This window comes from Protomyctophum bolini (genome assembly GCF_963924005.1).
Source record: "Protomyctophum bolini genome assembly, chromosome: 23".
NCBI classification, from domain to species: Eukaryota; Metazoa; Chordata; class Actinopteri; order Myctophiformes; family Myctophidae; genus Protomyctophum; species Protomyctophum bolini.
The window spans coordinates 29,845,843-29,917,774 of record NC_137884.1 but is presented as its reverse complement, the minus strand read 5'-3'; the positions used below and the strand labels follow the sequence as shown (position 1 = coordinate 29,917,774).

The following is a 71,932-nucleotide window of genomic DNA, read 5'->3' as shown; positions in this document are numbered from 1 at the left end:
CATATGTCCAAACCAAAACTTACTTTTCAGCATGGAATTGTGGACGAAATGTTATCCAATGACAAAATATTCTTTACTTTTTAGGTAGTTTTTACTTTGTGCTTTTTACTTGTAGCATGTAAATAGTAGCTTGTAAATATAATTATTGTGGCCGGTGTCATCGCACCAAGACGCACAACAGCATCCAGCGCAGCCTGCCTTACTCTCTCTGGTGACAGGGGTCGAACCCATGGCCTTCTCTCCTGTTTGGCTTTTGTGGCTGGCCAAGAGTCTACCAGACACGGAGTACCGGTCCCTCTCCTTTCTGAATGAAGGATCCATTCTGCATGTTTGAAGAAAACAGCGAAGTCAACAACAACAAACAAACCAACAATTAGAATATGCTTGGTATGAACTCTTTAGCATATTCTCCCTTCTTACATTCTACCTCAATATGCTGCATGAATGGAGCCTGTGTAAAAGTCAAGAATCTCTGCCTGCCATTGCATTGAAAGGTGATCAGATCTAGCTATAAAACAAAGAACTGCATTGCATCAAATGGTGGTCTGTGGCTCAAATGCTGACTACATAATGGGCCTTGATACAAAAGGGTTGAAACCCACTGCATTAAACTTTGACTATTATGACTTTGTCTTCTGCTATACTGAGCTACAAATCTAACAAAAATAACTGAAATTGAAATCTGTGTTGTGTCACTCCCCATGCAAATTCAGTCATTAATAGCCTACAATTCATTAGCCTATAGTAGCCTACAAAGCATTACACATTACACATGTACTAGGGTGCACCATTTTCATTTCATCATAACAAGAGACGTACAAATATACAATCATATCATGCGTGGACATGCATTGTACAGGCAGATGAAGGCTGGCTATGTGAGGCTCCTAGAACGTCACATTGTTAACTCCGTTTATTGCACGGAACTTTTGTGCTGAATTAAAACTCCCGAGTTTATAATGTGGCAAACCCCCCGGGCCCTCACCCACTCTGATGGTCCATTATCAAATCAAAATCAAATCAAGTTTATTTATATAGCACATTTAAAAACAACTCTCATTGTACCAAAGTGCTTCACAAATACAATACACTATAATACAGTTTTTTACAGTTACAGAGATCATAGTCTGTGTAGCCGTCAGCATAGATCGATAGTTCATTTAAAATAATCTAGATACATAGCTGTGATCTGACATGACAGATAAAATAAAGGCTAAAAAGTTTAAAAGTGATCGGGTTTAGCGGGAGCTGCTGTCAGACGCCAGCCCATGAGCATGCGTTAAGCAGCTCAACCCTGAAACACAGCAACCGAGTTATACCATTATAGTCATTTATTAGCCCCACAAGTCTCCATGCGTCGGCACGATAGATCGAGGTTCCGAGAGGGGATAGTCATTTATACGCTATGGGCTATGCAATGCAATACGGCCGCTATGCAAAAAAAAGACACAACGTGTCACATTATACAAAACAATAAGAATATAGATTTAACTCACGGTCATTCTGACTTGATGATCGAAGCAACAAATGTTATTGTTCTGTTTCGTTGTCGTGAAGCTGCAGGGTGCTGTCGTGTTGTGGTCACGTGTGATTTGTTTTTATTCAGACATGCCGTTCTGAGATTCTTGCAGCCGGGACCTGCTGTCTTAACCAGGACCGCGATTGGCCGCCCAAAATCGACAAAGAATGTGATTGGCTGACTCTCAGTGCAGGCATTTTTGCTGCCAACGAAAATCCAGGACCCCGATTGGCCGCCCAAACACGACAAAGAAGTTACAGCAGGTGCCACTGTCCCCCTCTTGGTTTTATTTTTGATAAAGATTTTAAACTTAATAAACAAATCAGCTCCGTCGTTAAAAGTCTCTTCTTCCAATCATCGCCACGGTCAAATCCTACCTCCCCCTAAAAACAGCTGGAGATGGTTATCCATGCTTTGATTTAATCAAGAATAGATTATTGCAACTCTTTGTATATTGGCATCGACCAGGCATCACTCAGGCGTTTACAGCTAGTGCAGAACACAGCTGCCCGCCTTCTCACCGGCACTATAAAATATGTTATAGTGTATATTGTATAGTGTTATAGGGCCTGATTCTTCAACGCGTTTACGCTGATATAATGACTTGAAGCTAGCGGAAAGGCATTTACGTGGATTTCCCACATTCATTTGGAATTCATGGAAATGGCCGTGAACTTGACGCTCACGTAGGTTGGTCGGAAACTCTGTAAAATCCTACGGGACCTCTTTAGGTGGCGGGCGAATTTACGGATATATTCAGAAGGCTTTAGTCTTCATGCTGAATCAATAAATAGTTCCCAAATCGCAGATAAAATATGTAGGCATGTGTCCCGACCCTATAACATTGTTCAGCACAACAGCAAAATTATATATAAAAGCCGAGTGCACTTGCACTTGTATGCATATGCATGCATTCTAGAGGCAAGTCCCATAAGGAAACTGCCCCTGCAAGCGACACATTTATATTTATTTATTAGGATATTTCTATAGCATGCGCGATTGCGCTGCTCACTTGACAGCCTTCTCTAGGCTACTCGCAGTGCAACGCGTTGTGAGCTTGTAGATCGGCTCCCGTGGACTCGCGCTGCATGTTAAAAAACAAACTCACAATTATAATAAGAACATAGGCCTACACTTATCTGCATTCTGCACTGTACGAATCCAACGTTGTTTAGTATGTGTTAGTGTTGTTTAGTGAGTCAGTTCTCTGACTGTCGGTGTGTGTGTGTGTGTGTGTGTGTGTGTGTGTGGGGGGGGGGGGGGGGGGGACAGCAGCATGCGGCCTGAACCGAGTCCAATCTGGGTGAAATTTACATTGGAAAATTAATATAACGACGCGGTGAGCCCGGCAAGGACAGAACACGGCCCGGCCCGACTGTTATATGGTCTATCTATGGCATTCTATGGTTCACAGACATGCCGGTCTGACAGACAGACAGCAGTCACGACGAGGGCTATAAATCCACATTATGGCATCAGCGCGTGCAATTTGGCCAGTCAGTTTTAAGCCAGCTCACCTTAATTAATTATAATATGGGCAACGTTGTAGCTGTGTAGGCTATATGCTGTAGGCTACTACATTGATCTCATCATGAGATGAATCAAGTTTGCCGTGTCCCGCGAATCATTTTAATATGACGACATCATGAAATGAATTTACATCTGATACATCGGATATCTATTTTACTTCTGCAGGCGAGTGTTCTTTCTTTTTTTATAACCCTGCAGTGCATTCATCAGTAAGGGCTTATCATTGCCGAGTTGTAATATAGCATTTGGTCGTGTGGTGAACAGTACAAATTAACTTATTTCTCATTATGTGAAAGTAACTGTAACATATCAGTTAACTCTGACATTTAAGGATCGAGTGAAGCAATGCGTGCCAAGTTGGCAAGTTTCGTTTATAATTATATACATATAACTCGTGCTGTTTGCTTGAAGATCTGTCCGTGCAGAGAACCTCCTGTCAAAATTAACTACTCTACAAGCTCATTGCGCTGTTGTATAGAATTTAAAGTTTGGGAATCCTCTGTGCCGCCTATGATGACATATTTCGAGATTTCCTGTTGCCTTATATGGTGTAGAATGGGCGTGGATGTTCCAACTATCCAGGCGACAACAGGCGAATCGCTTGGGGAAAATGCGGAAAGGATACACTCAGCGATCCGCATAAATGAAGTGATTACACCAGCTTCTCTGAATAACACGTCATCTCAACGTAGCTTGATCGGACGGATAAATACGATATCTGTTTCCGCCACAGTGTAACGGTGGCGTATTTCTTTTTAATGAATCAGGCCCATAGTGTTGTATATATTTATAGGAGGGTTGACATACTGTGAATCAGGAGGTCCAGGTTCGTTACTGAAGTCAGGAGGTTTTCCTTTAGACAGGTCACTCTTCACAGACAGAAGGCTGGGAGTTGGAGACTCTGCTCTGTGGTGGACACTTCTGGAATCATACAGACAGAAATAACAATACATAAACAACAGAGACAGTGAATAATACTACTAGAAATAATACTAAGTAAATAACAGACATTAATTAGCATAACAGTAGCTTGTATTCCATGTAGTACAAACGGTGCAATGGAATGATTTGCCCAAGGAGATAAAGACAAGTGCCTCTCTAAACACTTAGGCCCTCATTTATCAACCGTGCGTACGCCAAAATATGGGTGCACGACGAAATTGCCGACATTTACCATTTCCGGCAAAGCTTGAAATTGAACTTGACAACGTTCAAAATCCACTTCTGCTCCGCAGCTGGCGTACGCTTTTTCCTTGGCTGTTTTTCTGTCTTACACAAGCGGAGCAGCATTGTCTGAACTGCTGACACGCTGTCACAGGCATCTAAACATATATTTTCACTCCTAAAATGTTAATATAAAACGGTATGTGTATGTAAAAAAAAAAAAGGGAGAGATTTCCAACTTTACAAGTAATTAAAATCGCGCAATTAAAAACAATATAACATGTTTACAATGTATTAGTTTGTGCTTAATCAAACAGTGCTTTACTGGCCTTGTTATGCAAGTGATTTTGGAGCGCATGCGGTGATCCGGCATATGTGATTATGATATTATTAAAAAAAGGCATAAATGGACTGCACGCCTTTATTTCCAAGTGACAATGACAAGCATACAGCTTGCCTATTTGTAGTAAGTACTAGCAGGCTATAGGCGTAAGGGGCTTAATCATTCACCATTTAAATAAGTGCTTAGACAGGTTTTGACAGTTTTGACAGTTCAGATAAAAGCGAGATCATTTTGGGGGTCGGGAGGACGGGACGTGCGTCGCCAACACATACCAGCACACATGCAAGCGGCAAGCCTTCATCCATATGTTTATGATTCGTTCATCAATGATCAAATCACTACATAAACGTTGATTATGACTGCCTTGACGACATGATAGCCTATCTCTCATGCAGGCATCACTGAGTCACCCACAGGACTTTAATATCACAGCAGTGCGCAGTATCACGCCTTCGCCGTGCACTGCGCACGAATGGGTAAAATGTATATAGGCCAGCCTACAAACTAATTCCATTCATGGCGATGCGATGTCGATGTACGTGTCATGCAGGTGCGTGCGTGGACATGACAGCAAGGCAAGCGAGGTGAGAGGGAAACAGACAGGGTAGGCCTACAACTTTATTTAATTCATGCAGGTGTTCGTTCTTTATTTATTTAACAAGTGTGTGTGTGTGTGTGTGTGTGTGTGTGTGTGTGTGTGTGTGTGTGTGTGTGTGTGTGTGTATGACAGAGGTGGGTGAGGCGGGCAGCAAGGCACGGGAGAAACCTTTTTTCCATGGTTTCCATGGTTCCCACAGGTCGTATTTCATGTGTTCAGTCGCAAAAACGAGGGCGAGGCTTGATTTCATAGGGCGTGCCAGATAGATTTCAGCCGTCACAATTATTAACGTCAGAACGAAATTAAGGAAGGATCAGCTGTTTGCGATCACTTTATAAATGCCGTGGCGACGTGGGTGTACTACGAAACCTGCACTCGAATCTGTGGCAGATTTTACACTCGATTGATAAATGAGGGCCTTAAAACTTAGGTCAGGATTGAGAAGGCGTTTTTAGAATCCTGAATGGGTCTGTTGAATTGAGCAATTGGAATATTGATGGAAGGACATAAAACCAGCAGTACTCGAGGTCCTGGAAGGACATAAAACCAGCAGTACTCGAGGTCCTGGAAGGACATAAAACCAGCAGTACATTTTCACAAAAAGAAAAAAGTATAGTGTAGACAGTAGATGAATTAGAGTAATTATGTAATTTGTTTTACTGGTTTGGTTTTACTCCACTGGCACAGACTGTAAATGGAAAACTACAGAAATCGACATCCATAAATTATCCACATATTTCCCCATCATGCTGCACATATTCTGACCCAAGAGGGCCAAGACCATCACAAACAACAGTCTTTGTATCGAGTTGTGCTTGAAATGTAGGCCTACTGCAATTCTGCAAACTGTAAATAAATATTTCAATCAATCAAACAACAACCTCCTCAATCACCCAACAAGATGACATGCACTGCACTGCATACATTATAGGCTAGTTAATCAATAAACGGGTATATGGACCTGCCTGGGTGGCAATGCATCACGTCCTCAGAAGTCAGAATGGATCAACAACCACAAGAGTAGACTGTCTGGACCCTAGCTCTGGTCCAGAGCTATCTGGACCCCAGACCCAGAACCATGAAGCCAAGAGAAAGAAAGGGATCGGCCTAGCCGCAATTTGCAACTCTAGATTTGTTATAATAATGGGATGAATGAATCTAGAGTTGCAATACCCTCCATTGTCTCCCCACTCTGCGTTTGCGACCTGCTCGTCTTAAACGACGTTAAACTCACCAACATTGCAGCTGTAGGGCAAGCTTGAATTATCCTCTTTCAATCTGCCGAGCTTGTTTTTCATAACAATCCCCCGTAGACATTGTTGTTATGAGATACTTTCTGTCAAGACATTCTGTGCAAGAGTTTGGAAGCACTCGTCGTATGTCACTGAACGGCCCTGCGTAACACCCGTTTCGAATTTGCACATAATGCAGGAGGCAGCGGCGCGACCAGTTAACAAAAACGAGTGCTTCCAAACTGCAACACTTAGAAAAAGAATCACCTGCAGATGATGTCTTGACAGAAAGTATCTCATAACATGTCTAATTTTTATGAAAAACAAGCTCGGCAGATTGAAAGAGGATAATTCAAGCTTGCCCTACAGCTGCAATGTTGGTGAGTTGAACGTCGTTTAAGACAAGCAGATCGCAAACGCAATTGGATGAGATGGGGAGTCAATGGAGGGTACCGTACTGCAACTCTAGATTAATCCCATTATAAAACAAATCTAGAGTTGCAAATAGCGGCTTAGGGATCGGCCCTAGAATCAGTAGAATGACATGCGTATAGCAGGATAGAGAAGCAGAACCATAAGACAGTGTTGCTGCCCCATATGTACATGCGCCAGCTGGCGTAATGAGAGTAAACGTGACTGTAGTGTAGTGTGTGTAACCATGGTGTTGTTGATATAGTGCAGGAGAGCTTGTATCATTTCGTGTATACTTTTGTATTATCAATGGTGCTTCTTAATGTTATTATTTCTTACCTTTGTATTGTTGTGTCTCAGACAGTCTCACACAGAACTGTATCTTTCTAAATCAAACTGCTGTGCTGCCTCTGTGTGTGGGCGACCGACTACTAATTACTATAGCCTCGCGTCACCTGGCTTTCCAACATGGCCCGGGCGACTCAATAATGAAGATATAAATCAATGTGGAACTATACGTTGTGTTGTGAGCTTGTATATCTCATTCTCCGCAGTAGGAGACTACAAATGAACGCATGTAGTCTATAGTTCTGTTTGTTTGGGACAGCTCGGAAACAGCAGCGTTTTGACACAGAGAAATGTTTGTGAAGGTTGAGGCTTGACAGAAAGCAGCCGTCCCTATGCTGCCCTCATGTGGAGAGAGCCTGCAGTTGCAACCTGTAGCCAAGCCTGACAACAAACAGCACAGATTGTTTAAACTTTAAAGGGATATTTCACTTAAAAAAAAAAGATGTACTGTTTTTAGACACATATCTGAGACCCTGTAGTGTAGATTGACTGTTTTTAGACACATATCTGAGACCCTGTAGTGTAGATTGACTGTTTTTAGACACATATCGGAGACCCTGTAGTGTAGATTGACTGTTTTTAGACACATATCTGAGACCCTGTAGTGTAGATTGACTGTTTTTAGCTGGATGTTCGCCTGCTGTGATGTGAATTGGGATGCCAGGGTTCCTGTATATGTGGATTATACGTTTCTAGCAATTAACACAGTAAAATCCTCAGTGTTTATTTAATTCATCAGAGTGCACAAATATAACCAAATGGACCCCTTTCGGTTACATTTGTACAGTTAGATTTCAATTAACATTGAGGATTTTTACTGTAACCAGAGAGTGAGTAATGATTGTGCTGGTTGAATCAGTCTTTCCCAAAATTAGATTAAATCTGCCTCATTTGTGTCTGTTTCCTATAACATCTATATATATATATATATATATTTAAATAAATATTAAAGACATGTTTAAATAAATATTTAAAATAGCCGATTTGTAGATCGGCTATAGTATCTTTTCACAGTTTTTTTAATTGGGCTTACGTGGTTTTGGTGTTTTAAGCATTACGATATACTTTAGCTTTAGCTATTGAAAAATAACAGATTTACAAGCCGGTGCCGAACCACTGGCCTATAGTATCGCTTATTACATGGCTTGGTTGAATGCTTGATTCTGATTGGTCAATGGCTGAATTCAGCAGGTCTGTTTGTGAGTACATACAGGTTTAATGTTTGTTTTTAGTTCAGTGTTTGTTTTAAAAACGCCATTAGTACTAACGCCACTAACCCTAACCCTTGACAACGAAGGGAAAATGTACGTCATCTTGTCCCTAAACACAAACATTAAATGCCATTAACAATAAAGAGAATGCCAAATGTGAATCCAGCCTGCGACAGATGTGGCCAGTCGCCGGCCACTCTAGCTCATATGTTCTGGCATTGCACAAAACTAAGATCATATTGGCAAAGTATATTTAAATCACTGTCAGACATTGTTGAAAGACCTTTTGACCCGGATCCACTAACAGCAATTATGGGAGTCACAGGGCCCGGGGTCAAACTGTCTACTTTCCAATATAACATGGTAAAATATGTGACTCTACTGGCTCGCAGACTGATACTGTTGAATTGGAAACAAGCACAGGTTCCAACTCACACTTCACTTATGAAGGATGTTATGCATTACTTACAATTGGAAAAGATTAAATTTGAATTGAGAGGGAGTGAAGATAGGTTCTACCAGACATGGCAACCCTTTATTGAATATTTTAATAGGTGCACGCTAACCCCTCCAACACAATAGATAGCACAATAGAAAATTGGAAAGAAAGAAAAGGAACTGAAAGAAAAGGAACTGAGTATTTTTTATTATTTAAAAAAGAATGTCTAAACTTACTTAATTCACAACATGTTGGAAGTTTGAGAGCAAGAGTGTCTGTCCTGTTGTCTGTTTTGTTTGTCTGTTCACACTTGTCATTGTTTAACTGTTTTTTTGTTTTACACTTATGTCTTTTTTATTATACTGTATGTGGAACATTTACATTGCCTGTTATTTTTTTCATTTTTAATTAACTGAATTACTTATTATCATTGTCTAAATCTGAAATTGTCTTACAAAAATGCCTAATAAAAACAGTATTAAAAAAAACAATAAAGAGAATGTAATGTTTGTTTTACATCACCTATATAATCAACATGAGTTTTGATTACTTTAATATATTAGCGCCCCTCACTTCACACGGGTGTGATTAAGTTCTTACGGACCGTAAGAAATAAGTTCTTACGTAACCGTAACACAGACCGATGCCTAATCAAAGCCTCGGAGTACCAGCTGCGCCCGCTTGATTTACTGCCGTTTCCAGCATGACAGCCACGACGTAAACACACACGCAATGTTCATTTACAGCTGAACAATGTTTATGTTTATTATAATCAAACATTGCTCTGAAAAGTGTTGTTGAAAACCTTTGAGCGAGAAGCTGGAGTTTAAAGTGTAACAACGCCTGGTATGATGGTTACACATGGAAGTCATCTGGAAGTAGAACATCTTTCATTAAACTATTATGTTATACTTTAGCTATTGGAAAATAGCAGATCTACATATACAAGCTCATAGCGCGGCACCGCCATGAGCTTGTAGATCTGCTACTTTTGAAAAATGGTGAAAATGTTTGAATATATATTATTACAGAGTGAACATTTTAACTCAAGTCTTTGCTTCTGAGGGGTCCCTGGAACAACATGTTTTCAGAGGGGGGTCGGTGGCCAATTACATATTATTTTGGGGTCCTTGACATGAAATATTGAGCACACAGAAACATAAGGTTTTTCAGGATTTTGACGTCAGGCCAAAATGGGTTAGGAAAAAGACAAATCACACCCGTGTGAAGTGAGGGGCGCTCTTATCATTCATCATACGTCACTTTCCGTGTTCAACCAATCAAATCATCCGGAATGTCATTCCGGCCAATCGCAATGTTGTGTCCTCACCGTTTCCGTCTTCAATCTTCCTGCCCTCACTTTTAGTCACACTAACACAGAGTGTGTTCTGGTCACACTCACCCTGAACAGCTGCTCATAGGAGGGTCACACTCACCCTGAACAGCTGTTCATAGGAGGGTCACACTCACCCTGAACAGCTGTTCATAGGAGGGTCACACTCACCCTGAACAGCTGTTCATAGGAGGGTCACACTCACCCTGAACAGCTGTTCATAGGAGGGTCACACTCACCCTGAACAGCTGTTCATAGGAGGGTCACACTCACCCTGAACAGCTGTTCATAGGAGGCTCACACTCACCCTGAACAGCTGTTCATAGGAGGGTCACACTCACCCTGAACAGCTGTTCAGAGGAGGGTCACACTCACCCTGAACAGCTGTTCAGAGGAGGGTCACACTCACCCTGAACAGCTGTTCATAGGAGGGTCACACTCACCCTGAACAGCTGTTCATAGGAGGGTCACACTCACCCTGAACAGCTGCTGATAGGAGGGTCACACTCACCCTGAACAGCTGCTGATAGGAGGGTCACACTCACCCTGAACAGCTGCTCATAGGAGGGTCACACTCACCCTGAACAGCTGTTCATAGGAGGGTCACACTCACCCTGAACAGCTGCTCATAGGAGGGTCACACTCACCCTGAAAAGCTGCTGATAGGAGGGTCACACTCACCCTGAAAAGCTGCTCACAGGAGGGACTAGGGCCCCTCAAAGAAGGGCCATAGGAGGGTCAAAGAAGGCGTTCAACAGCATGAAATGTAAATATGTTTTTAATCAACACATCTCAAATATAACAACAAATATATAGTTATATAAGATAACAGCATTGTTGTTTTGGGCACATTTCTATTTTAGTTTTAGTCAGTCTTTGGAATAAAACATTTGGCGGGCCTTGATGCGGTCGTAATGACTGTTTTTACACAAAATAGCCGCTCTACAAGCTCACGCTGCGACACACTGGACAACACTGGACAGCTTCTCAAAGTCTTTGTCTCTCAGGGCACGACTCAGGTGGAGAGAAGTGGATTGGGTGGATGTTTATCGGAGGTGCCGTGCCCCGTCGCGGTCCATTTGGTTCCATTTGAACCATCTGGATGTGTGTGTGTGCGTGTGTGTGTGTGCGTGTGTGCGTGTGTGTGTGTGTGTGTGTGTGTGTGTGTGCGTGTGCGTGTGTGTGTGCGCGTGTGTGTGCGTGTGTGTGTGCGCGTGTGTGTGCATGTTTCCTTTTATAGAATAGAAAAGCCAAAAACGAATCTTAAGAAAATAAGAGGGTCTCGACCCACAGGTTGAGAACCACTGTGCTACTTTTACATGTCAACGACCCCAGATGACCCTAACGGTGACCCCAGATGACCCTAACCGTGACCTCAGATCACCCTAACGGTGACCCCAGATGACCCTAACGTGACCCCAGATGACCCTAACGGCGACCCCAGATGACCCTAACGGTGACCCCAGATGATCCTAACGGTGACCTCAGATGACCCCAACAGTGACTCCATGGAAACCAAAACATATTGATTATGTAAACACCCCCCCCACCACACCTGGTCCTGATTATTACATTATAATACAACACACTGTCTGTCTGTCCTCACAGCCTGTCTGTCTGTCCTCACAGCCTGTCTGTCTGTCCTCACAGCCTGTCTGTCTGTCCTCACAGCCTGTCTGTCTGTCCTCACAGCCTGTCTGTCTGTCCTCACAGCCTGTCTGTCCTCACAGCCTGTCTGTCTGTCCTCACAGCCTGTCTGTCCTCACAGCCTGTCTGTCCTCACAGCCTGTCTGTCCTCACAGCCTGTCTGTCTGTCCTCACAGCCTGTCTGTCCTCACACAGAGACACAGAGGAGTCAGTGCTAACATTGAACCCAGCGTAGAGCGGTTGAGTGAAGGTGGTCTGGAAGGTGTACAGGTGAGTCAGAGTGTCCTCTAACACTCTGTAGAAGGACAGAGTCCCAGCGGGACGGTCCAGATATACGGCTACTCTGTTGGAGCCAGAGGCACGGATAGGAAGGGCAGTATCCTTACTATTGTGTCTGACAGAGTAAAGGCCACTATGCTGAGCATCACCACAGTACAGACTCCAGGACCGTTCATTCCATCCAAGCCCACAGTCCAGACCGGCTCCTTTCCTACTGATGTCTCCGTCAGTCACTCCTATCACAACCCGTCCACTGAACTGTACCTCACTGTAGCAGCGTTCATCTAGACTCTCTGAACTCAGGACCTGAGCCCGTCCATCAAACCTGTCAGGATGGTCAGGATATGAATGACGCTGACCATCCTGATTGGTCACCTTCCTGTTGTTCTCAGACAGAGAGAGGTCACAGTGTGCTGTGTCTGTGTCCAGAGTGAGACGCTGGAAATCTGATGAGAAAACAACACAGTACACATTAAATACATCCTTCACTGAATGATACGTGCACGGAGCACGACCACACACACGCACGCACGCACGCACGCACGCACGCACACACGCACACACGCGCGCGCACGCACGCGCACGCGCACACACACACACACACACACACACACACTTCAATAGCCAACGTATAAAATATGGATGAAGTGTTTAACCCATTTTTGGGCGGGAACCCCTTTTGGTGTTAGCATCATGTTATGCTTTAGCCATTGAAAAATAGCAGATCTACAAGCTCGTGGCGCGCTACGAGCTTGTAGGTCTGCTATTTTTGAAAAATCGAAGAACGACCCACGATCCACGGACCCCCTGGAACCCTCCACGGACCCCTGGAACCCTCCACGGACCCCCTGGAACCGTCCACAGACCCCCTGGAACCCTCCACAGACCCCTGGAACCGTCCACAGACCCCCTGGAACCGTCCACAGACCCCCTGGAACCCCCCACGGACCCCCTGGAACCGTCCACAGACCCCCTGGAACCCTCCACAGACCCCCTGGAACCCTCCACAGACCCCCTGGAACCCTAACCCTAACCCAAGGACCCCCTGGAACCCCCCACGGACGCCCTGGAACCCCCCACGGACCCCCTGGAACCCCCCACAGACCCCTGGAACCGTCCACAGACCCCCTGGAACCGTCCACAGACCCCTGGAACCGTCCACAGACCCCCTGGAACCCCCCACGGACCCCCTGGAACCGTCCACAGACCCCCTGGAACCCTCCACAGACCCCCTGGAACCCTCCACAGACCCCCTGGAACCCTAACCCAAGGACCCCCTGGAACCCCCCACAGACCCCCTGGAACCGTCCACAGACCCCCTGGAACCCTCCACGGACCCCCTGGAACCCACCACAGACCCCCTGGAACCCCCCACGGACCCCCTGGAACCCCCCACAGACCCCCTGGAACCCCCCACGGACCCCCTGGAACCCCCCACGGACCCCTAACCCTAACCCACGGACCCCCTGGAAACCTAACCCTAACCCACGGACCCCTGGAACCCTCCACGGACCCCTGGAACCGTCCACAGACCCCCTGGAACCCCCCACGGACCCCCTGGAACCGTCCACAGACCCCCTGGAACCCTCCACAGACCCCCTGGAACCCTCCACAGACCCCCTGGAACCCTAACCCTAACCCAAGGACCCCCTGGAACCCCCCACAGACCCCCTGGAACCCTCCACAGACCCCCTGGAACCCTCCACAGACCCCCTGGAACCCTCCACAGACCCCCTGGAACCCCCCACAGACCCCCTGGAACCCTCCACAGACTCCTGGAACCCCCCACAGACCCCCTGGAACCCTCCACGGACCCCTGGAACCCCCCACGGACCCCCTGGAACCCCCCACAGACCCCCTGGAACCCTCCACAGACCCCCTGGAACCGTCCACGGACCCCTGGAACCCCCCACCGACCCCTGGAACCCCACAAAGACCCCCTGTAACCGCCCAAGGACCCCCTGGAACCCTCCACAGACCCCCTGGAACCCTCCACAGACCCCTGGAACCCTCCAAGGACACACACACACACACGCACAGTATCAGATGTACAAGCTCAAAGCGTGGCACGCAGTGATGCGCTGTGAGCTTGTAGATCTGCTATTTTTAAATAGCCAACGTATAAAACATGGATAAAGTGTTTAACCCATTTTGGGCGGGAACCCATTTTGGTGTTAGCATCATGTTATGCTTTAGCCATTGAAAAATAGCAGATCTACAAGCTCATAGCGCGCCACCGAGTGGCGCGCTATGAGCTTGTAGATCTGCTATTTTTGAAAAATCGAAGAACGACCCACGACCCACGGACCCCCTGGAACCCTCCACGGAACCCTGGAACCCTCCACGGACCCCCTGGAACCGTCCACGGACCCCCTGGAACCGTCCACAGACCCCCTGGAACCCTCCACAGACCCCTGGAACCCTCCACAGACCCCTGGAACCGTCCACGGACCCCCTGGAACCCCCCACGGACCCCCTGGAACCCTCCACGGACCCCCTGGAACCCCCCCACAGACCCCCTGGAACCCCCCACAGACCCCCTGGAACCCTCCACAGACCCCCTGGAACCCCCCAAGGACCCCCTGGAACCCCCCACAGACCCCCTGGAACCCTCCACAGACCCCCTGGAACCGTCCAAAGACCCCTGGAACCGTCCACGGACCCCCTGGAACCGTCCACAGACCCCCTGGAACCCCCCACAGACCCCCCTGGAACCCTCCACAGACCCCCTGGAACCCTCCACAGACCCCCTGGAACCCTCCACAGACCCCCTGGAACCCCCCACAGACCCCCTGGAACCCTCCACAGACTCCTGGAACCCCCCACAGACCCCCTGGAACCCTCCACGGACCCCTGGAACCCCCCACGGACCCCCTGGAACCCCCCACAGACCCCCTGGAACCCTCCACAGACCCCCTGGAACCGTCCACGGACCCCTGGAACCCCCCACCGACCCCTGGAACCCCACAAAGACCCCCTGTAACCGCCCAAGGACCCCCTGGAACCCTCCACAGACCCCCTGGAACCCTCCACAGACCCCTGGAACCCTCCAAGGACACACACACACACACACACACACACAGTATCAGATGTACAAGCTCAAAGCGTGGCACGCAGTGATGCGCTGTGAGCTTGTAGATCTGCTATTTTTAAATAGCCAACGTATAAAACATGGATAAAGTGTTTAACCCATTTTGGGCGGGAACCCATTTTGGTGTTAGCATCATGTTATGCTTTAGCCATTGAAAAATAGCAGATCTACAAGCTCATAGCGCGCCACCGAGTGGCGCGCTATGAGCTTGTAGATCTGCTATTTTTGAAAAATCGAAGAACGACCCACGACCCACGGACCCCCTGGAACCCCCCACGGACCCCCTGGAACCCTCCAAGGACCCCCTGGAACCCCCCACAGACCCCCTGGAACCCCCCACAGACCCCCTGGAACCCCCCAAGGACCCCCTGGAACCCCCCACAGACCCCTGGAACCGTCCACGGACCCCCTGGAACCGTCCACAGACCCCCTGGAACCCCCCACAGACCCCCTGGAACCCTCCACGGACCCCCTGGAACCCCCTAAGGACCCCCTGGAACCGACAGACAGACAGACAGACAGACAGACAGACAGACAGACAGACAGACAGACAGACAGACAGACAGACAGACAGACAGACTCACAGCGTTGAGGTTTAGTCCAGTGTTCTCCTCCATGATTCACACTGTAGGAAGTAGAACAACAATGAATCAAGTCAAAACCTGCTGCTTAATGTCTCACATCGGCCTGTTTTAGTCCCACCAAATATTTACTAAACACATTTTGTCATCATTCTCCCACAGACTCTGTCCAAACATCACACACATTGGTACCATATCTCTGTGGTCATGTGATTAAGACTCTGTCCAAACATCACACACATTGGTACCATATCTCTGTGGTCATGTGATTAAGACTGTCCAAACATCACACACATTGGTACCATATCTCTGTGGTCATGTGATTAAGACTGTCCAAACATCACACACATTGGTACCATATCTCTGTGGTCATGTGATTAAGACTGTCCAAACATCACACACATTGGTACCATATCTCTGTGGTCATGTGATTAACACGTATCTCTCAGATTTGGATTAGATTGAGGAACAAAATGCTCTCTCTCTAGAACCATGGAACATAGACACTATCTACTGTATATTAATCTATGTTATAGAACCATGGAACATAGACACTATCTACTGTATATTAATCTATGTTATAGAACCATGGAACATAGACACTATCTACTGTATATTAATCTATGTTATAGAACCATGGAACATAGACACTATCTACTGTATATTAACCCATTCTGACCGGGCACCCATTTTGGTGTTAGCATCATGTTATGCTTTAGCTATTGAAAAATAGCAGATCTACAAGCTCTTAGCGCGCCACCGAGTGGCGCGCTAAGAGCTTGTAGGTCTGCTATTTTTGAAAAATCGAAGAGCGACTGACATTTTTAGAATCTGATCTCAGGTCAGAATGGGTTAATCAGACCAGTGTGTGTCCAGTGGAAAACCTCGTATGAATCTGATCTCAGGTCAAAATGGGTTAATCTATGTTATAGAACCATGGAACATAGACACTATCTACTGTATATTAATCTATGTTATAGAACCATGGAACATAGACACTATCTACTGTATATTAATCTATGTTATAGAACCATGGAACATAGACACTATCTACTGTATATTAATCTATGTTATAGAACCATGGAACATAGACACTATCTACTGTATATTAATCTATGTTATAGAACCATGGAACATAGACACTATCTACTGTATATTCATCTATGTTATAGAACCATGGAACATAGACACTATCTACTGTATATTAATCTATGTTATAGAACCATGGAACATAGACACTATCTACTGTATATTAATCTATGTTATAGAACCATGGAACATAGACACTATCTACTGTATATTAATCTATGTTATAGAACCATGGAACATAGACACTATCTACTGTATATTAATCTATGTTATAGAACCATGGAACATAGACACTATCTACTGTATATTAATCTATGTTACAGAACCATGGAACATAGACACTATCTACTGTATATTAAATCTCTGCTAGAATGAACCATGGATCATATGGTAATATGATATGATAATATGGGAAACTGCATTTATAAAGCGCTTTACATTACAATGTAGTTCACATTCACCCACCGATGGCAGAGGAAAACATGCATGCTCATCGGGAGCTGTTAGGGGTTCAGAGAGTCTTGCTCAAGGACACTTCGACATGTAGCAGCCAGGAGGAGCCGGGAATTTAACCTGGAACCTTTGACGGCCGCTCTACACAAGTCTACTCACTTGACAGTCTCCAGGGCAGCAGACAGCTTCTTCAGAGCAGAGTCTCCTAAGTGGCTGAAGTTCAAGTCCAGCTGTTTCAGCTGGGAGGAGGGGTTGGAGGTCACAGCTGAAGCCAGAGAAGAACAGCCTTCCTCTGTGACTCCACAGCCTGACAACCTGCAGAGAAATACACATTTAACAAAGTGCTGTATTGATGTTCAAGTAGAGATCCACACAGAGAGAACACACATTCTTTACCCCAGGATCTGCAGTCCACACTGTGGACTCTTCAGTAACGCAGAGAGCTGGAGCAGTTGTGATTCCTGCAGGCAGATGAAACTGAGGTCCAATTCTTTCAGATGGAGAAGATTAGAGCTGAGAGCTGAGAGCAGAACTTCAAATCCTGTCTGTGTGAAGGTACAGCCAGCAAGTCTGTAATTACACATGAAATATCTGGACTGAATATCACAGTTTTGGAGTAAAGACCCCAAGAGATGGAAAGAGAAGGCAGGGATAATGTGAAGTAAATCATCATAATCTTAATCTTCCAACATAGGAATTGTGTGTGTGTGTGTGTGTGTGTGTGTGTGTGTGTGTGTGTGTGTGTGTGTGTGTGTGTGTGTGTGTGTGTGTGTGTGTGTGTGTGTGTGTGTGTGTGTGTGTGTGTGTGTGTGTGTGTGTGTGTGTGTGTGTGTGTGTGTGTGTGTGTGTGTGTGTGTGTGTGTGTGTGCGCGCGTGTGCCAACATGACTACTGTACATACTGTAATCACTGTACCCCATCAGTTCACATAATGATAATCCCCTAGCAGCCATGATGGATCACATATTGTAGTTACTGTACCGTAGCATTGATAATGATAATTCCCTAGCAGCCATGATGGATCACATATTGTAGTTACTGTACCGTAGCATTGATAATGATAATCCCCTAGCAGCCATGATGGATCACATATTGTAGTTACTGTACCGTAGCATTGATAATGATAATCCCCTAGCAGCCATGATGGATCACATATTGTAGTTACTGTACCGTAGCATTGATAATGATAATCCCCTAGCAGCCATGATGGATCACATATTGTAGTTACTGTACCGTAGCATTGTGATGTGAGAGTGTGAACTAGACAACACAAACTCTGACCATATTATTATTCTAATCAGTGGGATACCATGATGTCAACTTTATTAACACTCTTATTATTAAGAATCAAACTATAAATAATAAAACAGAACTATTAATAATAATGTGACCTCAGTATCTCCAGATGACAGTTTGGACTCTTCAATGCAGCAGTGAGCAGGTCCATGGATGGATCCGTTATGTCATTATAACTGATGTCCAATTCTCTCAGATGTGAAGGATTAGAGCTGAGAGCTGAAGCCACAATCTCATATTCTGCCTTTTCGAGTTGACAGCCAACAAGTCTGTAAATGTAGATGATGTAAAATCAGTGATCATCAACACAGATTAGATCAAATTCATGTTCAATGAAATTAACTATAAAGTGTAATGTAAATGTACCAATGTCTAGTTGGTCAGATATTGACAGGTCATATAAGAACAGGTCATATAAGAACAGTCTAGTTGGTCAGATATTGACAGGTCATATAAGAACAGTCTAGTTGGTCAGATATTGACAGGTCATATAAGAACAGTCTAGTTGGTCAGATATTGACAGGTCATATAAGAACAGTCTAGGATGGTCAGATATTGACAGGTCATATAAGAACAGTCTAGTTGGTCAGATATTGACAGGTCATATAAGAACAGTAAAGTTGGTCAGATATTGACAGGTCATATAAGAACAGTCTAGATGGTCAGATATTGACAGGTCATATAAGAACAGTCTAGTTGGTCAGATATTGACAGGTCAGATAAGAACAGTCTAGTTGGTCAGATATTGACAGGTCATATAAGAACAGTCTAGGATGGTCAGATATTGACAGGTCAGATAAGAACAGTCTAGGATGGTCAGATATTGACAGGTCATATAAGAACAGTCTAGGATGGTCAGATATTGACAGGTCATATAAGAACAGTCTAGTTGGTCAGATATTGATAGGTCATATAAGAACAGTCTAGTTGGTCAGATATTGACAGGTCATATAAGAACAGTCTAGTTGGTCAGATATATACAGTTTTCTGAAAAAGCTGTGTTTCTATGTCAGTCGTTCTTCGATAAAAATAATATTTTTCAATAGCAGATAAAGCATAACATAATGCTAACACCAAAAGGGGTTTCCCGCCCAAAATGGTTTAATACTACAGTGTGTAACTTGCATTGATTGATCTATGAATGTTCTCTTTTTTTTTTTTTTTTTGTTCTCTGTGAGTGTCAGTCAGTTCCATTTAGGCAAAACACACACACACACACACACACACACACACTTTGAGACCCGATTATTATTATAGTAATTAGGTGTGATGGTAGATTGATTCTAACAGGTTTTCTATCCACATGACTACTAACCGAGCCTTTCTGCTGTTCCTCACAGCTGGGAGTAGTCTGAATCTCGACTGCCATTGTGCTGCTGCTGGCACCTTGTATTGGTGCAGGTCAAACTCCTCCAGAACCTCCTCTGACGTCAGCAGAATGAAGGCCAGAGCTGAACACTGGCTCTCAGACAGTTCTGTCTTTGATCTGTCCGCTGACTTCAGGTACTGTTGGATCTCCTGATGTACTGAGAGGTCGTTCATCTCCATCAGACAGTGGAAGATGTTGATGAATCTGTCAGGAGAGAGACTCTCATCTTCCATTTTCATCTCCTTCAGGTTGTTGATGACTCTCTGGATGCTCTCTGGACTGTTCTCTGTGTGACCCAGCAGGCCTCCTAACAGACTCTGGTTGGACTCCAGCGAGAGGCCATGAAGGAAGCGGACAAAGAGGTCCAGGTGGCCGTTCTTACTCTTCAGGGCTTTTTCGCTGGCTCTCTGCAGGAAGTCCTCCAAGGAACTGACATCATCTCCCAGGAATGTCTTCAGTACCTTCATGTTCTTCTGTGTGTCTTCTTCTTCTCCTCCTCCTCCTCCTCCTCCTCCTCCTCCTCCTCCTCCTCCTCCTCCTCCCATACTCTTCAGGGATTCTTCAATGGCTCTCTGCAGGAAGACGTCGTCTTCGTCTTCTCCTCCTCCTCCTCCTCCTCCTCCTCCTCCTTCCATACTCATCAGGGATTCTGCGATGGCTCTCTGCAGGAAGACGTCGTCTTCTCCTCCTCCTCCTCCTCCTCCTCCTCCTCCCAGGGATGTCTTCAGTACCTTCATGTTCTTCTGTGTGAAACAGTGCATCAGGTAGACTGCAGCCAGGAACTCCTGGATGCTCAGATGAACAAAGCTGTAGATCTTTCTCTGAGATTGAACGGTCTCTTCTTTGAAGACCTCTGTGCACACTCCCGAGTACAGCGCGGCGTGGTTCACATCGAGACCACACTCTTCCAGGTCTTCTTGGTAGAACGTGACGCTGCCTTTCTTCAGATGTACAAACGCCAGCAGGCACAGCTGCAGAAGAACATCCCTGTCAGTCTCATCATACTTTGTCATCATCCTTTTTATCATGAGCGATATGAAGTGGCTGTACATCCCGGTCAGGTTCTTGGGCATCTGTCCTCTCTTGCCTGTCTTCACCAGGTCCTCCACAACGGTAGCGGTCATCCAACAGAAGACTGGGATGTGACACATGATGTGGATGCTCTTGGATGTCTTCACGTGTGAGATGATGGTGCTGGCCAGCTCCTCATCATCACTGAACATCTTCCTGAAGAACTCCTCCTTCTGGGGCTCTGTGAACCCTCGTATTTCTGTCACCATGTCAACGCATTCAGGAGGGATCTGATTGGCTGCTGCAGGTCTGGTGGTTATCCAGAAGAGAGCCGAGGGGAGCAGATTCCCCTTGAAGAGGTTCGTCAGCAGCAGGCCCACCGATGATGTCACCGTGACATCAGAGACGACGTCATTGTTGTCGAAGGCGTCAGAATCGACGTCAACGTTCTGGAATTTCAGCGGAAACCTGCTTTCATCGAGACCATCGAAGATGAAGCCAACTTTCCAGGCAGCGAGCTGCTCTGCTGTGAGCTTCTCTAACGTTGGATGGAAAACATGGATCAGTGAGAGAAGACTGTGCTGCTTATCTCGGACCAAGTTCAGCTCCCGGAATGCGAAGAGAACCAGGAGATCTATATCTTGGTTCTCCAAACCTCTCGCCCAGTCCAGAGCGAACTTACGCACGGAGAATGTCTTTCCGATGCCAGCGATGCCATTGGTCAGAACTCTGCTGCTGGGTGTGTCTCTGCCAGGGAGGACGGTCTTAAAGATGGAACGGCACTTGATTAGGACGTCATAGAGGGTCTTCATGCTGGAGGCGGTCTCAAGCTGCCACACCTCATGTTGCTGATTAACCCCTTCACTCACTCCCGCTGATAGGTGGAGGTCTGTGTAGATGTTGGAGAGGGAGGGATGTTCAGTGACGAATGTCACATGTTCAAGACCGTCCAAAGTGACCCTATAGACCTTTAAATACCCCGGCAGACGGACATCTGATATGAGGAGACAATTAATACATGTTAAACATTATGCTTCATTTACAACTTTACATTGAACAATCCATAGCATTAAAACTACAAAGTAAACTAAAAGTAAAACAAATGAGAAAATTGGCTAAAATAAACAACATTGGATCGTTTTTTTTGTCTAAATGTATGTGTTTATCGTCAGTATTTGTATTTGGACAATGAGACAGGAATACAACGAGTATATTTAATCTGATGAGTCTGCTGCTATTTAAACATTTCATTCATTGAAATAAAAATTTGGTGTAAAATGTGTCCAGTCTTACTGTGTCCAGGTGTGGTTCGACTGAATGTCTTCTGTCCAGGTGTGTTTCTGAATGTCTTCTGTCCAGGTGTGTTTCTGAATGTCTCTCTGTGGAGATGAAGACAATAGAATATATACATATAGATGAAGACAATAGAATATATACATATAGATACATATAGATGAAGATAATAGAATATATACATATAGATGAAGACAATAGAATATATACATATAGATGAAGACAATAGAATATATACATATAGATACATATGTATCCAACAGTTAATTGGCGGTGGCAACACTGCTAGTGAGTCTCTCGGCCGATCTGATAAACCTTTTCCTGCTGAAGCTAAAAGTAATTCTAATGGCAGTGGTAATTTGCGTGAGCCAGACAACAAGGTGTGCAATTACTGTCATAAACGGGGCCATTGGAAGTCTGAATGTTTTAGGTTGAATGGAAACCCCAGGACTCATAATTTTGCAGGACATTCGCAACCAAAAGGGGCTGGCGCAGCCGCTCCACGTCCGGTGTCCACTTGTGCTACACCAAATTGCGGCCCAAATAGGGACACGTCAGTTGCAGCACTGGAATCTTACCGCCCGTTCATCATGAAAGGCTCTGTGGCTTTGCTGCAAAATGGAAAAGAAGTGCCAGTAACTATTTTGAGGGACACAGGTGCTTTTGACTCATTTATTCAGGCTGGTGTTCTCCCTTTAACTCAGGATTCTGACACGGGTGACAAGGTGCCTATCCGTGGCATAGATATGAATATTCTGTGGGTTCCCTTGCATAACGTTTTGCTCAAATGTGAATTATTCCAGGGGGAAGCGAAGCTTGCTGTGCGCCCAGCGCTGCCGATCCCAGGGGTGACGGTGATTCTGGGAAACGACCTGGTTGGTGCTCGGGTGTGGGCAACAGTTCCTCCACCGGCAGTGGTGACGTCTATTCCTTTGCTAACTGGGGGGATGGATAAAAGTGAACGTGACTTTCCGGAGGTTTTCTCAGCATGTGCGGTGACACGTGCAATGGCTAAGTTAAAGGGGAACTCTGAGGCAAAAGAATCAGTTAAGTCTAAGTCTGTATCAGATGCATACACTGTTTGTATGCATCTGACTGCGCACAGTGCTGTGTGTGTGTGTGTGTAATAAAGACGGTGTGTATGCATCTGACTGCGCACAGTGCTGTGTGTGTGTAATAAAGACGGTGTGTATGCATCTGACTGCGCACAGTGTGTGTGTGTGTGTGTGTGTGTGTAATAAAGACTGTGTGTATGCATCTGACTGCGCACAGTGCTGTGTGTGTGTAATAAAGACTGTGTGTATGCATCTGACTGCGCACAGTGCTGTGTGTGTGTGTGTAATAAAGACTGTGTGTATGCATCTGACTGCGCACAGTGTGTGTGTGTGTGTGTGTAATAAAGACTGTGTGTATGCATCTGACTGCGCACAGTGCTGTGTGTGTGTGTGTGTAATAAAGACTGTGTGTATGCATCCGACTGCGCACAGTGTGTGCAGTGTGCTTTGTAGTGTGCACAGCGTGTTATACTCATAGACTGTAAAAAATATGGACAAAGCGTTCCGCGGGTCTAACATGAACGTAAAATGAAGCCTGTCAGTCCTTGCAATGGAAGTCGCCATCTTTCTAGATCCGTTTGGGCCCAGCTGGCCATTGGCTGGCCCAGACAACGAGGCGGGACTTCCCCCCTTCTTCTCCGTTGGTTTTTATTTTGACTCGAGTGGGAGGGGAATCCCTATCATAGACTGTAACGGCAGCCACGCCCCTCAGAACATACACGACTTTATGCTCATTTTTTAAATTAATGGGACCATAATTTTCCAAAAAGAATATTATGACATTAGAAATGAGACTTTAAACTAGTGACTAGTCTAGGTGAAGTTGGGCCCAAATACATGGACTTCTATGGGGCTATGGGTTTTTCTGGGTCCAATGACAGCGCCACAACAGGCCATTATATGAACTTTCATTTCCTTAGTGGCTTCACAAAATATCTGTCTGACTGCCCCCCTGGTTATACTATAGCTATATTTATTAATCAACGTAGTTACTGAACATGTGAGGGTACTATACCCTAGGGGACACGGGGAGAACATGTGAGGGTACTATACCCTAGGGGACACGGGGAGAACATGTGAGGGTACTATACCCTAGGGGACACGGGGAGAACATGTGAGGGTACTATACCCTAGGGGACACGGGGAGAACATGTGAGGGTACTATACCCTAGGGGACACGGGGAGAACATGTGAGGGTACTATACCCTAGTAGTTACTGAACATGTGAGGGTACTATACCCTAGGGGACACGGGGAGAACATGTGAGGGTACTATACCCTAGGGGACACGGGGAGAACATGTGAGGGTACTATACCCTAGTAGTTACTGAACATGTGAGGGTACCTACCCTAGGGGACACGGGGAGAACATGTGAGGGTACTATACCCTAGGGGACACGGGGAGAACATGTGAGGGTACTATACCCTAGGGGACACGGGGAGAACATGTGAGGGTACTATACCCTAGGGGACACGGGGAGAACATGTGAGGGTACTATACCCTAGGGGACACGGGGAGAACATGTGAGGGTACTATACCCTAGGGGACACGGGGAGAACATGTGAGGGTACTATACCCTAGTAGTTACTGAACATGTGAGGGTACTATACCCTAGGGCGGTGTTTCCCAACCTGTGTTTCCCAACATGTGAGGGTACTATACCCTAGGGCGGTGTTTCCCAACCTGTGTTTCCCAACATGTGAGGGTACTATACCCTAGGGCGGTGTTTCCCAACCTGTGTTTCCCAACATGTGAGGGTACTATACCCTAGGGCGGTGTTTCCCAACCTGTGTTTCCCAACATGTGAGGGTACTATACCCTAGGGCGGTGTTTCCCAACCTGTGTTTCCCAACCTGTGAGGGTACCTACCCTAGGGCTAGGGACACGAGGAGAACATGTGAGGGTACTATACCCTAGGGGACACGAGGAGAACATGTGAGGGTACTATACCCTAGGGCGGTGTTTCCCAACCTGTGTTTCCCAACCGGAGCTTTGGTGCTCCGTTTGATGTGTCCAGGTGTTCCTCCTGATAACCCTGATTTGACCCAAATTATCACTATCCCTGCCCCGAAATAGCTACTGAGCTGCAGGCTTCATATTGTTGCGTCGACAACCTAATCAGACGTGCGACGACAACAACAACAACGGCGGAACAATAGACTCTAACGACCATCGGCCATAGGAATGTTAAAGGAACGTTAATGCTAATCGCCATAACCTGTACTCGCCGGTGCTACTTATTGCTTTCACTCCCAGCCTCAACCATGAAGCACGGGCGTTAGCGCGATAATAAAATGCGATGCCACTAACCTTGATGGATAAAGTTATGTATATTATTGTTATGTATGTATGTATAAGCATATCTTTTATTTTCTCTGGAGTTGTTGACCCATCTAGACTTTCAAGCACCAAACTGCACCAAACTGCAAATGTGTCCATATTTGTATATTATTTATGTATTTAATGTTTTGGTATGTGTATAACTGTGTCCTTTGTTCCACAACATGCCTGAGCTGAGCTGTCTGTTTTTGTTTGTTTGTTTTGTTTTTCCTGTCTTGTCTTTGTCATAAAATGTGAAAATCAATAAAAATATTATTGGAAAAAAAAAGAAAAAAAGATTATTGCAACTCTTTGTATATTGGCATCGACCAGGCGTCACTCAGGCGTTTACAGCTAGTGCAGAACACAGCTGCCCGCCTTCTCACCGGCACTATAAAATATGTTATAGTGTAATAGTGTAAATTGTATAGTGTTACAGTGTTATAGTGTTGTATATATTTATAGGAGGGTTGACATACTGTGAATCAGGAGGTCCAGGTTCGTTACTGAAGTGAGGAGGAACTCCTTTAGACTTGTCACTCTTCACAGACAGAAGGCTGGGAGTTGGAGACTCTGCTCTGTGGTGGACACTTCTGGAATCATACAGACAGAAATAACAATACATAAACAACAGAGACAGTGAATAATACTACTAGAAATAATACTAAGTAAATAACAGACAGTAATTAGCATAACAGTAGCTTGTATTCCATGTAGTACAAACGGTGCAATGGAATGATTTGCCCAAGGAGATAAAGACAAGTGCCTCTCTAAACACTTAAAACTTAGGTCAGGATTGAGAAGGCGTTTTTAGAATCCTGAATGGGTCTGTTGAATTGAGCAATTGTAACAGTTTTCTCCTTAACACATTCCTACCAGGATTACTTCATGCTTTTGTGAGGGTACCCTAGGGGACACGGGGAGAACATGTGAGGGTACCTACCCTAGGGGACACGGGGAGAACATGTGAGGGTACCTACCCTAGGGGACACGGGGAGAACATGTGAGGGTACCTACCCTAGGGGACATGGGGAGAACATGTGAGGGTACCTATACCCTAGGGGACACGGGAAGAACATGTGAGGGTACTATACCCTAAGGGACACGGGGAGAACATGTGAGGGTACCTACCCTAGGGGACACAGGGAGAACATGTGAGGGTACTATACCCTAAGGGACACGGGGAGAACATGTGAGGGTACTATACCCTAAGGGAAACGGGGAGAACATACAAACTCCACACAGAAAGGCCCTTTCGCCAACCCCGCCTCGGGTATGGGCTCTGATGACGCAGAGGAGAGAACACGCCCCCAGCGCCCACAGCGGGAATCGAACCCAGGACCTTCTAGCTGTGAGGCGACAACACTACCGGTTGTACCACTGTCCCCCCTCTTGGTTTTATTTTTGATAAAGATTTTAAACTTAATAAACAAAATCAGCTCCGTCGTTAAAACTCTCTTCTTCCAATCATCGCCACGGTCCAATCCTACCTCCCCCTAAAAACAGCTGGAGATGGTTATCCATGCTTTGATTTCATCAAGAATAGATTATTGCAACTCTTTGTATATTGGCATCGACCAGGCGTCACTCAGGCGTTTACAGCTAGTGCAGAACACAGCTGCCCGCCTTCTCACCGGCACTATAAAATATGTTATAGTGTAATAGTGTAAATTGTATAGTGTTACAGTGTTAGTGTTGTATATATTTATAGGAGGGTTGACATACTGTGAATCAGGAGGTCCAGGTTCGTTACTGAAGTCAGGAGGATTTCCTTTAGACCAGTCACTCTTCACAGACAGAAGGCTGGGAGTTGGAGACTCTGCTCTGTGGTGGACACTTCTGGAATCATACAGACAGAAATAACAATACATAAACAACAGAGACAGTGAATAATACTACTAGAAATAATACTAAGTAAATAACAGACAGTAATTAGCATAACAGTAGCTTGTATTCCATGTAGTACAAACGGTGCAATGGAATGATTTGCCCAAGGAGATAAAGACAAGTGCCTCTCTAAACACTTAAAACTTAGGTCAGGATTGAGAAGGCGTTTTTAGAATCCTGATTGGGTCTGTTGAATTGAGCAATTGTAACAGTTTTCTCCTTAACACATTCCTACCAGGATTACTTCATGCTTTTGTGAGGGTACCCTAGGGGACACGGGGAGAACATGTGAGGGTACCTACCCTAGGGGACACGGGGAGAACATGTGAGGGTACCTACCCTAGGGGACACGGGGAGAACATGTGAGGGTACCTACCCTAGGGGACATGGGGAGAACATGTGAGGGTACCTATACCCTAGGGGACACGGGAAGAACATGTGAGGGTACTATACCCTAAGGGACACGGGGAGAACATGTGAGGGTACCTACCCTAGGGGACACAGGGAGAACATGTGAGGGTACTATACCCTAAGGGAAACGGGGAGAACATGTGAGGGTACTATACCCTAAGGGAAACGGGGAGAACATACAAACTCCACACAGAAAGGCCCTTTCGCCAACCCCGCCTCGGGTATGGGCTCTGATGACGCAGAGGAGAGAACACGCCCCCAGCGCCCACAGCGGGAATCGAACCCAGGACCTTCTAGCTGTGAGGCGACAACACTACCGACTGTACCACTGTCCCCCCTCTTGGTTTTATTTTTGATAAAGATTTTAAACTTAATAAACAAAATCAGCTCCGTCGTTAAAACTCTCTTCTTCCAATCATCGCCACGGTCAAATCCTACCTCCCCCTAAAAACAGCTGGAGATGGTTATCCATGCTTTGATTTCATCAAGAATAGATTTTTGCAACTCTTTGTATATTGGCATCGACCAGGCGTCACTCAGGCGTTTACAGCTAGTGCAGAACACAGCTGCCCGCCTTCTCACCGGCACTATAAAATATGTTATAGTGTAAATTGTATAGTGTTACAGTGTTATAGTGTTGTATATATTTATAGGAGGGTTGACATACTGTGAATCAGGAGGTCCAGGTTCGTTACTGAAGTGAGGAGGAACTCCTTTAGACTTGTCACTCTTCACAGACAGAAGGCTGGGAGTTGGAGACTCTGCTCTGTGGTGGACACTTCTGGAATCATACAGACAGAAATAACAATACATAAACAACAGAGACAGTGAATAATACTACTAGAAATAATACTAAGTAAATAACAGACAGTAATTAGCATAACAGTAGCTTGTATTCCATGTAGTACAAACGGTGCAATGGAATGATTTGCCCAAGGAGATAAAGACAAGTGCCTCTCTAAACACTTAAAACTTAGGTCAGGATTGAGAAGGCGTTTTTAGAATCCTGAATGGGTCTGTTGAATTGAGCAATTGTAACAGTTTTCTCCTTAACACATTCCTACCAGGATTACTTCATGCTTTTGTGAGGGTACCCTAGGGGACACGGGGAGAACATGTGAGGGTACCTACCCTAGGGGACACGGGGAGAACATGTGAGGGTACCTACCCTAGGGGACACGGGGAGAACATGTGAGGGTACCTACCCTAGGGGACATGGGGAGAACATGTGAGGGTACCTATACCCTAGGGGACACGGGAAGAACATGTGAGGGTACTATACCCTAAGGGACACGGGGAGAACATGTGAGGGTACCTACCCTAGGGGACACAGGGAGAACATGTGAGGGTACTATACCCTAAGGGACACGGGGAGAACATGTGAGGGTACTATACCCTAAGGGAAACGGGGAGAACATACAAACTCCACACAGAAAGGCCCTTTCGCCAACCCCGCCTCGGGTATGGGCTCTGATGACGCAGAGGAGAGAACACGCCCCCAGCGCCCACAGCGGGAATCGAACCCAGGACCTTCTAGCTGTGAGGCGACAACACTACCGGTTGTACCACTGTCCCCCCTCTTGGTTTTATTTTTGATAAAGATTTTAAACTTAATAAACAAAATCAGCTCCGTCGTTAAAACTCTCTTCTTCCAATCATCACCACGGTCAAATCCTACCTCCCCCTAAAAACAGCTGGAGATGGTTATCCATGCTTTGATTTCATCAAGAATAGATTATTGCAACTCTTTGTATATTGGCATCGACCAGGCGTCACTCAGGCGTTTACAGCTAGTGCAGAACACAGCTGCCCGCCTTCTCACCGGCACTATAAAATATGTTATAGTGTAATAGTGTAAATTGTATAGTGTTACAGTGTTAGTGTTGTATATATTTATAGGAGGGTTGACATACTGTGAATCAGGAGGTCCAGGTTCGTTACTGAAGTCAGGAGGATTTCCTTTAGACCAGTCACTCTTCACAGACAGAAGGCTGGGAGTTGGAGACTCTGCTCTGTGGTGGACACTTCTGGAATCATACAGACAGAAATAACAATACATAAACAACAGAGACAGTGAATAATACTACTAGAAATAATACTAAGTAAATAACAGACAGTAATTAGCATAACAGTAGCTTGTATTCCATGTAGTACAAACGGTGCAATGGAATGATTTGCCCAAGGAGATAAAGACAAGTGCCTCTCTAAACACTTAAAACTTAGGTCAGGATTGAGAAGGCGTTTTTAGAATCCTGATTGGGTCTGTTGAATTGAGCAATTGTAACAGTTTTCTCCTTAACACATTCCTACCAGGATTACTTCATGCTTTTGTGAGGGTACCCTAGGGGACACGGGGAGAACATGTGAGGGTACCTACCCTAGGGGACACGGGGAGAACATGTGAGGGTACCTACCCTAGGGGACACGGGGAGAACATGTGAGGGTACCTACCCTAGGGGACATGGGGAGAACATGTGAGGGTACCTATACCCTAGGGGACACGGGAAGAACATGTGAGGGTACTATACCCTAAGGGACACGGGGAGAACATGTGAGGGTACCTACCCTAGGGGACACAGGGAGAACATGTGAGGGTACTATACCCTAAGGGAAACGGGGAGAACATGTGAGGGTACTATACCCTAAGGGAAACGGGGAGAACATACAAACTCCACACAGAAAGGCCCTTTCGCCAACCCCGCCTCGGGTATGGGCTCTGATGACGCAGAGGAGAGAACACGCCCCCAGCGCCCACAGCGGGAATCGAACCCAGGACCTTCTAGCTGTGAGGCGACAACACTACCGACTGTACCACTGTCCCCCCTCTTGGTTTTATTTTTGATAAAGATTTTAAACTTAATAAACAAAATCAGCTCCGTCGTTAAAACTCTCTTCTTCCAATCATCGCCACGGTCAAATCCTACCTCCCCCTAAAAACAGCTGGAGATGGTTATCCATGCTTTGATTTCATCAAGAATAGATTTTTGCAACTCTTTGTATATTGGCATCGACCAGGCGTCACTCAGGCGTTTACAGCTAGTGCAGAACACAGCTGCCCGCCTTCTCACCGGCACTATAAAATATGTTATAGTGTAAATTGTATAGTGTTACAGTGTTCTAGTGTTGTATATATTTATAGGAGGGTTGACATACTGTGAATCAGGAGGTCCAGGTTCGTTACTGAAGTTAGGAGGATCTCCTTTAGACCAGTCACTCTTCACAGACAGAAGGCTGGGAGTTGGAGACTCTGCTCTGTGGTGGACACTTCTGGAATCATACAGACAGAAATAACAATATATAAACAACAGAGACAGTGAATAATACTACTAGAAATAATACTAAGTAAATAACAGACAGTAATTAGCATAACAGTAGCTTGTATTCCATGTAGTACAAACGGTGCAATGGAATGATTTGCCCAAGGAGATAAAGACAAGTGCCTCTCTAAACACTTAAAACTTAGGTCAGGATTGAGAAGGCGTTTTTAGAATCCTGAATGGGTCTGTTGAATTGAGCAATTGTAACAGTTATCTCCTTAACACATTCCTACCAGGATTACTGCATGTTTTTGTGAGGGTACCCTAGGGGACACGGGGAGAACATGTGAGGGTACCTACCCTAGGGGACACGGGGAGAACATGTGAGGGTACCTACCCTAGGGGACACGGGGAGAACATGTGAGGGTACCTACCCTAGGGGACACGGGGAGAACATGTGAGGGTACCTACCCTAGGGGACACGGGGAGAACATACAAACTCCACACAGAAAGGCCGTTTCGCCAACCCTGCCTCGGGTATGGGCTCTGATGACGCAGAGGAGAGAACACGCCCCCAACGCCCAAAGCGGGAATCGAACCCAGGACCTTCTAGCTGTGAGGCGACAACACTACCGGCTGTACCACTGTCCCCCCTCTTGGTTTTATTTTTTATATAGATTTTAAACTTAATAAACAAATCAGCTCCGTCGTTAAAACTCTCTTCTTCCAATCATCGCCACGGTCAAATCCTACCTCCCCCTAAAAACAGCTGGAGATGGTTATCCATGCTTTGATTTCATCAAGAATAGATTATTGCAACTCTTTGTATATTGGCATCGACCAGGCGTCACTCAGGCGTTTACAGCTAGTGCAGAACACAGCTGCCCGCCTTCTTACCGGCACTATAAAATATGTTATAGTGTAAATTGTATAGTGTTATAGTGTTGTATATATTTATAGGAGGGTTGACATACTGTGAATCAGGAGATCCAGGTTCGTTACTGAAGTTAGGAGGATCTCCTTTAGACTTGTCACTCTTCACAGACAGAAGGCTGGGAGTTGGAGACTCTGCTCTGTGGTGGACACTTCTGGAATCATACCGACAGAAATAACAATACATAAACAACAGAGACAGTGAATAATACTACTAGAAATAATACTAAGTAAATAACAGACAGTAATTAGCATAACAGTAGCTTGTATTCCATGTAGTACAAACGGTGCAATGGAATGATTTGCCCAAGGAGATAAAGACAAGTGCCTCTCTAAACACTTAAAACTTAGGTCAGGATTGAGAAGGCGTTTTTAGAATCCTGAATGGGTCTGTTGAATTGAGCAATTGTAACAGTTTTCTCCTTAACACATTCCTACCAGGATTACTTCATGCTTTTGTGAGGGTACCCTAGGGACACGGGGAGAACATGTGAGGGTACCTACCCTAGGGGACACGGGGAGAACATGTGAGGGTACCTACCCTAGGGGACACGGCGAGAACATGTGAGGGTACCTACCCTAGGGGACATGGGGAGAACATGTGAGGGTACCTACCCTAGGGGACACGGGAAGAACATGTGAGGGTACCTACCCTAGGGGACACAGGGAGAACATGTGAGGGTACTATACCCTAAGGGACGCGGGGAGAACATGTGAGGGTACCTACCCTAGGGGACACAGGGAGAACATGTGAGGGTACCTACCCTAGGGGACACAGGGAGAACATGAGAGGGTACTATACCCTAGGGGAAACGGGGAGAACATACAAACTCCACACAGAAAGGACCTTTCGCCAACCCCGCCTCGGGTATGGGCTCTGCTGACGCAGAGGAGAGAACACGCCCCCAGCGCCCACAGCGGGAATCGAACCCAGGACCTTCTAGCTGTGAGGCGACAACACTACCGGCTGTACCACTGTCCGCCCTCTTGGTTTTATTTTTTATATAGATTTTAAACTTAATAAACAAATCAGCTCCGTCGTTAAAACTCTCTTCTTCCAATCATCACCACGGTCAAATCCTACCTCCCCCTAAAAACAGCTGGAGATGGTTATCCATGCTTTGATTTAATCAAGAATAGATTATTGCAACTCTTTATATATTGGTCACTAGAGGTCAACGATGACGCGCCAGAAGCAGAACTCCCACTCATTTTCTCCATAGAGATATTGTATTATCAGCTACAGTAAAATGTCGTAACAATCCAGTATTTAGAAAGAGAACCTGACGTCACACCATTATAGACCTAGGTCTGGTTCCAAAAATGAACCAGTATTTAATGTGTAAAATCCATGATCTGTATTTTGCAGGAACAGAGATAGATTAATTATGCTTCAGTGTATTTAGCAGGAACAGAGATAGATTAATTATGCTTCAGTGTATTTAGCAGGAACAGAGATAGATTAATTATGCTTCAGTGTATTTTGCAGGAACAGAGATAGATTAATTATGCTTCAGTGTATTTTGCAGGAACAGAGATAGATTAATTATGCTTCAGTGTATTTTGCAGGAACAGAGATAGATTAATTATGCTTCAGTGTATTTAGCAGGAACAGAGATAGATTAATTATGCTTCAGTGTATTTTGCAGGAACAGAGATAGATTAATTATGCTTCAGTGTATTTTGCAGGAACAGAGATAGATTAATTATGCTTCAGTGTATTTTGCAGGAACAGAGATAGATTAATTATGCTTCAGTGTATTTTGCAGGAACAGAGATAGATTTATTATGCTTCAGTGTATTTAGGAGGAACAGAGATAGATTAATTATGCTTCAGTGTATTTAGCAGGAACAGAGCGGTGCGTCTGTGATAAGGAACAGAGCGGTGCGTCTGTGATAAGGAACAGAGCGGTGCGTCTGTGATAAGGAACAGAGCGGTGCGTCTGTGATAAGGAACAGAGCGGTGCGTCTGTGATAAGGAACAGAGCGGTGCGTCTGTGATAAGGAACAGAGCGGTGCGTCTGTGATAAGGAACAGAGCGGTGCGTCTGTGATAAGGAACAGAGCGGTGCGTCTGTGATAAGGAACAGAGCGGTGCGTCTGTGATAAGGTGGTTGAAAGCAGCGTCGCGCTACATCGGTAACGACGCGCACACATCTGTAAACACGCAGGAGAAATGAGTCAATTCAAACCTTTCATCGGTCGGGTCGTCTCCGTCACTAGAGGTCAACGATGACGCGCCAGAAGCAGAACTCCCACTCATTTTCTCCATAGAGATATTGTATTATCAGCTACAGTAAAATGTCGTAACAATCCAGTATTTAGAAAGAGAACCTGACGTCACACCATTAGACCTATCCCAAGCCCCTCCCCAAACTGCTATGGTCCAATCACAGCTAAGCATAACATAGTTTTCCTATATGATAAAACATAGTTTTAATAAAGAAATGCCACGCACATATTTTTCCAGTGCATACAGTATGACGGCAGGCCTTGTTGTATTTCTGGTTCCAAAAATGAACCAGTATTTAATGTGTAAAATCCATGATCTTTACATTGGAATGAATGAGCCTGGCTGGAAAGTGTCCAGGTGGGAGTGTGTAAGTGGGAGAGGGCGGGTCTTGGCTATAGGTCAATTAAAAACCCTCTTTTTGGGGGTTTTCCGATCCTTGTGAACGGAATCAAATGTGTTACGAGTTAATTTATCAGGTCGCTGGTTGGCTTCATTCCAGCCTTCAAACTCTTAATTTAATATAAGGATGTTTTTAAATGTTCTATCCATCCATCTATCTATGAAGCTAAATGAATGGGACATTCTCTTCTGGCCCCATGCAGTGCTGTTGAAAATGATGGCGGCTTCTCTCCTGACGACTCCTGGTAGAAAAGAGAGGATGAACAATATTTAGTGAATCATTATAATCCATGTTGAATCTACAGCCACTGGTCACACATCTCTTACATTATAGCACTCTGAATTTAAAACACATTAAACTACAAAGGTCTCTGCTAGGCCAGGTTGAATCTACAGCCACTGGTCACACATCTCTTACATTATAGCACTCTGAATTTAAAACACATTAAACTAGAAAGGTCTCTGATAGGCCAGGTCGTTGGTCATGGTTTAAAACTCATGTTGGGTGTGCGTAATCTGTGGGAAGTATTTGTCTCTGATGTCTTGGTACAGTGGACAGACAGTATGTGTCTCTGATGTCTTGGTACAGTGGACAGACAGTATGTGTCTCTGATGTCTTGGTACAGTGGACAGACAGTATGTGTCTCTGATGTCTTGGTACAGTGGACAGACAGTATGTGTCTCTGATGTCTTGGTACAGTGGACAGTATGTGTCTCTGATGTCTTGGTACAGTGGACAGTATGTGTCTCTGATGTCTTGGTACAGTGGACAGTATGTGTCTCTGATGTCTTGGTACAGTGGACAGTATGTGTCTCTGATGTCTTGGTACAGTGGACAGAATGTGTCTCTGATGTCTTGGTACAGTGGACAGACAGTATGTGTCTCTGATGTCTTGGAGTGGACAGACAGTATGTGTCTCTGATGTCTTGGTACAGTGGACAGACAGTATGTGTCTCTGATGTCTTGGTACAGTGGACAGACAGTATGTGTCTCTGATGTCTTGGTACAGTGGACAGACAGTATGTGTCTCTGATGTCTTGGTACAGTGGACAGTATGTGTCTCTGATGTCTTGGTACAGTGGACAGACGGTATGTGTCTCTGATGTCTTGGTACAGTGGACAGACAGTATGTGTCTCTGATGTCTTGGTACAGTGGACAGACAGTATGTGTCTCTGATGTCTTGGTACAGTGGACAGACAGTATGTGTCTCTGATGTCTTGGTACAGTGGACAGACAGTATGTGTCTCTGATGTCTTGGTACAGTGGACAGACAGAATGTGTCTCTGATGTCTTGGTACAGTGGACAGACAGTATGTGTCTCTGATGTCTTGGTACAGTGGACAGACAGTATGTGTCTCTGATGTCTTGGTATAGTGGACAGTATGTGTCTCTGATGTCTTGGTACAGTGGACAGTATGTGTCTCTGATGTCTTGGTACAGTGGACAGTATGTGTCTCTGATGTCTTGGTACAGTGGACAGTATGTGTCTCTGATGTCTTGGTACAGTGGACAGACAGATTTACACAATTGACAAATTAAGGTTGGTGGGGGGTGCGTTAAAATGACTGGATTAAGGTTGGTGGGGGGTGCGTTAATATGACCAGATTAAGGTTGGTGGGGGGTGCGTTAAAATGACTGGATTAAGGTTGGTGGGGGGTGCGTTAAAACGACCGGATTAAGGTTGGTGAGGGGTGCGTTAAAACGACCAGATTAAGGTTGGTGGGGGGTGCGTTAAAACGACCGGATTAAGGTTGGTGGGGGGTGCGTTAAAACGACCGGATTAAGGTTGGTGAGGGGTGCGTTAAAACGACCAGATTAAGGTTGGTGGGGGGTGCGTTAAAACGACCGGATTAAGGTTGGTGAGGGGTGCGTTAAAACGACCGGATTAAGGTTGGTGGGGGGTGCGTTAAAACGACCGGATTAAGGTTGGTGAGCGGTGCGTTAAGACGACCGGATTAAGGTTGGTGAGGGGTGCGTTAAAACGACCGGATTAAGGTTGGTGGGGGGTGTGTTAAAACGACCAGATTAAGGTTGGTGGGGGGTGCGTTAAAACGACCGTATTAAGGTTGGTGAGGGGTGCGTTAAGGGTTGGGAGAGGGTTAAGGTTAGGTTTAGGTGTGCTGCCCCGTGGGAGGTTAGGGTTAGGGTGAGGGTTAGGTTTAGGTGTGCTGCCCCGTGGGAGGTTAGGGTTAGGGTGAGGGTTTGAAATAGGTTGTAGGACTAATGACTGGTCTAATCAATGACTAGTCTAAACTAAAGGTTTTATTTTCTCACCACAAACTCTCCTACGCCATAAACAAAATAGATCAATTGTAGATCTGCTATTTTCAGCATGAATCCAAGTGTAACATGACTAATAGTGGATCTCTTGTCCACTAGTCCCTTCCTGACATTTTGTAGTTTACATTTTTTTATTATTTTAATGTATATTGATAGTTTTTTGATTTGTTGACGAAATTGTCAATACATTTAGTCTTAGTTTTAGTCGTCATAGCTTATAGTTTTCACGTAGTTTTTGCAAGTGAAAAAAGGAAGTCGACGAACATTTCTCGTCAGTTTCAGTCGACGAAACGAAATCAATACTGGTTGTAGCCGTAGAGCCCGTCCTATTGGCCAGGGGTGTGTGTGTAATGCAGAGCCTATTAGAATAGGTGCATGCAGGCCATGATGCGTCCTATTGGCCAGGGGTGTGTGTAATGCAGAGCCTATTAGAATAGGTGCATGCAGGCCATGATGCGTCCTATTGGCCAGGGGTGCGTGTAATGCAGAGCCTATTAGAATAGGTGCATGCAGGCCATGATGCGTCCTATTGGCCAGGGGTGTGTGTAATGCAGAGCCTATTAGAATAGGTGCATGCAGGCCATGATGCGTCCTATTGGCCAGGGGTGTGTGTAATGCAGAGCCTATTAGAATAGGTGCATGCAGGCCATGATGCGTCCTATTGGCCAGGGGTGCGTGTAATGCAGAGCCTATTAGAATAGGTGCATGCCGGCCATGATGCTTTTGCGGCCACATTAATTCACTAACGACGCACAGCCACTCCCCTGACAGAAAGGCCGGGGTGGTCGGTTTATTTTAGTTCTTATATGAAGCGACCTAAAATCGCCCTATGGAGATTTCACTGCAAATAAAAAAAAGACATGAACCTGTGACAGTGTATTGGCGCCCTCTATAGGTGAAGAGGTGAAGGTAACCATGACCTATTTCAGCATTTTTCAATATGTTCAGCCACTGGGATTTCTGACCTTTGATATGTTGTTACTAACAAACAAGTTGAAGGAGTTTCGAGCAACTTAAAACTGTGGTGTTGGCATAAGCCCGAGTAGACGATAAAATGACCAACATTATTTTTTAAAGACACCCCGGGTCGCCGGTGTTGTGGTACGGGCGCCCTAGGCTGCAATGGTTCGAATCCCGATCCTGACGACCTTTGCTGCGTGTTACTCCCGAGTCCCCATATGCTGTGAGTTACTGTCCTTCAATAAAGGCATAAAAGCCCCAAAACATAAATCTTAAGAAAGAAAACAAGAGTAAATCCTTTGAATAAAATGTTACATGTCCAGTTATGAATATTAATTCACTGCTTCATCTTATGAAATCTCATCTTTATTGTCCCACTGGGGACAAATTCACACCACAAAGATGTTATGCGTAGGACCCTGTGTGCAGTCAGTCATAACTAGATGTTATGCATAGGACCCTGTGTGCAGTCAGTCATAACTAGATGTTATGCATAGGACCCTGTGTGCAGTCAGTCATAACTAGATGTTATGTCTATAGGACCCTGTGTGCAGTCAGTCATAACTAGATGTTATGCATAGGACCCTGTGTGCAGTCAGTCATAACTAGATGTTATGTCTATAGGACCCTGTGTGCAGTCAGTCATAACCAGATGTTATGTCTATAGGACCCTGTGTGCAGTCAGTCATAACTAGATGTTATGCTAGGACCCTGTGTGCAGTCAGTCATAACTAGATGTTATGCATAGGACCCTGTGTGCAGTCAGTCATAACACATTACTGTTTATGTATTAGGGATGGGTCCGATTAATCGATTATCGTTAATAGGACCCGAAATCGATTATGAAAAATAATAATCGATAATCTTTTTTTTTTTTTTTGGAAAGGCAATATTGTCATCCAAACAGGACAGGGCTATAGGCCTACCAAAGTCTGCTTGGGATGTGTCTGTGTAGCTGCATGACTGAGAGGAGTGTGAGTGACTGAGTGTGAGTGGAGATTGATTCCAGATACAGGTTTGGAGGATTTAGCAGGTGTTGGGAATTTACCTAATCAGGCCTAGGCTGGGGTTGCTACGGTGATCAATTGGCTCAACACTGGTCCAGGGATCACCGGTGGTCCTCATTTAAAAGATGGAGTTAGTAACCAAATGGACCGTTATTAACTCTCAAGAGTTAAAATTATTGTTAATCATCTACATCAGGGGTTCCCAAACTTTTTTGACTTAGGTACCCCTTGGGGGGAAGATTTTTATTTATTTGTAGGATTAAAAAAAAATCTTAAACCCCCCCCCCCCAAACGATTAATCGATTAATCGTTAATATTTGATTATACAAATCGATTTTCATTTGACACATTTACACATCCCTATTATGTATCATAAAACCCCCCCAAAGGCTCGCTGCCTCGCTCTGAACCTGAACAAACACTGATTAAAATACTAAGTATGATGTAGACCTACAAGTCATCAAATGTTTGTTTGGATCTTTACCCGTCATGAATCCTGTCCGCCCATGGTGCTGTACTGTAGACTTTGGACTGGATAAAAAATGACTCCTGTGTCCAGACAGACAGACAGAGAGAGAGAGAGAGAGAGAGAGAGAGAGAGCGAGAGAGACAGAGACAGAGACAGAGACAGAGAGAGAGACAGAGAGAGACAGAGAGAGACAGAGAGAGAGAGAGAGAGAGAGAGAGAGAGAGAGAGAGAGAGAGAGAGAGAGAGAGACAGAGACAGAGACAGAGACAGAGACAGAGAGAGAGAGAGACAGAGAGACAAGGAAAGAGAAGGGGTTAGGTTGTCAAACTGGTTACCTGGTTCACACAAACAACTGATCATGACACGTCTACACAGAATGTTGATGAAAACAAGAAAAATTACAGCCCTTCACACATTGAGAACGGTTGTATCTGGTGTGTCTTATACTAAGCCCTTCACACATTGAGAACGGTTGTATCTGGTGTGTCTTATCTTATAGCCCTTCACACATTGAGAACGGTTGTATCTGGTGTGTCTTATACTAAGCCCTTCACACATTGAGAACGGTTGTATCTGGTGTGTCTTATCTTATAGCCCTTCACACATTGAGAACGGTTGTATCTGTCTATCTAGATCTAGATAGCACAAAGTGAGAAGACTTACTTTATAGCTAGATGTTCACACTTTGTTGTGTATATATAATTCTCAATTCAATGACATCCGTCTCTCTCTGTGCGTCTTACTGTGAGCACAGTTTCAGTTTTCAGCACAGTTTTCACATGGCGTGCGCCAATGCCAGTTGGTACCACAAGGTGGAGCACTGCTCCCTCCCTTACCCATATCTCTCTCACTCACTGCATGAATTGAAATGCTAAAATGGGCCATCTACCCTGCATGTTTTTCCAGCATCAGTTCAAATGTTTTGGTAGGATATAAGCTAGCCCCATATAATAATAATAATAATAATAATAATAATAATAATAATAATAATAATAATAATAATAATAATAATAATAATAATAAAACTTTATTTGTATAGCACCTTTCATGACATGAAATGCAGCTCAAGGTGCTTTACAGAGCAATGACAAAAACAAAGCAAGGCAAAGACATTAAAAAACAAGCAGTAATGCAATACAGTGAGGACATGAATATATGTGGTATTAATTAATTAATATATCTTAAATAACTGTATATATAGTGTGACGTTACTTTGTCTCTCGGCTGGGCAAACATGTCATGACTTGTCATGAGCAGGCTAGGAATCTCAGAATAGCCAGTGGCCACTAACTAGTGACCACAAACAAATGGTTGGGGGATGTTTGCCATGTTAGGACAATGGCAAACATCCCCCAACCATTAGTTTGGGGGATGCACCTATACTGTGTTCCACACCCTGGGCCCCTCGCACCGCGGTTCAGAAACGGCGCATGTTTCCACAATACACGCTTCTTACCCTTTTCTGCACAATGAATCCAAAACGTGAAGGGGCAGAAAGCGTTTACACTAATTCAACCTTAGCAACGCCAAAGAAAATCCAACTAGCGATTTGAACCGAGCCGAGTCTTTTGTAAGTCGCTGCCATGTTTATCAAGGAAGTCGTGCGTGTGCGCGTGCACGTCGAGTGTAACTTTATTTAACTGTTATTCCTTTTTTCATAGAAGTGTGTATTTGTATGTCATGTCTTTATATGTTCAGAGATTAATTGAAAATGGAGGATAATTCAACAGATAAAATGCCAAGGGGCTTGTCTTTGGTGTACAATACAAATTATATTGTACTTTCAAAGCAAAGTTCTTTAAGGGAAGTGGACTAAGCCAAGGACTTGTTTACAGCCACACCCTGCTCATAGAACATTTCATGGTAGGGGTTCTAAAGTACATTTAACCTTTATTTGTTTTCTTATAAAAAGGACAACGTCTTCATTTTCAATGATGCTGAGATTACAGAAGACAAGTGCACACAGGCTAATAATATCGAAAATATTTAAGGATAGGTAGCTGTTGCTTACCGGTAGTTTAAAAAGTAAAGTATTCAATATTCAGAGATACATGTAGTAGGCTTATTGTTAATGTTAACCACAGGTTAAGTGTTTACACAACATACTAACAGCATAAAGTATCTTTTATAAATACCTGTAGACCTTGTTGAGCAGAGCAGAGCTGGCCGGAGAGTAGAGGGAAATGATCCAAGATGATCTGTGTGGGTCGGAGGAATGAAAGTGTCTCGTTTCGTCCTTCCCCCGAGAATGAATAAGCCTAAACTAGAATGAAGGGGGAAGGGAACGAGACACTTCCGTTCCTCCCACACTACAAGAGCAGATCTGATGGCTTCGACGTTTAAAGACAGGACAATCCAGCCTGCATGGTGACAGAGAGAGAATCATGCAGACCGCGTCCATCTTAGTTACCATATATTAAAGTTAATGGCAAGGCGCTACCTATAGGTGCAATGGAAGCCCATTCATCCAAACAGAAAAGTCCTCTCTGGTTGTATTAAACAACGTCAAACTCACCAACATTGCAGCTGTAGGGAAAGCTTGAATTATCCTCTTTCTATCCTCAAAGTGTTTGTTTCATATAAAAGTCCACTGTTGACATGTTATGATCTACTTTGGGTCCTTGCAGATTAATATTTTTTTCTAAGTGCTGGAGACTGGAGTTTGGAAGCGCTCAGATATCACTCAACTGCCCCTGCGAACCACCTGTTTTGAATGCAGGATTATGGGTTATGCTATACATTGACACGAAAACGCGTATTCAGGGCGGAGTCACCACCCCCCGGGTAAACTGTGATTTGCTCTCGTTCACTGCAATGCAATTTGCGGCATTTCCAAAACAATATTGCGCAGAGTAGCGATTATCAAACTTATTTGCAATGACATACGTTGAAAGATCTGTTGCCCGTGGACAAGGCACGCTACCTCCGCAAGTTAGATATTATCGGCATAGATGTTTGTCCGTATGTTATTAAGGATTGGAAAAAGTTGCATTGGCAGCCATAGAAAATTCTGCCCAGGGTAAATGTCCCGGATGTGACGTTTTGGGGCGTTCCTGTCTTGTTTCGTGTCAATGTATGTAGTGTTCATGGACTAAGGTATAACATTGTAGCTTTGTCTGTTTTTCTCTTTTTTCCTACTTGTTTCTCGTTGTCTGTGTTTTGTTTTTGTTTTTTTGTTTGTTTAATTTTCTTTTCTTCTTCTATAAATGTAATTTGTTCGTTTTGTTTATATGTTGATTGTTATGCATATCTTCAACAGTATTTTGGAATACATTGAGATAAGGATAGGCACTTAAGCTTTAAGCTTCTGCCTATGCCTTTTCCATCACCTAAAAATAAATGTTAATAAATAAATGTTTTTGTGTAATGTCTCCCCTCTGAAAGATCGAAATAAACTATTCATTCATTCATATCATTATATTTACATGACTGTATAGTTTATGACAGCTACTGTATAGCTATTGTTGTGCATTGGCGCCCAGACATATAGGCATTATACAGTAGGCATATATATATATAGATAAATAGAGTTGGAGACACACTCTGGGAGAGATATGGGGAGAGACCCAGTAATCTGACTGCCTCCAACTAAAACAGTGGGAGGAACTCAAAGTGGGCATGCAGAGGGATCATTTCACAAACCAAGCCACCCTTCCCCCTATGAGGTAGAACAGAAGTTAGTAGCCTACTATGTTAAGGTGGTTTCATCATGTCATAAAGACACATAATAATACACCTGTGTTTACAACCAGGTGAGGTCATGTATTCCACATTGAGATATATGGAGTTGTGGGTTAGATGTAGTCTTATAGTCCATGTTAAAGGGTGAGTTAAGATATTGTATGAGCATGGAGTGATACTAAGGGGAGAGCTAAGGAATGCTCTGTCCAGTGTCCAGGCCTGGGTCATACAGGTCAGGGAGCCAGGAGGATCACTAGAAACAAAGACCTTTTGTTGGGTTGGTAAAATATGATACAGGCTATGTCCCAAATGGTGACCCAGGGCAGAAGGCCTACTGTATATATTGATATGGCATCTGGCCGGACGAGAGTCAAGCAGGATAGGGAGCCAGGAGGTGATTAGAGCAAAGGCCTGGGTATAATACATCTGAACACAAACACACTCTGACACACACACTGACACCTATACAAATCTATACACATGCACGGGATTGGATGTGTGAGACTCAGTATATAGGAGCCTCGTGGTAGGACGAACGGGGCTTCTCAGAGAATATTGGGTCCTGTTTGGTCATGATTGTGGCAAGCTCATTGGTGTTCTCAAATAAACTCAACATGAGAAAGAAAAGGACACTGCCTGGACCCTCTCTTTTTTATACAACCTGCCTGGTATATCCTCCACCATTATGAACATTAATATACCACACTATGCCACTGTACTACTCCATCAATGCAGGATTATAGCATTATATTTACATGACTGTATAGTTTATGACAGCTACTGTAGCTGCTGCATCAGTCACTGCTTCATAATCAGTTGGCTGACTGGAACGTTTCCTAATACCAATGATGTAGTCTCTCAAGACAGACTGTTGGGGGCGCTGTTTTTCCTTTCCTTTTGCCAATGGGTTCCCAGATTGCCCATGATGCATTGCCAACTAAATATTTCCCTGAACAAACAAACCAATTATTTAGGCAGTCTTTTCAAGTTATTGATCAACTTTTTCTTTAGCTATAGCAACAGCTGGTGTTTTCTTTGTGAACTTATTGCGAACGCAGTGAGCACTTACTATGAGACCTAGCAGATCATGTCTGTGTGTGTGTGTGTGTGTGTGTCTGTCTGTGTCTCTGTCTGTCCCGCTTTTGTGCCCATATATGGAGCTGAGTGATTACGTCACCATGACTCATGCAGCCATAACCATATAAGGAGTCCCCAAAGCAGCTATACGTCCAAAACCCAAATATGTATAGGAGCTGCGTTCGCTTCCCGCGTTTGCGCGTCTTACTGGTTATAATAACGTATAGTCAGCCATTTAGTCTTGGGTGGCACCGTGTATTGTATTATCGTTGCATCTGCTACCCATAAATACAGCTCAACTACTTTACAACCTCGGATGGGGATGTGATGATGGGGAGTCATCAGTCCTCCTGCCATGTGTTCACCGACCCGGGCAAACAAGCCTGAGTCCTTCAGGTGTAAGATGACAATTTACAATGTAGGCATTTATCAGACGCTCTTAATCCAGAGCGACTTACATTAAGCAAGAACAAAAAGCATGGGGGATACATCACATAAAAACGTATTTATCATGAAACATGCGTAAGCTAAGAAAGTAACAGTGGAATATCTATAATGGTAAAGCCATGGAAGACCAGTCAAGTAATCAGGCCTCACTCACACGTATCAAACTAAGGTCACATTCTCACCTAATACTTCGGTAGGTATGGGCGGGGAAATAGGGGCAGGAGCCTATCTCCTGTTTCTGTAGCCATGAGGCCCATAGGGGCAGGAGCCTATCTCCTGTTTCTGTAGCCATGAGGTCCATAGGGACAAAATGATGTGACATTTAATTTCCTCCTCCAGAAAATCATTTTTTTTATTAATCAATCAAATGATTTGTTTTCACAACGGACAACATATTACACAGAAGACAATGAGGGGGTTTAACAGTAGCGATCACATGACAACCATTATGGGAAGCACGTGTTCAGCATTTTGCTGTCGCATGTTTTGGGAAATCTTGCAACGAGCAAAAACCATTGGCAATAGAAGATCCACAAGCTTGCATCGCAACACATTGCAAATGTGTAGATTACCTATTTTTTTGCTATTTGTCGTATGACGAAATACATAGGGCTTAAATACATAGGGCTTAAGTGGCTAAAATGAAAACAAACAAAGTTTAAGTCCCACATGGAGAGACAGATTCAGCTATAAGGCACAATATAGTGTTGGATCTGCTCCTCGCGTCACGTTCTGTCCAACCTGGAGTCACAAGGACCCCCCAGATCACACAAGGATGATGACTGCACAGAAAGCTGCACATGATGGCTTTCTGATGGCTGCGACGTTTAAAGACAGGACAATCCAGCCTGCATGGTGACAGAGAGAGAATCATGCAGACCGCGCCCATCTTACCATATATTAAAGTTAATGGCAAGGTGCTACCTACAGTGCAATGGAAGCCCATTCATCCAAACAGAAAAGTCCTCTCTGGTTGTATTAAACAACGTCAAACTCACCAACATTGCAGCTGTAGAGAAAGCTTGAATTATTCTATTTCTATCCTCAAAGTGTTTGTTTCATATAAAAGTCCACTGTTGACATGTTATGATCTACTTTGGGTCCTTGCAGATTCATCTTTTTCTAAGTGCTGGAGTTTGGAAGCGCTCGTTAGATATCACTCAACTGACCCTGCGTACCACCTGTTTTGAATTAGCACATAACGCAAGAGGCAGCAGGACGTTGCTTTAAAGAAAACGAGTGCTTCTAAACTCTGATGGAAACATGGCTGCGGTCTGCAAATGGGCAATACTCCACGGGGAGTAAAACACATTTTTACATTTCTCTTTTTAAATGTAATGTGTTCATTGTCCACCACCTAGTGGACTCATTGTAAAACTACAGTCAGTTAATCTGACTCATCAAAACTGGCCTGTCCTTCTTCCTCTCTCTCTCTCTCTCTCTCTCTACTTAGCCTCACCCCCCGAACCCACCTCACCCCTACCCAGTGCCCACTTTGACAGGCTGGATGGCTTAATTAGTACAGCATCTAGCAATGGGTCTGGTCCACAAGATTCCATACACCACCAAGATACCCTGCATGTACCTGTCTAGAATTCTAGATACTTCCTTAATGTAAACGAAGTCCACACCCACAACACCATGAGGGAGTGCAACGAACAACCCATGTGCAACCCAGATTCGGCACAAACAAGGGACTAAATTAATTTCGCTCCTATGCCATCAAAACAGTCATTAAGACATGCAAATCACTTGACTCCTTCAAAACTGCTCTCAAAGGGCACCTATACGGACGGCTAGAAACTGGCCCCCGTAAAATATGAACCCCCCCCCCCCCCCTCACTGTATATGTTTCTTTTCCATCTTTACCTCCTTTATGATGATTTTCCTGTTGTACACAACTATATAGTCAGCCAGATTTCAAATGCAAATATGCATTTCTGCATTTCTGAATGCTTCAGTACACCGCTGATATTGGGAGGTGGATCACATCAAAATTAACACAGCAGCAGTGAACTATATATATATATATATACTAAATAATACATACAGTAGCTTTAGTTATAATAATAATTTCTTCGGTTTTCTACATGAATATATATATATTTTTTATATTATAACCATATAAAATGAAATGGGAGTATTGTAGATTAAATAATCTTCCAAAAATTAAGGATTGACAAAGTTCTTCAGGGTGAAGTATTGAGAATGTATTAAGAAGATTGAGCAGAGTAACAACATACAGAGAGTAACAGGCAGTTCTTGTAGTCTAGTCTTAAAGGAGAATTCCACGCTAGAAGGTTGTCTTTCCTTTATTTGTAGTTTTTACGTCCCCACCGACAAGGTCCAGGTGTTATTTGTAGTTGTTACGTCCCCACCAAAGAGGTCCAGGTGTTATTTGTAGTTGTTACGTCCCCACCAAAGAGGTCCAGGTGTTATTTTTGTAGTTGTTACGTCCCCATCAAAGAGGTCCAGGTGTTATTTGTAGTTGTTACGTCCCCATCAAAGAGGTCCAGGTGTTATTTGTAGTTGTTATGTCCCCACCAAAGAGGTCCAGGTGTTATTTGTAGTTGTTACGTCCCCACCAAAGAGGTCCAGGTGTTATTTGTAGTTGTTACGTCCCCACCAAAGAGGTCCAGGTGTTATTTGTAGTTGTTACGTCCCCACCAAAGAGGTCCAGGTGTTATTTGTAGTTGTTAAGTCCCCACCAAAGAGGTCCAGGTGTTATTTGTAGTTGTTACGTCCCCACCAAAGAGGTCCAGGTGTTATTTGTAGTTGTTACGTCCCCACCAAAGAGGTCCAGGTGTTATTTGTAGTTGTTACGTCCCCACCAAAGAGGTCCAGGTGTTATTTGTAGTTGTTACGTCCCCACCAAAGAGGTACAGGTGCTATTTGTAGTTGTTACGTCCCCACCAAAGAGGTCCAGGTGTTATTTGTAGTTGTTACGTCCCCACCAAAGAGGTCCAGGTGTTATTTGTAGTTGTTACGTCCCCACCAAAGAGGTCTAGGTGTTATTTGTAGTTGTTACGTCCCCACCAAAGAGGTCCAGGTGTTATTTGTAGTTGTTACGTCCCCACCAAAGAGGTCCAGGTGTTATTTGTAGTTGTTACGTCCCCACCAAAGAGGTCCAGGTGTTATTTGTAGTTGTTACGTCCCCACCAAAGAGGTCCAGGTGTTATTTGTAGTTGTTACGTCCCCACCAAAGAGGTACAGGTGCTATTTGTAGTTGTTAAGTCCCCACCAAAGAGGTACAGGTGCTATTTGTAGTTGTTACGTCCCCACCAAAGAGGTCCAGGTGTTATTTTGTGCAAAAGTGCATTATTGGCTATTTCCCCATATATACTCCCTCAATGGGGGTTGGGTTTTTGTGCTAATTCGCTTATTTCCATTGAAATAAGTATAGTAAAGTGTGCCACTGGGGATACTATTTACATTATGAAGATAGGATATATACAAAAATAATAGATTTTTGAGTGATAGAAATAAGATAATTAGCACAACACCCCAATGGCCCATTCAATTCAATGCAATTCATTGTGGACTTATGGTAGGGGAAATAGCTAATAATGCGCTTTTGCACAAAATATCACCTGGACCTCTTTGGTGGGGACGTAACAACTACAAATAACACCTGGACCTCTTTGGTGGAGACGTAACAACTACAAATAAAGGTGAGAAAGCCTAGTATGGAAGTATGTATTCTAGTATGGAATTCTCCAATACACTAAATGGTCATATAAGGATCTGTTCTAAAGATAAGGGCGAGACACAGATAGTTACACAAGTACACATTCGCTGACATAGTGATAGTAAGCATGGGGAAGTCCGGTCAGCTGTTAGATTGACAGCTGCATTTGAGTTAGAATGAGCACATTGCTGAAATTTGTAAAAAAAAAAAAAAGATTTACATTCACTGCCAGGGTTGAAAATACATGGATGAAAATACAGGATGAGAAAAAATCCTGTGTTTGTAAAAAAAAAAAAAACTGCACTTTTCACAACTGAACTGAATAAAGAAGGCGCTGGAGAAACTCAAACCCTGTTATTTTGATAACAGGGTGCAAAGCACAAAAAAGACAAAAAATAATAAAAAGATAACATTTCACAACAACCTTGTACGAAGCGTTTTGCTGTGGCACTAAGCGTTTTCACTAGCTAAGTGTGGGAGTCCCTTTGTGGTGTGGCTGTCCTGAATAGCTGGAGATGAATGCATTCCACTTGTTCTGCCAGACCAGGAGGCCACTTTCCTTCAGGTGTGACGGCAGTGAGCTGTACCTACATGATGAGAGACATGTTCAAATGCTTTTTATACTGTAGGTCTGCTGTACCTACATGATGAGAGACATGTTCAAATGCTTTTTATACTGTAGGTCTGCTGTACCTACATGATGAGAGACATGTTAGTCTGTTGTACCTACATGATGAGAGACATGTTAGTCTGCTGTATCTACATGATGAGAGACATGTTAGTCTGTTGTACCTACATGATGAGAGACATGTTAGTCTGCTGTATACCTACATGATGAGAGACATGTTAGTCTGTTGTACCTACATGATGAGAGACATGTTAGTCTGTTGTACCTACATGATGAGAGACATGTTAGTCTGCTGTACCTACATGATGAGAGACATGTTAGTCTGTTGTACCTACATGATGAGAGACATGTTAGTCTGCTGTACCTACATGATGAGAGACATGTTCAAATGCTTTCTATAATGTAGGTCTGCTGTACCTACATGATGAGAGACATGTTAGTCTGCTGTATCTACATGATGAGAGACATGTTAGTCTGTTGTACCTACATGATGAGAGACATGTTCAAATGCTTTCTATAATGTAGGTCTGTTGTACCTACATGATGAGAGACATGTTAGTCTGCTGTACCTACATGATGAGAGACATGTTAGTCTGCTGTACCTACATGATGAGAGACATGTTAGTCTGCTGTATACCTACATGATGAGAGACATGTTAGTCTGCTGTACCTACATGATGAGAGACATGTTAGTCTGTTGTACCTACATGATGAGAGACATGTTAGTCTGCTGTATACCTACATGATGAGAGACATGTTCAAATGCTTTCTATAATGTAGGTCTGCTGTACCTACATGATGAGAGACATGTTAGTCTGTTGTACCTACATGATGAGAGACATGTTAGTCTGCTGTACCTACATGATGAGAGACATGTTAGTCTGCTGTATACCTACATGATGAGAGACATGTTAGTCTGCTGTATACCTACATGATGAGAGACATGTTAGTCTGCTGTATACCTACATGGTGAGAGACATGTTAGTCTGCTGTACCTACATGATGAGAGACATGTTAGTCTGCTGTACCTACATGATGAGAGACATGTTAGTCTGCTGTATCTACATGATGAGAGACATGTTAGTCTGCTGTACCTACATGATGAGAGACATGTTAGTCTGTTGTACCTACATGATGAGAGACATGTTAGTCTGCTGTACCTACATGATGAGAGACATGTTAGTCTGTTGTACCTACATGATGAGAGACATGTTAGTCTGCTGTACCTACATGATGAGAGACATGTTAGTCTGTTGTACCTACATGATGAGAGACATGTTCAAATGCTTTCTATAGGCCTGTTGTACTTAAGCATGTTCATTACAAGCAAGGGTCCACAAAATGACATGTATTTGGATGCGGACACATTTGAAAAGATGTTGTATCAGGGGGGACCCCCAAGCAAACCGTTGTCGAGATTGGTCAAGATGTTTCGAAATTAGGTAATTTAAATAAAAACGAAAGAGGGCATAACAAAGTCCAGGGGTACCAGCTCAAACCCATAATGAAATACTTTGTTTTCAAGAGTGTCGCTGTGCAGGCCTGGGCCCTGGCTCAGCGGTCCAGGCACCTTGGCTGGTAATCCGGTCTGGCAGTGTGCCGCGGGTTCGACTCCCGATCCCGACGGCCTTCACCGCATGTCTTCTCCCCATTTCCTGTCAGCCTACTGTCTGTCCCTCCATAAAATATTTAAAATAAAGGCGAAAGCCACAAAACACATTTTTGAAAGTGTTGCTGCATGTGCACACATTTCTGTAGGATTACTAATTAAATACGACTTCCATTTCTCCTGCTCTATTTCCCATTCAAAGTGCATTTGTCTTATACGTAACGGCAGCGCCACTATTGCAAATAACATTTAAAAAGAAGTTCAGACATGGTATTATATTTCTTTGGGTGGATAGATCTTAGTTGAGCTGGTCACACGTGGCATTAAACTGTATTAACAAAGTATTATACAACATGTCGTTTCGAGGAAGCAATCTGGTTGGTTGAAACTCAAACCAGCGTCACGGAACACATAATTAAAACAAAGAATTCAGCCGTGTTGTTCTCCCAGTTCTCCCAGATGCTTTTGAATGTTCTGTTCACTAAAGAGCTGGAGAGATGGTGAGATCCCAGTTACTGAACTTTATAGCAATTATTACTATTAGAATATAGCTCTTTTTAATGCTTATAATATATAACAACACTTTAACAAAAGGAAAGCACTTACACTTACTTAAAAATAAAGAAATAACTGATTTTTAACAACAACAAAAAAAGCCATACTCTTCCCTAAAAGAAATAACATGCATTATATTTACATTTGTATTTAAATCTTTATTTAACCCATTCTGGGCGGGATCCTCTTTTGCATTATGCATTATGTTATACTTTAGCTATTGAAAAATAGCAGATCTACAAGCTATGAACTATTTTAGAAATATCGTGAAAATGTGCCGCAAATCTTTGAATATATATTCTTTCAGAGTGAACGTTTTTAACTCAAATCTTTGCTTCTGGGGGGACCTTCTGGGGGGTCCCTGGAACAACATTTTTTCAGATGGGGGTCCGCGGCCAAATACAGAAAGTCCTGGAGGTCCTTGATATGAAATATTGAGCACCAGCGATATAGAAACATAGGTATTTCAGAGAACTGTTAGGATTTATAGAAGACATTTAAAGAAATTCGACAACAACAACAACACAACATCCCACCTGATAGAGTTGATGGCTAGTTCTTTCAGGGTTCCCAGGTTGGCCTTTAACCCTCCGATGCCCACGAAGGCTTGATAGAAGTCGTAAGAGAGACCCGTGGAGCCGAAGAGAGACGGGTCGTCAGAGCTGATGACCAGAGGATGACCTTCTGACATCAACACAGCGGCAGGGTGGTTACGCAGGTCTGAGACCAGCTTCAGCACCTGGAAGATGCACGCACACACGCACGCACGCACGCACGCACGCACGCACGCACGCACGCACGCACGCACACATGTCGCGCACATGCACACACGGTACATTAAACATATACACAGTCAAATGTTGACCATTTGGCAACTCAGAGATGGAGCTTATTGAACTGTCCAGAGCCCACCAATGAGAGGCAGAGTTAAGTGACTGGAATAAGATTGTACCATCTAATAATACAATAATATAGCATTAGTGAGTGAATTATTATAGGAGGATATGCTTGGGTGATGTGGTCAAAATGATTATAACAGAAACACAACAATTATTACGCACATGGTCAGGAGGAACAGAACATACAGTAAAACAAGTGTATTCTATTCTATTGTCGTGCAGGAGTACTTTTGGAGTAGTTTTTGTCCTAAATGTCTAAGTCCTTCACCCTTTACCCTTCACGCCAAGTCCTTTACCTGGTTGGAGATGGGACACAACTCCAAAGCCACGTTGTTCTTCCTGGCTATCTCCTTGGCCAGCGGGTGATGAGCCATGGCAAAGCCGTGGCCGATGCGTGTGGTGTTGAACAGAAGGGCATCAAGGATGTTCCCATCCACTTCCGTGCCTTCATCGTCTAGAAGCATTTAAACACAGAGTGTTGAACAGAAGGGCATCAAGGATGTTCCCATCCACTTCCGTGCCTTCATCGTCTAGAAGCATTTCAACACAGCGTACTCCACATTCATGCAACAGCAGCCAACAGTAGCGTTTTGTACGGTATGCTTCATATCCTGTACGTCATTACATTATTAGCCCCATACCTCGCTACTGAGAGGACGGAGGCACATGGCTAACATCGTTATCTTCTTAAACTAGTTACTGGCCACTTGTGTTCCGCTAACAATTCTGTGCATTCTTCTCGATAAAGCTGAACAGAGCATTCATTGCCCAGGGTGTCCTGCAGCACCGTAGAGATTAGACGGGAGTTTGGTGCCTCAGACGAACACATCAATGTGGTTAGGCGAGTTCAGAGTGGATGTGCTTCCGGTGAGACGCTTCACCACCGCGGGAAAAGCAGGGGCTGTTGGCTATTATGTGCATTAGATCAATAAGTAAGGGATGGCGGTGGGAGGACTTCGAAAAATGAACATACCTGTCTCCCCAGCATGAAAAAAGTAAGGCAGCCTAACACCAATCTGGGCTGGTAGCGACAGTGCGTCCTTGAAGTACCAGATATTTTTCTCACCATCTTCTCTGCCGACCTACAAAGTACAATGAAACCATAATCACACAATCGTCAATTTAAATGGGCATGACAACTCTTTTGTTCCTTCGCCCGGCTTTCCGTGTTTCTGCAAAACACCAAACATTGAAGACAAAAGGGAGGACTGAAAAGTGAAGACGCAATTTGTGCAGTTAGTTAGATAAATAAAATACAAAAAAATGCATTTCAAAGTAAAGAATAATAATCGGATGATGACTACAGCATAAAATGAGCATTCAAAAAGGTCTTCTGAAAGTCACCAGAAAATAAATTCAACATTACAGCCACCCTAAGACTTCTTCTATGGGTCCCTTCTAACCAAAGACATAGGTTGTCAGCTTCTACCAAAACATGTTCGCAAAAGCATCAGATTCAGATGCAGAAATAGCAAATCAAAGCAAATATGCACAACACTATGAAGAAATTGTCTCATGTTATTGTAATATAAGCCTAAACAATAACCTGCACTGAAGAGCTACTTTTTGCAGCTATTTTTCTATTTTCTTTGTCCCTTCAGTTTCTTTAAAACAGCTTTAAAAGTTTATATTCTTATTTTATGACCCAGGGGGGGATTTCCCTTTTGGCCTAGCGATAGATGTTTGAAGCAGGTTATATCCAGGTGCGTAAACATCCATCTTTCAGCAGCTCTGAGGCGCATGTAATTAATAAGCAACGTGGACGAAGATTTGTGGTGTAATGCAATTTTCTCATTTTCAGGACGGCAGTTACCAGGTCAAATCCTACCACGACGTCTGGGAAATCTCTCTGCATTTGAATGGCCTCCTTCACGGCCGATGTGATGTCAGACAGCCTCAGAGCCCTACAAGTGGAACACAACAGACCATATTATTATGGTGGACATAAGAACACAACAGACCATATTATTATGGTGGATATAAGAACACAACAGACCATATTATTATGGTGGATATAAGAACACAACAGACCATATTATTATGGTGGATATAAGAACACAACAGACCATATTATTATGGTGGACATAAGAACACAACAGACCATATTATTATGCTGGATATAAGAACACAACAGACCATATTATTATGGTGGATATAAGAACACAACAGACCATATTATTATGGTGGATATAAGAACACAACAGACCATATTATTATGGTGGATATAAGAACACAACAGACCATTGTATTATGGTGGATATAAGAACACAAGAGACCATATTATTATGGTGGACATAAGAACACAACAGACCATTGTATTATGGTGGATATAAGAACACAACAGACCATATTATTATGGTGGACATAAGAACACAACAGACCATATTATTATGGTGGATATAAGAACACAACAGACCATATTATTATGGTGGATATAAGAACACAACAGACCATATTATTATGGTGGATATAAGAACACAACAGACCATATTATTATGGTGGATATAAGAACACAACAGACCATATTATTATGGTGGACATAAGAACACAACAGACCATATTATTATGCTGGATATAAGAACACAACAGACCATATTATTATGGTGGACATAAGAACACAACAGACCATATTATTATGGTGGACATAAGAACACAACAGACCATATTATTATGGTGGACATAAGAACACAACAGACCATATTATTATGGTGGATATAAGAACACAACAGACCATATTATTATGGTGGACATAAGAACACAACAGACCATATTATTATGGTGGATATAAGAACACAACAGACCATATTATTATGGTGGATATAAGAACACAAGAGACCATATTATTATGGTGGATATAAGAACACAACAGACCATATTATTATGGTGGACATAAGAACACAACAGACCATATTATTATGGTGGATATAAGAACACAACAGACAATATTATTATGGTGGATATAAGAACACAACAGACCATATTATTATGGTGGATATAAGAACACAACAGACCATATTATTATGGTGGATATAAGAACACAACAGACCATATTATTATGGTGGATATAAGAACACAACAGACCATATTATTATGGTGGATATAAGAACACAAGAGACCATATTATTATGGTGGACATAAGAACACAACAGACCATATTATTATGGTGGATATAAGAACACAACAGACAATATTATTATGGTGGATATAAGAACACAACAGACCATTGTATTATGGTGGACATAATAACACAACAGACCATATTATTATGGTGGATATAAGAACACAACAGACCATATTATTATGGTGGATATAAGAACACAACAGACCATATTATTATGGTGGATATAAGAACACAACAGACCATATTATTATGGTGGATATAAGAACACAACAGACAATATTATTATGGTGGATATAAGAACACAACAGACCATTGTATTATGGTGGACATAATAACACAACAGACCATATTATTATGGTGGATATAAGAACACAACAGACCATATTATTATGGTGGATATAAGAACACAACAGACCATATTATTATGGTGGATATAAGAACACAACAGACCATATTATTATGGTGGATATAAGAACACAACAGACCATATTATTATGGTGGATATAAGAACACAACAGACCATATTATTATGGTGGATATAAGAACACAACAGACCATATTATTATGGTGGATATAAGAACACAACAGACCATATTATTATGGTGGATATAAGAACACAACAGACCATATTATTATGGTGGATATAAGAACACAACAGACCATATTATTATGGTGGATATAAGAACACAACAGACCATATTATTATGGTGGATATAAGAACACAACAGACCATATTATTATGGTGGATATAAGAACACAACAGACCATATTATTATGGTGGATATAAGAACAGAAGAGACCATATTATTATGGTGGATATAAGAACAGAAGAGACCATATTATTATGGTGGATATAAGAACACAAGAGACCATATTATTATGGTGGATATAAGAACACAACAGACCATATTATTATGGTGGATATAAGAACACAACAGACCATTGTATTATGGTGTATATAAGCCAGTACCAAGTTCCATAGAAGCCAGCATGTCTTCTATGGAGGCATGTTGCCTAGTTCCATAGAAGCCAGCATGTCTTCTATGGAGGCATGTTGCCTAGTTCCATAGAAGCCAGCATGTCTTCTATGGAGGCATGTTGCCTAGTTCCATAGAAGCCAGCATGTCTTCTATGGAGGCATGTTGCCTAGCGAAAAAGGCCAATCTGCAAGTTCTCAATGCATCTTCAGATAGGCTATTTTATGTAATTATTTAACACAAGATTAGAGCATTTGAAGGTCAAACTAGCATCGTTTCTATAAAACCCCAAATGGTCTCGGAAAGCAACGGTTAAAGCCTCAGTCTGTGATATCTCCACCAGCTGGTTGGCAGCATGTAGAACCAGTACTGTACAGCAGGCCTACTGTACGTAGGCCTACTGTACAGTACTGTACAGCAGGCCTACTGTACGTAGGCCTACTGTACAGTACTGGATGTATGCAGTACAGTATAGTGCTCTCTGGTTGGCAGCATGTAGAACAGCAGCAACACTATTATAATAAAACATAATCATTTCACATATTAATTATGGACATTATTTAGAAAACAGTCGTGATATTTTATTTCCACATTAATCCTTGAGTAGGTGAAGTTCGCATGCACGCACGCACGCACGCACAAAATGAAAACGGTTAATTGCATTTACAGTAACAGGCTTCAGATAATGAATAAAGAGGTGTCTCTGAGTAATCCCAGGGATGATGACTGGAACAGCACACTGCTGCTAATTTGCCAAATCAAATGCCATTCTCCCCACAAGATCACTCCACATATCCATGAAGGTGCAGTAAACCTGAATTGTATTCTCTCTTCCGAATGTGGACGATTTAATGGAACAGCTCAGCCTGTAAGGAGGCTCAGACCCAGACAGGTATTATGAGTAAGATTACAATATAATATATTCTACAACAGGTCGTTAAGAGGAAGCAATCTGATTGGTTGAAACAGCCTTCTATAGCCATGGATCAAACCAACACCATTCACCACCTATAGAGCGCCGCAGTCCCGCCCCCTCTCAGAAAAACGAGTGGCCCAGGAAATGAAACCCCAATGCATTCTCCCATCGGCACTTCTAATATAATTTATTTAAAGACGGTTACGCCGCGGACAAAGCCAATTCGGATCGTGACAAATCATGACAATGAACACAATGTTTTGGGCCGATCAAATCATTAGAAAGAAGAAAAGAAAGTCAAGAGACAACACTATTTGTTTTGTTTTTCGTCTTATAAATTATTTGATCGGCCCAAAACATTGTGTTCATTGTCATGATTTGTCACGATCCGAATTGGCTTTGTCCGTGGCGTAACCGTCTTTAAATAAATTATATTAGAAGTGCCGATGGAAGAATGCATTGGGGTTTCATTTCCTGGGCCACTCGCTTTTCTGAAAGGGGGAGGGACTGCGGCGCTCTATAGCCCTGGGCCTAATCACATTGAATAAATCACTCCGCACCTCGTGGCCTTCACTACTCTACTAGAGGGAACGTTCAGAAATGGACTATAGTTTCACAACGCGGCGCGGCGAGTTGTGAGCTAGCTTGTACATCAGTTATTTGGGCAACGCGACGACACGGTCATACGACGACACATATTATCTCCCCGGGCCGGCGTTGACAGCTCAGCTGTGTTGATCAGACGGAGCCTCAGAGCGCAGATACTTCAATCAACAGGGACTAATTTTAGGTCTACTTCAGTGAAAAGCAAAGCTTTTGCACACCTCCAAGCGACAGGTGCGTAGGAGAGGGTACGGTGCCCCAGAAATGAACAAGGAAAACCATTTATGTTAAAGATAGCCTGATGAAGGCCGCATAGGCCGAAACGTTGCTATTTCCCTGTAAATAAATGTCACTGCATTTGAAGACAGTGTGCGGTTGTTTTCCTGGTTCATGTCTACTTCAGTGACATTTGTGGTCATAGTGACTATATCTGTCATTAAAAAAATATATTCTTTCAGCGATTTTCTTAGTTTTAAGGGCGACTGTTTTGTAGAATTGCAATATTACACGAGAGGGTGTTGTTTAACGTGATTATTTGCCACGACAGTGATGCGGTCAGGAACGAGACGAAGTCGAGTTCCGCAAGCATCACTGTCGTGGCAAATAATCACGTTAAACAACACCCTTGAGTGTAATATTGCTTAAATATAATAATATATAATTGCCTGATTGACCTGAGATCAGATTCTAAAAAAGTCTGTTTGAAAATGACCGTTTTCTGAAAAAGCTGTTTCTGTGTCAGTCGTTTTTGGATTTTTCAAAAATAGCAGACAAACGCGCTACGAGCTTGTAGATCTGCTATTTTTCAATAGCTAAAGCATAACATAATGCTAACACCAAAAGGGGTTCCCGCCCAAAAATGGGATAATGTCACACGAGAATTCAATGCTGATTATTCCACAACATTGAACTAAAAACCACATACCTGTGAGCAGCCATGATGATTCGAGCCCCAAGGAAGTCTGGGTGGTCCCTGACGAACTGCTGTGTGACTTGTTGAAACATGTTGAGAGTGAACACCTTGTCATGAATGGTCCCGTCCAGCTCATACGTCTACAAAGGAGAACAGACTGAGTGAACACCTTGTCATGAATGGTCCCGTCCAGCTCATACGTCTACAAAGGAGAACAGACTGAGTGAACACCTTGTCATGAATGGTCCCATCCAGCTCATACGTCTACAAAGGGGAACAGAGTGATGAACACCTTGTCATGAATGGTCCTGTCCAGCTCATACGTCTACAAAGGAGAACAGACTGAGTGAACACCTTGTCATGAATGGTCCCATCCAGCTCATACGTCTACAAAGGAGAACAGAGTGAACACCTTGTCATGAATGGTCCTGTCCAGCTCATACGTCTACAAAGGGGAACAGAGTGAACACCTTGTCATGAATGGTCCTGTCCAGCTCATACGTCTACAAAGGGGAACAGAGTGAGTGAACACCTTGTCATGAATGGTCCTGTCCAGCTCATACGTCTACAAAGGAGAACAGAGTGAACACCTTGTCATGAATGGTCCTGTCCAGCTCATACGTCTACAAAGGGGAACAGAGTGAGTGAACACCTTGTCATGAATGGTCTCGTTCAGCTCATACGTCTACAAAGGAGAACAGAGTGAACACCTTGTCATGAATGGTCCTGTCCAGCTCATACGTCTACAAAGGAGAACAGCTGCTTGACTCTACGTCAAATATACATCAAATCTCAACTCATCCATCGCCACTAGGGGGGGGGGCGCAAAAAAGGCCCTGACCGCCAGTTTCTATACATTTCTTTAATTTAATTTGAATTTGAATTTTTATTCTAAAACGTTTTGCCCAACGTTATACAGGTTTTAAAAAGGCGTTGTTGGCAGTCTGGGAGGTCATACAAAATAAGTTAATCAAGTCCTCGGCAGACATTGAGTTTTAAACCTACATCAAATGTTTCTAGAAGAAAAAGGGATTCTAAATCCTTCTCATTTCTGAAAAACGTACGTTTCCATTTCAGTTGTAAACCTTTTTCATGTCAAAATGCTATGCATTTGGTTGAGGAATGATATATATGATATATATATATGATATACAGATTACAGAGTATAAAAAGGTTGAACACAGACCCTGGAGAGAGAGACACACACACACACAGATTACAGAGTATAAAAGGTTGAACACAGACCCTGGAGAGAGAGACACACACACACACACACACACATACAGATTACAGAGTATAAAAGGTTGAACACAGACCCTGGAGACACACATACAGATTACAGAGTATTAAAAGGTTGAACACACACACACACACACACACACACACACACACACACACACACACACACACACACACACACACACACACACACACACACACACACACACAGATTACAGAGTATTAAAAGGTTGAACACAGACCCTGGAGACACCGCTCCGGAGTTCCAGATACATGATGTTGTCGTCGTGCAGTTCCTCCAAGCCCCTGTAGAGGTAGTCCTTCAGCACCGGAGCATGAGCGATGAGGCCCGCTGCGACCATGAAGGCCTTCTCGAACTTCTCCCACACCACGTCTTGGCTTGGATAGGCCACGTCTGGCTCCTCCGTGAACAGGGTGAGGTTCCTGATCAAACTGAACGATCAGACATCAAATCAATCCTTCATTGTCCCACTGAGGCCAGATTAATCAGTGGTTCTCTCAAACATTTTTTTCGTGCCAACTATAAGAACCTCCACATTGAAATGTTTGGACCATTATCGTAAAAGAAAAGGTCTTCGTGAGCTTGGAGACCAGCTTAATGAGACCAATCGGTTTAGTATACAAAAGTCTATGTCGATTCGATATTATAAAAAGATATTATTTTCGATTATTTGTACAATACAAACTATTATATTAACCCATTTTGACCTGGGGAACGATTTCTAAATCCTGACAGTTTTCTTGAAAAAGCAGTTTTTCTATGTCAGTCGTTCTCAAACACTTTCATCGTGTCACTTTTCACGATTCTTCAAAAATAGCAGACCTAACAATTAATAGAGAGGATACCACTGATATGGTTGACTGTACGCCATAGAGAGGATACCACTGATATGGTTGACTGTACGCCATTTTCTTTTCAGATGTTTTCCATGAGCTTTCTATCATCTTATTATATACAGTATGCAGTGTGGGTATCTTATTATATACAGTATACTGAGCAGTATGGGTGGGAGAGGGTTAAGGGGTTTCTCTCTCTTTTTTGTCTTGTTTATTTTTTCTTTCATTTTGTTTCATATAAAAAAAAAAAAGTATTTCATATCATAATGTTTGTAATAATGTATAATCTGTTCAATAGCAGACCTACAAGCTCGTAGCGCGCCACTCGGTGGCGCGCTACGAGCTTGTAGATCTGCTATTTTTCAATAGCCTAAAGCAGGGGTAGGCAACCTTAGGCCCGGGGGCCAACATCAGCACAGGGGTTAGGGGTCACTGGCACACTGGCATAAGTGTGAGACAGAGAAGTTTGATTTAATATTCCAAAAGGTCAGTTCAATTAAGTCCACTCACATCTACAAATTATATCCTGCCATAATAATTGTACATTCATTCAAACTGAGCTAACTCATGACTGGGGAGGGATTCTGGGACATAGGTGGGCTACGTGGTCTGAGTTTAAACGATCATTACATCCTGATGTGAAAGAAAATATCTCTAAGCTTGTTATGTGTATCCTATGGAAGATCACAATCAGTTGGGAATATTACATTTTTATGTGGTGTCATAATTATATTATGGCACACCGACTATCACGAAAATGAAAACATGGCACGTAATGTGCCTAAAGTTAGTTTCACTCAACCCGTCGTCGAAGTCCGAAGGATCGGCCAGCGTGGCTCTCAGGGCGGCGAGCAGCTGCCAGCGCAGGCAGTCCCATCGGGGGAAGGGCTGACGGCTGGAGAACAGGAAGCGCACGGAGCGGTCCCACGTGATGCAGATGTAACAGTGAGGTCGGTACGTCACGTTCTTCACCAGCCAATCCACGCTGACCAGGGAGGACGTGTGGATGTGGAGGACGCCACCTGTGGCACGGCCCAAAGCAACACAATGACATCGCAGACCAACGGGGGGGTCACGCCCCAAAGCAACACAATGACATCGCAGACCAACGGGGGGGTCACAGTTCATCAAACTAATCACTATAGAATCAAATATAAAGATGTAATTACGCCGTAATGTAGTACGGCTCGGTTGAATGCTCGATTCCGATTGGTCAGTCGCCGAGTTCAGCGGTGTGTTATTTAAGCATTATTACACGAGAGGGTGTGGTTTAACGTGATTATTGCCACGACAGGGATGCGGTCGTCAGGAACGAGACGGAGTCGAGTTCCGCAAGCATCACTGAAGTGACAATAGTCACGTTAATCCACACACTCGAGTGTAATATTGCAATTCTACCACTTAAAACTAAGAACATCGCTGATTGTTATTATTTTTTTAATGACAGATGTAGTCACTACGACCACAAATGTCCCAAGAAACTATCTAGCCTATAGCCACCGAGTTTGCTAGCGCTCTGGGAAAACAGAGCGGCTGAATTCTTTGTTTTGATTAGGTGGTGAACGGTGCTGGTTTAACCCACGGCTAGAAGGCTGTTTCAACCAATCAGATTGCTTCCTCTTAACGACCTGTATAACACACCGCTGCCGCTGGAAGCTGCCGTGATGCTGGATTTACTGCTGTGTCCAACATGACGGCCATGGAAACACTATTTACAGCTAAACATTGCTCTCAATAATGTTTCTGAAAACATTTTAAGTGAGAAATAGTCTAGACGATGCAGATGATTTTATTTGATCAACTCATTTCCTAGTTTTCCGACTGTGCTGCGTGCAGCTGAGCTGGGCAGACGGCCAACGCGACACTTATGGAATACTTTCATTTCCGTAAGCAAGGAGAAACATCAGTCTCCACCAGGCCGAAGGCATGGGGAGAGTATGTTTTGCACTCCGTCCGTCCGTGTGTGTGTGTGTGTGTGTCCGTCCGTCCGTCTGTGAACAGCTAATCTCCGGCACCGTTAACCCGGCCGATGCCAAACTTTGCACACACACTCCCTGGATGCCAACGATGAACCTCTGCCCCAAATCTTCCAGAACGGCCTGTTATAGCGCCACCAGGAGGCCGACTTTTGTAAAACATTATTTTTTAGATTACTCCTCCAGATTAAAGGTATATTCAGTGATTTCACTTAATTCAAATATCACTTATTTTTTTGTTTTGTTGTGATAATCCTCTCTACTATAGAGTGTGCTGACCATATAAGGAGTTCCTCCCTGTCCCCAGTTAACCCCTGGGGGTCAAAAAACCTTAGGTTTCGTTTTTGACTCTCTATCCTGATTGGACGAAGGCTTAGGTCCCACAGCCAAAAACTAAACCTAAGGTTTAGTTAAAAGGTTTTTTTTTTAGTGAAATCACTGAATATACCTTTAAAAGATTAAAAACGATAGAAATCCAAAATAAAAAAGAATCACCTTTGGGCATCTTCTGCAGCAGCTTGAAGATGGGACTCCTCTGGATGAGAGGCCGGGCCTTGAAGAAGTGCATGGCCGGAGGGAACTGGGCCGCGGCCATCTCCTGCTTCTTCAACCGGTGGAGGTGAGCGTCCAGCCGCCGCTCCGCCGCCGTCAGCCTGACGGCGCCCCCTACCTGCCGGGAGGCCTCCTGGCGCATCAGCACCTCCCTCTGGCCCGGGTCGGGCATCCCCGTGGTCACCATGACGATGGTCGCGGCACACGCCAGCGCCAGGTAGATCACCCACCTGCAGTGGCGTGCACAGACATTTAGACTAGAGGGGCAGGGGGAAAAAAAGGGCACCTTGTGCAGCACATTTTGGTGCTTTAGCTATTGAAAAATAGCAGATCTACAAGCTCGTAGCGCGCCACCGAGTGGCGCGCTACGAGCTTGTAGGTCTGCTATTTATTTCTTTTATCGAAGAACCACTGACATAGAAACATAGCTTTAGATATTGGGGGGGGCTAAATAATAAAAAATAATATAGTAGAAGCGTTTTTTATCAAGATTTGATCAATGTCACCATGGTCCACACACTACGAATTAAGTAAAAAAATATATATATATATTTTTAGAGCACATTGCCAAAAGGGGCAGGGTGCTCTAGCACCCCCTAGTGTCCATCTGTGCACGCCACTGCCCACCTGAATGGCACCAGAGCCTGGTCGCTCCTCGCCAAGATGCAAATCACCATGTCCTCGTCTTCCACAGGAGGGCGCTGTTCTTAGGTTCCTCCTTCAACATTTAATAGACTGTTCAAAGTGAACCCGTTTGCTGTAGTTTAGTCGGCACTGTGAGGAAACAAGAACAAGCCTGGCCTAACAGAGACCAGACTCTGTGAGTTTCTATACATAATAACAAGCCTGGCCTAACAGAGACCAGACTCTGTGAGTTTCTATACATAATAACAAGAACAAGCCTGACCTAACTATCTAATCTATACATAATCAAACAAACATCGAACAAAACTAAATGAGACACACAGCTTCATATGTTTGTGAGAATCTAACAAATTATCAAGTTCAACACTCAACAATCTTCCAAAAACCATAAAAATCTAGTTTACGGTGCCAAACAAACTATTTATGTGTTCACATGAGTGTTAAATAGCTTCCCATAGTAATCACTGATAGTGTTTGCTCATGGGTCTCCCCATAAATAGAAAATACAGTTCTATGAACAGGATTAGGATTCATTCAGGAGAGAGAACTACAACATGAATACAGTTCTATGAACAGGATTAGGATTCATTCAGGAGAGAGAACTACAACATGAATACAGTTCTATGAACAGGATTAGGATTCATTCAGGAGAGAGAACTACAACATGAATACAGTTCTATGAACAGGATTAGGATTCATTCAGGAGAGAGAACTACAACATGAATACAGTTCTATGAACATGATTAGGATTCATTCAGGAGAGAGAACTACAACATGAATACAGTTCTATGAACAGGATTAGGATTCATTCAGGAGAGAGAACTACAACATGAATACAGTTCTATGAACAGGATTAGGATTCATTCAGGAGAGAGAACTACAACATGAATACAGTTCTATGAACAGGATTAGGATTCATTCAGGAGAGAGAACTACAACATGAATACAGTTCTATGAACAGGATTAGGATTCATTCAGGAGAGAGAACTACAACATGAATACAGTTCTATGAACATGATTAGGATTCATTCAGGAGAGAGAACTACAACATGAATACAGTTCTATGAACATGATTAGGATTCATTCAGGAGAGAGAACTACAACATGAATACAGTTCTATGAACAGGATTAGGATCCATTCAGGAGAGAGAACTACAACATGAATACAGTTCTATGAACAGGATTAGGATTCATTCAGGAGAGAGAACTACAACATGAATACAGTTCTATGAACAGGATTAGGATTCATTCAGGAGAGAGAACTACAGCATGAAGGACGTGAAATTGGAAGCGACTAAACAAAGAACTGAGCAGACAACATTGGAACAATAATAACATTGACGCTGATGAATGGGTTCCCTTTCCTCCGTTAGATTAAATTGGAACTCCTGCAAATGCATTTCCAGTTAATTAATATCACCATCATCACTAAAACCACTGAAGGAAAACGCATTCGAACGTTGAAACCACAGCGTGGGCGATAATATACTTACTGTGGCAGAGCTCCGACCTGATGCTGGAGGGATCTGGCTCCCACAAAAGTTGTCAAACTCCCAGGAACAGAAAGCCAACGTAAAAGCCTCCCTACAGAGCATGAAAGGATCAGCTGCTCGCTGGCATTTAGACGGTATTCCACACATATGCAGCTCTCCAGGCCAAACCCCACCCTGCTAACACTCCTCCAGCCTGCTCCTTGTTGTAACCTCTCTCCTCGTCTCCACAAGATAACCTAATCAGTGGTGGAAAGTACTAGATTTACTCAAGTACCATAGGAGTATAAGTATCAAGTATCTAAATTTGTATTTAGATACTCCACATCATCTCCACAGATATTGTACTTTTTACTCCACTACAACTTAATTGAAAACTTGGAGCAATTAAGTTACTCTGCAGGTTTATACATACGTTAACCACTTACCATGTAAGATTTATACATACGTTAAAATAGCAGGCTCAAAATGTGATGCTTGGAGATCAGCTATTTTGGAAAAAAAAGGTTTTGAGGAATCAATAAAGTGAGATGGGACATTCTTCCATTAATTATTTTAGTGCCTTTAATTCTTATAAGAATTAATTATTTCAGTACCTTTACTCGATACCGTGACTACATATTGATGGAAATACTTTTGTACTTTTACTCCAGTAAATCGTTTTACTGAACATAATGTTCTCAGTCAAATATTCGGAGCCAGCGGATAATTGTATCTCTTTCCTGCGAGATACCATGTGATGAAATAATTAGGGAAGCATGAATGGCCACTGTTGCCAAACAAATGAAGGCACTATAAGTTGCACATATCCTCGTGCAACCTCCACAGCCGTGAACAATGCGGAAGGCAAAGAAAATAAGGAAAAATAAATGAACTGTGAAATTAGCAGTTTACACTTTATTATGTTACTGTAGAACATCTTCACAACACGTTCTCAGAGAGGGACGTTCAAAACAAAGAACAAACTGAAGAAAAAAAAACCCAACCGTATACACATAATTTAATTTTGCATTTGGAATCCTTGTCCTTATAAACACACCCCTTTGGAATGATAACATTACCCACGCTTCTTGACATTAGAATAATAATAATAATACAATAGATGTAACATCAATAAATTATGTTGATTACTAGTATGGTCTGCAGTCATAAATAATACTTCATTTCCGTGTGATTTGTTGGAGCATATCCAGCCGCTAGTAATGAAGACAGCGCTGCATGCGTGTTCTCGTGTATAAAATAAAAAATGCGTTCGCTAAGTGACTCTTATTTGTCAAGACTAATGTAATCACAGCCTGAAATAATCAAACATCCTGGAAATGTTCCCGACCAAACAGTGTAAACTGAAACCCTTATATGGGAGCAGCACCCGAGTCAACCAGAAAGTTACAACTGTGCAAAAAATACCTCCTATTAATTGCGTTTGTGTACAATTCAGTTGCAACAATCAATCATCCTGTCCCCCTTGCACTGTACACACACAGCAACATACAGCACAATACCACACACTAAACGACAACGTCTCTTCTGTTTGAAGGACCTCTTCACCACTTTTCAACCTATCTTCATAGAATAGGTCCTCACTAATAATCATGATAAAATGGCACGACTATTTTCTACTCAGTCTGTGTCTCATAGGAGGGCTGTGGGTAGTCTTCCAGTGACATCATCATTAGGCAGATATTTTTTAAAACAAGATTCCTTTACAAAAATGTTTAGATTTTCATTATCGCGAGAACGATGGCTTCCATTTTCGCATTGCAACTTACCAGGACTAGAAAGCCTGCAGGTTCTATTAGCTTGTATTCCCCATCGATGATGTCACTGGAAGACGGTTTCTGAACGGCCCACACAGCCCTCCTATGAGACACAGACCGAGTAGAAAAACATTGCGCTTTTTTTTTTCTTGATTATTAGTGAGGACCAATGATATGAAGATAGGTTGAAAAGTGGTGAAGTGGTCCTTTAAGATGGAAGTGCACTGGAATTCCGTTTCACAGACAAAGAATGGGATCTTTTCACGAGGGACGACAAAATCATTTAAAAAAAAGAAAAAAATAAAACTTCAAAGGAGGACACATGTCTCCCTACGAGGCCTCAGTCCAGGAACTTGCGGTTCTGATTGGCACCGAAGAGCGCCACTCGGATCTCAGGCATCATCTGAGTAGTACAGAAGTTAACGAAGGGAATTAGAGACATGAGCCTTTTATTCGCATCACATTGTCTTAACCCGTTCTGACCCGAGATCAGATTCATACGAGGTTTCCACTGGACACACACTGGTCTGATTAACCCCATTCTGACCTGAGATCAGATTCTAAAAATGTCAGTCGTTCTTCGTTAAAAAAAAAAATAGCAGACCTACAAGCTCGTTGAGCTTGTAGATCTGCTATTTTTCAATAGCTAAAGCACAACATGATGCTAACACCAAAACGGGTTCCCGTTCAGAATGGGTTAAATGAAACAGCAAACATCAAACTGTCTGAACTAGGAGCGAGCTGAGACTAACCCGTCCTCATAGAACATAATTTATTTTTAACCACGTTCAACCCGACAACCTTATTTTGGGTACGTATGTATGACAGATCAAACAATTTAAATTTAAAAAAAAGATCATATCGGCGAGTATGCAAGTCTATGCTAATCCCATCATTTGTCACATGATATGTCATAATAGTACTATATTTTTGATCGCTTCAGTTGATGTTCAGCACTACTGTTTTATACTCTTAACTTTATTATTTTACTAACTTGTAGCTATACACATAATTTGTTCTACACACTGGTATCGGATCAGTACTCGGTATCCACCGATAAGCTAGTCGGGAATCAGAATAGAATCAGAAATAATATCTCTAGAGATCTACCATGGATTAAAGAATCTGTACAGCTGCGGTTAAAAAATCTACCATGGGTAGATTTATATAGTTAATACCATAACCATAAATATGGGTTAGTTAATACCATAACTATGGGTTAGTTGTATTAACTATGGGTTAGTTAATACCATAACTATGGGTTAGTTAATACCATAACGATGGGTTAGTTAATACCATAACGATGGGTTAGTTAATACCATAACCATAACGATGTCTGACCAGGCATTGTGGTCAGGCGCAGCGGAGGAGGAGGGTTGCAAACTTGGCTATAGTGCATTTTTGGACACGGACATTCTTACCAGAGCGGTTTGACAATCACAACAAAACTGTCCCACATTGTTTCCTCCGAGGTGGAAAGCCTGGTGATGCGAGGCTAGTCCCACATTGCTTGTTGCTTTGCGTTTGATCACCTCGCTCGCTGAAGGGGGCCGCCATGATTGCATTAATATAGCTGTGTGTGTGTGTGTGTGTGTGTGTGTGTGTGTGTGTGCAAGCGAAAGAGAGAGAGAGAGCGCTCTCGCTCATGTGGAGGTGCATGACGAGACCCCGCCCTCGTTGACTCTGTTCAACAGACAATATGGACTTTATACAATGTAATGTAATAATGTAATAATGACAACGCACGCATGTCTATTTTTTAAACCTACTTTTAAAGTTGAAGGGTTTCATTTATAAATCTCGGTTATTTCGGGTATTCTGCATTTCAGATTCCCGAAACGAGTTCCGCAGCTTTGAAACGGAACCGACCCGATCCCCGACGGCACGTCAACATTTTGCACCCGACCCGGCTCGGTTCTGGGTTCTGGGTTCGGACCTCGGGTATTCTGGGTTCTGGGTTGGGGTATTCGGGACGCGTGCTGCCCTCTAGGCACCAACGCCTTGCATCCTTTCCTGGTGTAAATGTACAGCACTTGGTCATCCAATGAAAACTCTTGACGTCTGTCTATAATGTAATAGCAACTATGACAATACTTAACAATACTTTTATCCATGATTATAGTTATCTTCTAGGAGACTGATGTTCACTATTTACAACTCAGTCACAGGAGTTTTATTCTATACTGGAGTTAAAGGTTAACACCATTAGCCGTGTATAGTTGGGTCTCCGAGTACTGATCTGAATTTTATTAACTTCATTGTTTTTAAATATTTTACAAACTATTTTCTTGCAATGTAGCACTTTGAGATTTGTGTCAATTATAAAGTGTGTTAGAAATAACTTGTATTATTATTATTATTATGGCCAAAATAGGGAGGTTGGTTATGCATTTATTTATTTACAGTATCATTCATATCACATATGTGTACTACACTACAGATTAAAGTACATTCTTATAGATTAAGATTTTTTTTAACCCATTTTGGGCGGGAACCCCTTTTGGTGTTAACATTATGCTATGCTTTGGAAAGATAGCAGATCTACAAGCTCATAGCGCGCCTACGAGCTTGTAGGTCTGCCATTTTTGAAAAATCGTGAAAATGAGGCACAAATCTTCAGAGCGAACATTTTATTTACTTTCGACATCCTAAATGGGTTAAATACGATGCTTTGAATGGTCCCCGTTAATATTTTAACATTATCAGTCCTTTGTATGGTCCCCGTTAATATCTTAACATTATCAGTCCTTATCAGATTGAAGTTAGGCTATTTTCCCTCTGATGGTGGATATTTGTGCAGATCACAATAATCTTTCCTCTAATAGTTCATGTTGCTCTGAAGACATCCTGAATGTTGACCTTTTCCCCAAATTCAATTTTCCCGTTAATAAGTAATAACAAGCTTGTGACTAAATAATGACATTGAACTACAGTTAGCGCACACAGTCCTATAATGACATTGAACTACAGTTAGCGCACACAGTCCTATAATGACATTGAACTACAGTTAGTGCACACAGTCCTATAATGACATTGAACTACAGTTAGCGCACACAGTCCTATAATGACATTGAACTACAGTTAGCGCACACAGTCCTATAATGACATTGAACTACAGTTAGCGCACACAGTCCTATAATGACATTGAACTACAGTTAGCGCACACAGTCCTCCCGTGTTACCTGCTGAGCCATGAGGTCCAGTCATTGAACTACAGTTAGCGCACACAGTCCTATAATGACATTGAACTACAGTTAGCGCACACAGTCCTATAATGACATTGAACTACAGTTAGCGCACACAGTCCTATAATGACATTGAACTACAGTTAGCGCACACAGTCCTATAATGACATTGAACTACAGTTAGCGCACACAGTCCTATAATGACATTGAACTACAGTTAGCGCACACAGTCCTCCCGTGTTACCTGCTGAGCCATGAGGTCCAGTCTGCTCTCCAGGGTGTTGGACACCTTGATCTTTCCGTCGCCGTTGTAGATCTCAATGCCTCCGGAACTGAACACAAACAAACACACAAAACCACCAAGTCAGTCGGTCGCATCCGCTGGAGAATTGACTTCAACCCACAGTGGTGCTAAAACCTTTTTAATATCAAGACCAAAAACACCTACAGTATAGGCTATAACTCAACCCTTCACGGCAGGGGTTTTCAACCCCCTGGTGGTCCGCGGCCCCCTGGTGGTCCGTGGAGGTACTGCTGGTGGTCTGCAGCCAGGCATTCAGAAAAGTTGTATTTTTACCTTTCTAATATATATATAAAAAACGTATTTGCACTCTTTTTACTTGTTTGTGAATGATAATAATAATAATACCTTAAGTTGAATCTAACATTTCAAAAAGTCAAGTGCTCAACGCGTCAAAAAATAAAAATAAATAAAAACCATTCACGATGTAAACATCCGGGAAAAGAAATGCTTCTGCATGAGACACAAACCTACTGTGACTGCACCAAGCGGGTGTCAAATCAAATGTGTCTTCAGTGTTTGGGTGATTAACTGAAATGGATTATTAGTTTGAGACTTATTTTGAGTCCTGCTTAGTACAAGTAAAAAACACCAGCTCATGAACGTAGCCTGTGATTAGTGTGATTAGTGAGTAACAAGTAAGAAGAAAAGTAACAAAATCAATCTTAACCCATGGTGCATGAATGCCCCACCACTACCGGGTCCATCGTAGATCTACGATGAACCCACCCGACACAACAGTGGTGGTCCCCAGGCTGCTGCTAGTCAGAATGGTGGTCCCTGGGACAAAACCCCTGCTTGAACGGGGTCCATTTGGTTGCATTTCTTTATACAGTGGCGCTCAAAGTGAGATCCAAACGAATAGCAGATCTGCTATTTTCAAAAGATCTTGAGAAAAACGTGGGGGGGGGGGGGGATTATAATGTTAAATGTAAACGTATTGTTTTATGGGGATCCCTGGCACAAGATATTCTCAGACCAATAAGGGTCCATTTGGTCCTTAACTAATAAATAATTTAGCTGGACACCCCTGGACACGCGTCAAGGACATCTGAGGGGACCTCCTGATGCTGGAGATGTTTCCAGAGGTACTATGAGTTAACCTTTAACTTCACAAACACCTAATCTTAAACCTAACCTCACGAACACTATGTGAAACCTAATCTTAAACCTAACCTCACGAACACTATGTGAAACCTAATCTTAAACCTAACCTCACGAACACTACGTATGTGAAACCTAATCTTAAACCTAACCTCACGAACACTACGTATGTGAAACCTAATCTTTAACCTAACCTCACGAACACTATGTGAAACCTAATCTTTAACCTAACCTCACGAACACTATGTGAAACCTAATCTTAAA

The 71,932-nt window shown here is 43.3% G+C and overlaps 3 protein-coding genes across 3 annotated transcripts in view; all 3 read right to left on the bottom strand.

Annotated features, from left to right (window-relative positions):
* Nucleotides 1-11,706: 11,706 nt before the first annotated feature.
* LOC308310791 (NACHT, LRR and PYD domains-containing protein 3-like) lies at nt 11,707-41,687 on the bottom strand. Its single transcript, XM_080757223.1, has 16 exons — nt 41,583-41,687; nt 39,463-39,527; nt 34,290-34,971; nt 32,140-32,253; nt 31,062-31,175; nt 29,822-29,935; nt 27,336-27,449; nt 26,090-26,203; nt 22,237-22,322; nt 20,664-21,937; nt 19,879-20,393; nt 18,659-18,832; nt 17,665-17,838; nt 17,428-17,583; nt 15,730-15,770; nt 11,707-12,500 (listed from the first exon to the last, which is right to left on the bottom strand). Exons 3-16 carry the CDS (start codon nt 34,367-34,369, stop codon nt 11,908-11,910), a joined length of 3,663 nt encoding a protein of 1,220 aa, XP_080613349.1. The 5' UTR covers nt 34,370-34,971; nt 39,463-39,527; nt 41,583-41,687; the 3' UTR covers nt 11,707-11,907.
* A 6,056-nt stretch (nt 41,688-47,743) lies between these two features.
* Nucleotides 47,744-65,436, bottom strand: ada2b (adenosine deaminase 2b). Its single transcript, XM_080757140.1, has 11 exons — nt 65,325-65,436; nt 63,814-63,987; nt 63,130-63,416; nt 61,461-61,680; nt 60,043-60,253; nt 58,574-58,701; nt 53,845-53,935; nt 53,005-53,113; nt 52,328-52,485; nt 51,669-51,871; nt 47,744-48,927 (listed from the first exon to the last, which is right to left on the bottom strand). Exons 2-11 carry the CDS (start codon nt 63,861-63,863, stop codon nt 48,804-48,806), a joined length of 1,581 nt encoding a protein of 526 aa, XP_080613266.1. The 5' UTR covers nt 63,864-63,987; nt 65,325-65,436; the 3' UTR covers nt 47,744-48,803.
* Nucleotides 65,437-66,203: 767 nt separating this feature from the next.
* Nucleotides 66,204-71,932, bottom strand: part of atp6v1e1b (ATPase H+ transporting V1 subunit E1b) — an 18,601-nt gene continuing 12,872 nt past the window's right edge. Inside the window, exons 9-10 of the mRNA XM_080757305.1 lie at nt 70,508-70,595; nt 66,204-67,481 (exon numbers count right to left, since the gene is read on the bottom strand). Coding sequence (XP_080613431.1) covers nt 67,419-67,481; nt 70,508-70,595 — 151 coding nt within the window. The 3' untranslated portion in view covers nt 66,204-67,418. The remainder of the gene's footprint in view (nt 67,482-70,507; nt 70,596-71,932) is intronic.

Bases quoted from the DNA above. Each gene is read 5' to 3' on its own strand.
- LOC308310791 (XM_080757223.1), bottom strand. From the start codon at position 34,369: ATGGAGAAAATGAGTGGGAGTTCTGCTTCTGGCGCGTCATCGTTGACC. The intron at 22,323-26,089 runs GTATGTCAACCC...TCATCTCCACAG, and splicing joins CCTGGACCTCCTGATTCACA to AGAGACATTCAGAAACACAC. The intron at 17,839-18,658 runs GTCACATTATTA...GTGTAATTACAG, and splicing joins TGTCATCTGGAGATACTGAG to ACTTGCTGGCTGTACCTTCA.
- ada2b (XM_080757140.1), bottom strand. From the start codon at position 63,863: ATGGTGATTTGCATCTTGGCGAGGAGCGACCAGGCTCTGGTGCCATTC. The intron at 60,254-61,460 runs GTTGAGTGAAAC...CTGATCGTTCAG, and splicing joins CCTTCGGACTTCGACGACGG to TTTGATCAGGAACCTCACCC. The intron at 51,872-52,327 runs GTAAAGGACTTG...TGCATCTTCCAG, and splicing joins TGTGTCCCATCTCCAACCAG to GTGCTGAAGCTGGTCTCAGA.